We start from the raw sequence: 72089 nt of genomic DNA, 5'->3' as shown, positions 1-72089 counted from the left end.
AATTGAGCAGTTTAGTCAAACATTTCTGGAGAGACTCGATCGCTTTATATGATTAACAGATTGAATTTAGGCTTTTATTCACATATAAACATTGATCAGCAAACATTAACAGAAGCTCAACCGAACCTGCTTGACGTGTGAGAACAAACCTCATTGGTTCTTGCAGAAGCTCAAACGTGCTGCGTAACATGAAAATGAAGCTCATGCGTTCTTGAGGAAGCTCAAGCGTGATGTGTAACATGAGAATGAACCTCATCGGTTCTTACAGACGCTCAAACGTGCTGCGTAACACAATAATGAACCTCATTGGTTCTTGAGGAAGCTCAAAATGAGCTGCATAACACACGAGAATTAACCTTATTAGTCCATCATATAAAGCGATCGAGTCTCTTCAGAAAATTTGGACTAAGCTCAATTCAGCGTCAAAGTGGTAGTTGCGTAGCTGTCAATGGAGGGACAGAAATTTCTCAGATTTCTACTGTGGCCGAGAGAGCTCAATGCGCTGCAACTGAAGAAAACACATGCCAATAGAAGAAAACGCATGCAAATAAAAAAACCCGCATGCAAAAAAAAAAAAAAAACGCATGCAAATTAAGAAAACATTTTCATCAGTTTCACAACACACGTGAGCTCCAAATACTCACAACACCACCAAATACAGAAACGCGCTGCAAAAGCTCACAACACAAATACAGAAACGCGCTGCAAATAACACAGACCACAACGGAAATGTTTCCAGGGGAACCAAATAAGTGACGAACCCGGCTGGGACGTGCTGGTGCTTACAGCTTAAAATTCTACTTTCTGTATTTATTTATTTTTGCAAAACATACAGAGATTACATTTTTATGACATACACCTTGTATACAATATACAAAATGTACTAACAATATGTTCAATGTCATGTCATCAGAATACAAATGAGAAAAGAACAATGAGCTGAAAACTAAAATAAATAAATAAAAAAGATAGAAAAGAAGAACATGAAGGAAAGATATTTATCTTTCATCAGTTACACTGTACGAATTGTTTCGTTATGTTTACATTTTCATAAAGAAAAGTTTCATAAGAAATGTTAGGCCCAAATTGTTAAAGTTGAGACACACACATACACGCATATTTTAAAAGCTTTTTTGTAAAGTAAAAATAAAAATGTATTTGCATCCGTTATGTTAAGAGCATTATTTTTCTGTCATAAGACCAGCTGATGGACACCGTGCTGCGTTGTCATGGGAACATCCCAGGTGAAAATAATGAGGAAATTACGTTGTCTTTCGTTGCTCCTTCATCAAGTGCGCTCCACACGGCTGCCTAACAGCACACTAGAGCCCTGCTCACTCCACAGTCCCACTTTAAGGGCTCTGCAATCTGCCCTTCGAAGGGAGTATGGCATAGGGAAGCTCACGAGCAATAAGCACGTCCCAGCCGGGTTCGTCACTTATTTGGTTCCCCTGGAAATATTTCCGTTGTGGTCTGTGTTATTTGCAGCGGGTTTCTGTATATGGTTGTGTTGTGAACTTTTGCCGCGCGTTTCTGTATTTGGAGCTCACGTGTGTTGTGAAACTGATGATGATGTGTTTTTTTTTATTTGCAGGTGTATTTTTCTATTTGCATGTGTTTTTTTTCTATTTGCACGCGTTTATTTCTATTTGCATTTGTTTTTTTTTCAATTTGCATGCGTTTTTTTTCTATTTGCATGTGTTTGCTTCAGTTGCATCGCGTTGAGCTCTCTCGGCCACCGTGGATTTCATTAAAAATATCCAACACATTCCCATCCTTTGCCGTCATATAGGTGACGCCATATGACATTTCGTCGAAATCGTACGCACATGGCATCCTTTAGCGTCAATATAACACGCACTGTTATGGGTAGGTTTAGGTCTGGGGTAGGGTTACGGTCATGACGCCTTGGGATCTGCGTCTCATATTGACGCTAAAGGATGCCATGTGCGTAAGATTTCGACGAAATGTCAAAAGCGTCACATGTATGTGGATGTGACGCTTGGGATGAGACTGGGCTGAAATATGTTAATTTTGGTTTAGAACATTTTTGGGTGAACTAATAGCCTGGCAAGCCAGACCTACATCAAGATGTTAGGTCTGGGAACTCACAATTGGCATACCTCATTCCGAGGGGCGGGATAAACGGTTGTCTTTCAATATCCCTCGGCACGCAATAGGACAGCGCTACAACCAACCAGAGCAACGAACGGCTGTGGCTGTGTGAGTCCCATGCGTTTTTCCACCAGCGGAGCTAATTGGTATATTAAACTTTTGCCGTATCCGATCGTCAAAACTCCGAACACATCTTCCTTTTTTAAGAAGTGACTTAAGTTACGTTCTCTTAACTCCAAGTCCTCCAAAGTCGCGGCCAAAGCCGATTCGAAAGACCGCTGTTCGCCAGCAGCATCTTCTTTGTTTTCAAGTAACGTTAGAAGGGAAATCACCTGCTATGGAAATCACGCGGAACCGTCACATCTCTGCCGTCATTGTTAAGCCCGCTCACCAACTATATACACGATGTGATTGGCCTGACCAGAGTTTGGTTTTTCCAGCTCGAAAAGCCAACGGAGAGTTGCTAGACCACACTTTGCTGCAAAATAATTTTTGCTGCCGCTAGGGTGCGTCTAGATTTCTAGGCTAGTGAATAATAATATAATAATAAATAATATTTAACATGAACCTATATTAATTAATGCTGTAAAAGTTTTTGTTTATTGTTAGTTCATGATACATAATGCATTAACAAATGTTAACAACCCTTAAGCCGAGTGCACATTGTGCGATTTATAATAGTACTTGCCAGACTGTACGAACATGATGATCGCTGTAAGCCATGTCACACTGTAAGATCTCAGTTGTCATTAATGTCAGACTGTACGGCAGTCAAGACGCGTGCAAGAAAACTTGTCCGGAGTTTTACATCAATCAATGACACATTCGGTGACAGTGAGCTGCATTGCACGCGGGATTGAAATGGTGGCTACAAAGAAATCTCTAATGTTTATTTTGGTCATGGCTTGCCTTGAAAAACGAAGACAATTTGATGGTCGTCGTAGGAAGAAGTCACACTGCATGACTGTGAGCCAAATCTTCTGACCCTGCCAGAATTTCGTTGGAGGTAAAATTTGATCGCAATGGTCATTAATCGGCTGTCGGTGAACATGTCAAACTATCGATCAAAGACTTCAGATTTTCGCCTAGGATCAGAGGATTCTTTTAGGACTTGCAAAATGTGTCTCAGACGGCCAAATCGTGGCCAAAATCGCACAGTGTGCACTCGGCTTCAAGCTTTTCAAGACAAGCATTACCGAACACGTCATTGATTGATTATGTAAAACTCTGGACAAGTTCATGCGTCCGTCCGTTTTTAACGCGGCTTGACTGCCGTACAGTCTGACATTAATGACAACTGAGATCTTACAGTGTGACATGGCTTACAGCGATCATCATGTTCGTACAGTCAATCGTAAAGGTATAAATCGCAGTGTGTGCACCCACTCTTAGTTGTAAAGTGTCAGCAGTTTTTTAGTCAGATCATTATAAAATGTGAAATTCTATATTTCCTCTGGCTCACAGCTGTACTTTTCCTACCACGTGACTAACCAGAACCAGTTGCCAACTTCCCAGGATATTTGGACAGTTGGAGTGGAGGAATTCAAAACAAGAGCGTAGCGTCCTCTTACCAAAGCACTGTGGCCACGCCTTTTGGACATCCCCCCTTGTTATCATAACGGCATGTAAAGGTTAAATCCAACATTGTTTGTTTAAAATACACACATGAATGATAGCGCGGAAAACAGACCTCACGTGATCTTTAACCCTTTGCAGGTGCAACAAACTTGTGTTGTTGTGTGGATAAAGCCCGTATAAGGCAGCTGTGCTTGTGTTGGGTTGTTACGAGGGCCTTATGGTGGTCCCATCTTGGTGCAAGGATGAAGCTATGTCATGATCTGACACAGGCAGTTCAAATCACCCTGAGCGTGCCAGAGATTTCAGTTGTTTACTCTCTTTAGTCATATGGCTGTGAAATGTTTCCCTGTGAACCGAGAAGAACAGAAAACAGAGAACATGGGAAACACATTGAGTCGTGCACACATGCACACAGCAGGTGTAACCAACAGATGCAGGTCCATTAGATAAGCTCATAAAGCAACGCGCTGCCGGTAATGTGAGGAGTTCAGCATGTTAATGCGACTCGTGCATTTCTCTCGATCGCACGCATGTGGAGGGTGAAAAACACGCACTGCATTTAACACAACAAGAATAGAGCAGCTGCGAGTTTGGTGAGCAAGCGCATCTCACCCTTCAGGTTCTGTTTAAAGTTTAAACACATCCAAGTGCATGCAGTTTGGCTCCAGTCTGGCTGTTAGAACATAGGCTGGTGTCAGTAGGGATGTGCATGCGTGCTTATTGTCATGTCATGTGATCAGCTCTGGAAATAGCCGCCTGTCACAAAGGAGGAATGGATCCGTGTGCCCTCTCCGGTATGGCGGAAATACAACTCTCGAAGGTGAACTTCAACTCCCTCCGTTCCCGAAATAACCAATGTAATTTCAATGTCTCACAAACAGTGCAACAGAAAAAGGGAAAGGAGCGAGTGAGTGACGTGTCAGGAAAGAGCAGGAGAGCTGATTCTGTGAGAGCGATACAGTTCAGCTTTGGTTTCAGGGGATGGCAGGAGATTCAGGCCTTGAATCATTCAGTATTGATGAAGCGGATAATGGAACGCGGTACATCTCTACAGCATGTATGTTTGCCATACAGACCTGCAAACGTGTGCAGCTGTGAATGTTTAAAGGGACGAGAGCAAAGAGACAAGTACATCAAACCAGAGCAGAACACAGCTATGTCCACACTGCAAACCAGTGTGTAATTCTTATTTATTTTTTAGTAGCCGTTCACATCATGTTTTAAATAGGGTTCATTACAGTGATCTCATATTAAATAAGAATTTAGAGGTTTTGATATCAGTATTCACATCGTTTTCGGTTATCTTATAGCTTCAATTCTTGCTTTTTTTGTTTATTTTTTAAATATTTGCTAGCTAGCCTAAATGCTAAGAGCACATGGCACTAATGAAATCATGATTAAAAAGACTTTTAAACAACCCACTGTTTGATCAGTGATCAATTCTGTTTTCCTTTTGATATTGTGGTAACAATTTCGACATTTCACAAAATAACTCTTGGTGTAAGAACTTTTTAGATTAAAATATTATCTCAGAGAGAGCACACATACCTTTCAGTGCATCAGATCTTATCAGTGATGGAAAGTGACAATTTCCTGTATCTTACATAGTTGTGGGAGATAATTACACGAATTTAAAGGCAAAGTATGGTATGGTAACAGAATTGACACAAGCTTTATGGATACATTTTTAATTTTTATTAAATAAAAGTTATTTTTAAACAATTTAATGTTGTAGAATTAGGAAAATGACTAATTAGGGCTTTTATAAATAAAATATCACCAAAAGAAAAGTTAAATAAAATATTTTGATTACAAAATGAAACATGATGGGAAAAAATACACTAATTCGGACAAGAAATCATCAAGATTTACAGCTAGGCTATATATAAGAGACTTTTTACGGAAAATATTATCTTGTTATGGCCTGTAACGTCTTGTGATCCATGACCATGAGTAAAAAGTAATTAAAATAATTAATAATAGAACTATTTGAAAAAAGCAGAAAAAAATTACTTTGGACAACAAATTATTACCTACAATTATAGAATCACCCAACAACATGTTCATGAATGTATTCGCTCCATGACATTATAGGGCCTAGCTATTGGCATTCAAAAAAATAAATAAAACATTGCACATAAAACCAAAGGCTATAGATATTTCTCATATGTAATGAAATCATCAAGTTGTGGCTCACTGTAAGAGTCCAGCTGCTGAAAATGGCAACATCTTGTTAACACTCAACCTCCTAGATTCAATACTTTGACATTGCAGGCGAACAGCGAGAGCGATGAGCCAGACAGACTGTGGGTGAAACATATTTATTTTAGAAGACTATGAGTGAGTGAGAGAGAGAGAGAGAGAGAGAGAGAGAGAGAGAGAGAGAGAGAGAGAGAGAGAGAGAGAGAGAGAGAGAGAGAGAGAGAGAGAGAGAGGATGGGTGGATGTAGTGTCTCCATCTTTTCCTTTGCTCTCCCTGTGGAACTGTTGTGCAGAGGTGTCTCTGCATTAGCTCAGCGCTATACGCTTTCCAGCTAGCTCAGCGAGGTGCACAGCGTAGCCCAGGCAACCCCAGTCACCTCAACACCTGGCTGAAGGCTTCTCATTAGACACAGTGCAAGCCATGCAACTGTAAATCAGGAGGGAACGCTTGCTGTAGGGCCATTGTTAGCATACACACATAGAAACCCACTTTGAGGTTTGATTAACACTTCCAACGTGGCACAACAATCACTGAAGCAAAGAAAGTCACATGTACTTAAAATGTAAAAGTTTGGGGTCAGTATTTAAAAAAAATTTTTTTTATTACTTCTATTCAGCAAGGATGCATTAAATTGATCTGAAGCAAGGGTGTCAAACTCAACTCCTGGAGGGTCACAGTCCAGCTCTGCTCCAACACACATACCTGTAGTTTTCAGTAAGCCTGAAGGATTGACTAGCTGGATCAGATGCGTTTAATAAGGGCTGAAGCTAAACTCTGCAGGGCTGTGGTCCTCCAGGAACTGAGTTTGACACCTCTGATCTAAAGCGACAGCAAAGACACTTTAGATGCGTTCACGACATAATTAAAAACAACCTATCTATGGCATACATCTCAAACTAACTGCATTTACATACGCTCCTTCTAGCTGAGTGACACATTACCAAATCCAACATAACTGGAAAACCAAGGAAAATATTCTAGCCTGTTAGTTTGTAGTAAGAATGATTTATATGAAGACAAACATTGCAAGCGTATTTGGTGGTTTTCAGTGATTCATGCAACTACATCCAATAAAGGAGTGACTATTTCTTTGTCTCCAACCTCTAGCGATTAAACGCGGATATGTACGTGAATGTGTGTGTTTTTAGTGGCGAGTGGGTGGAACGGCTGCACTGACTCACTATAACAGAGACCGAGATCAGCTAAAACACTGATGACTAATGGAGGGAGAAGCTTGCCTTAAAAAAGAAGCAAGGAAACAGAAGAAGAGGTGGGCTTTGAAAAATGCATGCACCCCAAACCCAACACTGCTGGGTTTACCTCAACTGCTGCATTTCTCATAAGAACATGCTGATGTATTATTGAACAGCACAGTTCCGGCCCAGGACATAGAGGTCACCACATCAATGCCGTCAGCTGAAATAGCCAAAGTCAGTGTGCAAACATGCACATGAGCAGCATGTGCACTGAGCTCCAAAACACCATTAACATAGCCCTAAAAAGCCATAAAACCTGTCCTCTAAATAAAACTAGCGTTAAATATGCATGTTCGGTCTGGGATCTTTTTAAGAATGTAAAATTGAAATGTAAACATGAATAGAGTATGGGTGGGGCAGCCTGGTTGTATCAAAGACCTCATTTATGACAGGGGCGTTTTCTATTGCATTAAGTGAGGGATTTTTTTACTCAAGCTCATTGTAGTAAAAGGGTTTGGCTGTGTTTGTAGTAATCTTCTGCAGAACTTTGGAATGATGTTAAAGTAGATATGGAGGCTATAAAGAAGACTTGAATTAGTTGCCACACACTTTTAAGGTTAATGCCTGTACATAAATGGTACAGAAATATTCACTAAACTTTTGACAACAGAAAAGCTACTGAATATATACACCATATATATCCACCAAAGCAGCTGATACAGCAAGTTAAAGGGATAGTTTACCGATTTGTAAAAAAAAAAAATCTGTCAACAGCTAATCACTCTCATGTCATTCCAAATCCATAAAGCCTTCGTTCATCTTCAAAACACAAATGAAGATTTTTTTAATAAAACCTGAGAGACATTACTGTAAAATAATTTAGGTAACACTTTAGTTTAGGGTGTAATTCTCACTAGTCGCTTATTATCATGCATATTATTGGCTGTTTATTAGTACTTATTAAGCACATAGTAATGCCTTATTCTGCATGAGCATATTCTTGACCATCCCCTAATCCCTTAATCCTACATAATACCTAAATTTAACAACAACCTTACTAACTACTATTAATAAGCAGTAATTATGAGTTTGAGGCAAAAGTCATTAATAGTTAATTAATAGTGAGAATTGGACCCTAATCTAAAGTGTGACCAAAAATTATTGTCATTTTAATGGTAAAAGACTGTAAACATGATACAGTAAAAAACTGTTAATTGGTTTAAGTTCCCTTATACGGTGAATAACTGTGATAGATCTAACCTTACATTCCCTGTCATTTTACAGCAAAATACTGTTTTGTACCTTTTTTCGAAGTAAAAAGAAAAAATCATCTTATAAATTTACATTGAAAAGTCATAATCTGACATTTCTAGAATTCTGTGTGCGACACTTTACATCTTAATAACATATATGTATCTTATGTTGTTAAATTAATGTTTATTGCCTTAGTGTCATGACTGTTACCATGATTGCATGTTGTATTTGTGTGTATGACACTGTGTACCTCAGCTTGTGGAAAAGCTACTTGTGATGAGATTTGATTCATCGTGTGGTTTTCTCTTTACCCCCGTGTTATTACGGTGGTTGTCATTACATGTTAAAGACAAAGATTTTAGCACCATGGCCTTGATAATTCAGCAGAAAACGGCTGTTGGATTTATCGGTTTATTTACTTATTTGTAAATTACTGTTTTAAATGGTAAAATATACAGGTTATTCTGTTAATATGTTTGCATTTTTATTGTATTTTTACAAATTATTCTGGCAACCATAGGTTCCGGGTTTTTCCTACCCCAACCCCCCAAATAATTCGTTAGGATTTTGTTTTAAAGAAATCATTAAAGTAATCTATAATCAAGTGGTTTAATCAAAGCATTCTGTAAAGACACAATCGCTTTATATGATAAAAAGATTTAATTTTGGCTTTTATTCACAGATAAACATTGATCAACGCTAATACATAGAGCACATCAGATATGGTAAACAGTAGCTCAAACCTGCTTGAGACCTGCCTACATTCAAGTTTATGTTTACCATATTTTATGTGCTCTATGTGTTGATCAATATTTATCAGGTTTTGGTGGATTAGACCTTAAATGGAGGAACAGAGATCTCTCATCTTTAATTAAAATATCTTAATTTATGTTTCAAAGATCTCTCTTCTAGAGAGAGAACCGAGATTACGTCAGTAACCGAGTACGTTCTCTTACGAGAGGTTCTCTCGTACTGCGTAATATCTTACGCTAGGGGAACACAGTGTAAAACGCTGTGCGTGCTGGGATCCAACACCAAAGTCCCAAGGGAGGTGCCCGGGGCTCATATAGTGCATAATCATCAGGGACTCACAAAGAGTCTTAGAAGAGAGGCTAGAAGCGTCATTCCCGTCAAGTTTGAAATGTTCGGCCTGAACTGGGTAATGGTATGGGTCTTACTTTTGCCCATGGAGTTATTTTATCGATCAGCGAGCGGTGCTCAAGCGTTTGTAGTATTCTGAGCCAAAGCAACGGGGCAGACAATACTGATTTTTATACCGACAGTAGTTTAGCCTGTAAGGCGGGAACCTCTAGGTTATAAAACCTTATAAATGTAGACGGGGAGGCCCAGCCTGCCGCCATACAGATATCCTGCAAGGTAATCCCGCTAGACCAAGCCCACAACGAGGCCATGCCTCTTGTGGAGTGCGCTCTAACACCTAAAAGACACTTCAAGCCTTTAGACGTGTATGCCAGCGCTATGGCATCAACTATACATCTGTATAGGCTCTGTTTCAATGCGGCTAGTCCCTTAGCACGTCCGCTGAACGAAACGAAGAGCTGCTCAGTCTGTCTGAAAAGTCTGTCTGTCGTTTTTACAGAAACCGTGGAACATACAGTGTGTAGTGTTTGTGGGCACTGGGTTGTGGGCACATTCACTACATTTAATGCACAATCGACATGAGTCGATTTTATTTGTGCGAGCCCTGTACTGTGGTGGGCTGTGCTTGTGTGTAGGAATGAACACTGGGTCGTGGCCATTTTTATTACACTCATAACACCATCGGCCGTGGCCGGAATGCCAGAAATTACACTGTTTATGTGATTTATCTGGGTCGCCGTGGAAACGGCATTTGTGTGGTACCGGCTTGTTTACTGCAAAATACACTGGAACAGTCGCATTTTCTGGAACTGAACGAGCGAAAAGTTTCGGTGGAAGTCTGGCCGCGGCGAGACTTAAACACTGTCGTTTTCCTAGGAGGGCTAGGAAGACTTTGAGGTCTCGGGATTTATCTCAATCTTTTGCCGGGGCCCCAGCGGAGGGGGGCGGCGGCGGCCGGCGGCCGGCAGAGCGAGAGCGTGGTCTCTGGTCCCGGGCTTGATGGCGCTGTGAAGCGGCGGCGGGCGGAGGCTGTGGCTGGGAGCTTCGAGCAGACGGCTGTTTTGGGCGATCTGCTGCGAAGCTAGAGCGCTTTGGTAAGAAGTGCTTCATAGCCTGTGATGTCTTCTGAACCTCAGCGAATCTATCCGCGAAATCTTTGACGGATGATCCAAAAAGGCCAGCTGGGGAGATGGGCGCGTCGAGGAACGCGGAGCACTCCGAGTCCGGCATCTCAGATAACGTCAGCCATAGGTGTCTCTCAGCAAGGGTGAGAGAAGCCATGTTCCGCCCAATGGCCTGTGCAGCGGATTTTGCGGCGCGAAGAGCCAGGTCCGTAGCGCTCCTCAAATCCGGTCCTTCCTCATCCAGTTTTCGGAGAAGGTCGGCTTGTAAGATCTGCAGTACGGCCATCGAGTGTAATGCCGATACAGCCTGCCCAGCGCCGGTATAAGCGTGGCTGTGCATAGCGGAAGTAGTGCGGCAAGCTTTAGAAGGTAGCGCCGTCTTAGCTCGCCATCCAGCAGAGGGCGGGCAAAGATGGGCGGCTACAGCTTCTTCTAGTGGAGGAAGAGAGTGGTATCCTCTGTCTTTAGCACCGGCCACCATGGAGAATGCTGCTGGGACAGAGGAACGCACTCTGGCTGAGAAGGGGGCGGTCCCTTTGCAGGAAACATCTATCCAGTCACTCAAGGCCGAGGCTCGCCACGGCCTGTGACAGCAGACGCACCAGCTCAAATTCGATGCTGGCCCGTTTCCCTGACGACTCGCGGGCAGAGGGGGGGATGTCCACAGAGCTCGCCCAATCCTCACTGTCTGACACCAGGGTAGAGCAGCTGGCATCGCATCGTCAATAATGGCGGAAGCGGCGACGGACGGCGGCCGTTGTCCGTCGGTGAGCGACTCGAGTGAAGCTGGTGAAGCTGTCGGGCGAACCGGCGAGCTTTCGCGGGCTGGAGAAGGCTCGGGGACCCGCTGAGTACGGCGCTTTTTACGGCGCGGCACTATAATGGGTGGAAGTGCAGACTCGGAGAAAAATGCCAGGCGAGTCCTCAGAGTCACCATGGCAATAGCTCGCAATGATGGCAGCCACCGTCAGTGTGCGCGAGAGCTGCATGATCCTTACCCAGGCAGGAAACGCAGATGAAATGGTGGTCCCCGTCGCGAGCCACAGGAACGAGGCATATTTAAAAAGACACTGCTCTTTTAGATAGAGAGAGTGTGAGTCGCAGTGGCGAACACACACTTGGCAGAGTAAAAAGGATATAAACGCCGGAAAGCGTAGCAGGTACTTCAGATGCAAAGCCTCGTCCCACAGAAAGCTTTTCTCAGACGGCGCGGCTTCTTCACTCCGGATCCAGCGATGCGTGAGCTTCGCTGAAGAGATGAAAAATCTGATTATATCAGCCCATCGAGCTGTATTTATAGGCCCAGGCCACGCCTGTCTCGGCGGGACGTGACGTAGTGGGCGCGAAGCGCCCCCATTGGATCTGACGTCACCAAGGGCCTCTCTCGATAGGTTGCTGCAGTTGCCGCAGGACAGCCAATAGGCATGCGAGCCGCGTTTTACATTAATTCAAAATTAAGGATAATTTTTGGCTTCAATATCTCGTGGAAAAGAGCTTTTCCCCTAGCGTAAGATATTACGCAGTACGAGAGAACCTCTTGTGAGAGAACTATCCTTTAAACAGTGGCAGGGCATGATGTCACACTGGAACTGCCATTTATATTGTACACTCTATTACAGGCTTTTCAGCAAATTTGAAATCTTATAGTGACAATCGTGAATAAGCCAAATAACACGTTACAACTTTAATTTGGAGGATAGAATTAACACACTATCCTAAATTAAGACCTAGGCGTTTGGAACCAGCTTACAAAACCATTAAACCATTTGTGAATCTGGACTTTTGACTCCAAATCTTATAGTTACTGAGATGCATGTGACAACTAGAAATCTCCCCTATACTCAACTCTTCTAAATGAAAAAAAGAGGCATATTTAGGTAACGCTTCCTTTTACAGTACAGTACTTACGTGTACTTACCTAGAAAGTACTGGCTAATATAAGGTAAGTACATGGGTTAGGGGTAGGTTTAGGGGTAGGTTCAGGGTTAGTACCTAGTTATTACCCAGTAATTGTAATTACTTTAATAAGTACATAGTATGCACATGGGTAACAGGACTGTAAAAGGAAGCGTTACCCACATTTACTGCTAATGCTTGTAATATTAATATCCAGAGGTCACAGCTTTCTTATCTGTGAAATAATCATTTACAGATTGTGCTGGCAGCTACAGGCTCACCTTTATCCCGATAAGCGTTCACTGTTTTGTTAATAGTTGGCTTTGAATTAACCATGTGGTCTGCTGGTTGACTTTTGCATGAAGGGCAAGCAGGTGATAAACAGGTCATGGAAGTAAAAGAGGCTGAAAAACAGGACCTGTACACATTAACTCAGGCTCTTCCTGGAATTACAGGGGACCAAGCAAACGGTCTCTAGCTGGAGGCTGTGCTGTCATAACAACGTTATGAGCTACGCTAGCTCACGGGATGGAAAAAGAAATCATCCTTGCTTTATCCTCGCACACCACACACGAGACGGTGTCTGATGTCACAGTGGGATACACTCTGGGATTACATCGTGCATCAGCTGGGAGGATGAATTAGGCAGGATAAACATCTGCCTGCATGCTTATCAGATTAGAGGTCAGAGATGGAGGGTTGGAAATATGGAAAAGTGCTTTGGTGTTATGATTACGGTCAACTTACTACATTTTTCTATGAATTGAACCTGTAACATGTCAATCTGCCCAGTAACATGTCAATCTGCCCAGTCAAGTATTAGATGCAAACAGCAGGACATTGGTGCATTCAAATAACGGTAGTGGTTTGCACTGTCAGGGTTTTCCTAGTTGTGACCTGTGAGGTTGGAAAGCACAGGAAGACTGTCCTGTCCTGTCCTGTCTTTGCTGAGCTGTGGATTGCTGGACCGCTGAAGCGGCCATTCATTATTCAGCTCGTGGGGATGGGCGGCTCTATCTCCTGGGATTAAGAACTCAGCTCTGATGAGCACATCACGCTCTTCACTGACACACACACACACAGCAGGAGGCAGGGACACAGAAAACACACCTCCTCCGCATGAGTGCATCAATTCTGGAGTGAAAGCCTGGATATCTGGATCAGAGCATCTAAACCTTGGCCATATCTTGAAGGCTGCTCTCTATGCGGTATTGAACGCATAACACAAGTATCTGAAAACGCAGGCATGAACGCATGACTAACGTATTGCACTAAGTCCCAGGGTCCCTACTTAAAGTCAGCATGAAATGAAAATTCACCCTGTGTATTTTCTAAATGCATTTTACAGATCTTATTGTGAACAATTCATCCATGGATATGTATCATTAATCAAATGTTTTGACCTTGTAATGTTTAATCAAAATGTCGACAGACTTTTCTCTGGTGATGTGTGCAGCGACCTTAAAAGGATAGTTCACCCAAAAAAATTGAATTCTGTCATCATTTACACACCCTCACGTCATTTTAACCTTGTACAACTTTCCCACGTGGAAAATAAGGAGAAAGTGTTTGTTTTTTTGGACCACAGTGACTTTCATAATATGGACGAAACAGTTATTTTTGTAATTATATTTCACATAGATGGTGTAAGTGATCCTTGTGCCTTGCTTTTTAATGTCCTAGACTTTTACCCCTGGTTTCACAGACAAGGCTTAGGCTAGTTCCAGATGCATGTTGGAGCTGTTATAACTGAAAGCAACTTGACATGAAATATCAGAAAATATATCAGTTCCATTGTTTTGTCTCAAGATGCGCACTAATAATGTTTTTCCTAAGGCACGTTCAAAAAAACCTAAATGTCCTAATTGAACTAAGGCCTAATCCTGGCTTAATCTAAGCCTCGTCTGTGAAACCAGGCCTTAATATTGTATACTTAAACTCAAACCAGTATGTCATGTCCATTTATTTACTTTAATTAGCTGTAAGAAAGATAATGTGCAGTCATGGTCATTAATAAAAAAATAAACCCCTTTATGGATCTATTTTGCGATAATGACAGCTGACTGTACATTATGGCTTACTTACTTGATTCTTCTGATGTGAGGGGGTGGTTTTGAGCATCATGTTACCTCCAGGAAGAGTTACAGGAAATAAGAACAAATCCATTTCTTTTTTTGCATCAGCATATCAACGTTGTTCCAACTTAGATATAGGTTAATAAAGGCTTAGAGCACTAGCAATCGATTGAGTTATGCAACGTTATCAAACAATCTCAACAGAGAGTGTTCAGCGATCAATAGTAAAAGCATGAATCACAAATTCCAAAACATCTTTGGGAAAATATCCAGCTCTCACTTTAACCTACAGAAGCATTAAATCTGTAGTGTATTCAACAGCGGTGCTGATCAGAAGAGCCATCTGTTAGATTAGAGCCCAGCCTACAGGTGTTCTATTCATGGCATCTTCGCATCACATATGCAGATGTGCAGAGGGCTTTTAGAAATCACACAGCAGCTTGTGTTAAATTACACATATATTAAATGTAAACCCTTAAAGTTAGTTCGTCATTGCGGTTTTGGAAAATACAAACAGCAAAGGTTTGTTCAAATATCTCTGACTGTTCGGAAAAGAATGTTTCCATACAGCAAATATTGTTTTAAAGGTCACATCCTGATAGCAATCAATAATAGAAGTTGTCTATATACTGTATTTAAGATTTAAACACTATCGAAATGAATGTGCAGCAGTCAGGTGGTACAGGTCAGGGCTCTTTAAGATGTTTACATTCATTATTATTGTAATGTTACGTGGTTAGTGATATGAGGCAATTTAATGCCGTCTCTCGTGACACTTTGCAGACTCTGTTGTGTGTGTGTGTTCATGTGTTTTGAAGGAGGTGTGGGTTTGGAGACTCTCTGAACGGGAGGGTGGGATCTTTCAAAGCTAGCTCTCCGAAAAGCAATTATGTAAACGATTTCGAAATAGTTTTCACATGACCTGCTTTAAATCAGAGAGTAGTCTTTTACAGTTCTTTTTTATTTGTACTGTAATCATGTTTAAAAATGTTAAACTTTTTGGCGGTTTCAATAAATGAATTAAGATAAAAACAAATTGCTTATGGATACTTTGCCATACTAGAAATGAAATGTTGAATACATTTCATTGTGGGACAAAGTATCCATATTTATAAGTCAGTCATCATATTCCACGCATAAAGAAAATGTGCATATATGGATATACACTCACCGGCCACTTTATTAGGTACACCTGTCCAACTGCTCGTTAACACTTAATTTCTAAGCAGCCAATCACATGGCGGCAACTCAGTGCATTTAGGCATGTAGACATGGTCAAGACAATCTCCTGCAGTTCAAACCGAGCATCAGTATGGGGAAGAAAGTTGATTTGAGTGACTTTGAACGTGGCATGATTGTTGGTGCCAGAAGGGCTGGTCTGAGTATTTCAGAAACTGCTAATCTACTGGGATTTTCACGCACAACCATCTCTAGGGTTTACAGAGAATGGTCCGAAAAAGAAAAAACATCCAGTGAGCGGCAGTTCTGTGGGCGGAAATGCCTTGTTGATGCCAGAGGTCAGAGGAGAATGGCCAGACTGGTTCGAGCTGATAGAAGGGCAACAGTGACTGAAATAACCACTCGTTACAACCGAGGTATGCAGCAAAGCATTTGTGAAGCCACAACACGCACAACCTTGAGGCGGATGGGCTACAACAGCAGAAGACTCCACCGGGTACCACTCATCTCCACTACAAATAGGAAAAAGAGGCTACAATTAGCAAGAGCTCACCAAAATTGAGCAGTTGAAGACTGGAAAAATGTTGCCTGGTCTGATGAGTCTCGATTTCTGTTGAGACATTCAGATGTTAGAGTCAGAATTTGGCGTAAACAGAATGAGAACATGGAACCATCATGCCTTGTTACCACTGTGCAGGCTGGTGGTGGTGGTGTAATGGTGTGGGGGATGTTTTCCTGGCACACTTTAGGCCCCTTAGTGCCAATTGGGCATCGTTTAAATGCCACGGCCTACCTGAGCATTGTTTCTGACCATGTCCATCCCTTTATGGCCACCATGTACCCATCCTCTGATGGCTACTTCCACCATGTCACAAAGCTCTAATCATTTCAAATTGGTTTCTTGAACATGACAATGAGTTCACTGTACTAAAATGGCCTCCACAGTCACCAGATCTCAACCCAATAGAGCATCTTTGGGATGTGGTGGAACGGGAGATTCGCATCATGGATGTGCAGCCGACAAATCTGCGGCAACTGTGTGATGCCATCATGTCAATATGGACCAAACTCCCTGAGGAATGCTTCCAGCACCTTGTTGAATCTATGCCACGAAGAATTGAGGCAGTTCTGAAGGCAAAAGGGGGTCCAACCCGTTACTAGCATGGGGTACCTAATAAAGTGGCCGGTGAGTGTATATAGCCTATGGTATATATATTGCAAACAGTGCAGTCATAGTACAGTAAAAACAATCAAACAAACAAAATATAATGATGCAGTGTATAGTAGTACAGGAATGACAACTATACTATACACACTCACCTAAAGGATTATTAGGAACACCATATTAATACTGTGTTTGACCCCCTTTCGCCTTCAGAACTGCCTTAATTCTACGTGGCATTGAATCAACAAGGAGCTGAAAGCATTCTTTAGAAATGTTGGCCCATATTGATAGGATAGCATCTTGCAGTTGATGGAGATGTGTGGGATGCACTCCAGGGCACGAAGCTCCCGTTCCACCACATCCCAAAGATGCTCTATTGGATTGAGATCTGGTGACTGTGGAGGCCATTTTAGTACAGTGAACTCATTGTCACGTTCAAGAAACCAATTTGAAATGATTCGAGCTTTGTGACATGGTGCATTATCCTGCTGGAAGTAGCCATCAGAGGATGGGTACATGGTGGCCATAAAGGGATGGACATGGTCAGAAACAATGCTCAGGTAGGCCATGGCATTTAAACGATGCCCAATTGGCACTAAGGGGCCTAAAGTGTGCCAAGAAAACATCCCCCACACCATTACACCACCACCACCAGCCTGCACAGTGGTAACAAGGCATGATGGATCCATGTTCTCATTCTGTTTACGCCAAATTCTGACTCAACCATCTGAATGTCTCAACAGATATCGAGACTCATCAGACCAGGCAACATTTTTCCAGTCTTCAACTGTCCAATTTTGGTGAGCTCTTGCAAATTGTAGCCTCTTTTTCCTATTTGTAGTGGAGATGAGTGGTACCCGGTGGGGTCTTCTGCTGTTGTAGCCCACCCGCCTCAAAGGTTGTGCGTGTTGTGGCTTCACAAATGCTTTGCTGCATACCTCGGTTGTAACAAGTGGTTATTTCAGTCAAAGTTGCTCTTCTATCAGCTTGAATCAATCGGCCCATTCTCCTCTGACCTCTAGCATCAACAAGGCATTTTCGCCCACAGGACTGCCGCATACTGGATGTTTTTCCCTTTTCACACCGTTCTTTGTAAACCCTAGAAATGGTTGTGCGTGAAAATCCCAGTAACTGAGCAGATAGTGAAATACTCAGACCGGCCCGTCTGGCAGCAACAACCATGCCACGCTCAAAATTGCTTAAATCACCTTTCTTTCCCATTCTGACATTCAGTTTGGAGTTCAGGAGATTGTCTTGACCAGGACCACACCCCTAAATGCATTGAAGCAACTGCCATGTGATTGGTTGATTAGATAATTGCATTAATGAGAAATTGAACAGGTGTTCCTAATAATCCTTTAGGTGAGTGTACACTACTGTATACAACACTGTTCAATAGTCTGGGGTCAGATTCACCAAGAATGCATTAAATTGGTCAAGACAGAAATCTTTTGTAACACAATTGTTTTTACCATTTCAAATGTTTTCTTCAAAGAATCTTAGCCGCAACAGCAACATTGATAATAATAACAAATGTTTCTTGAGCAGCAAATCAGCATATCAGAATGATTTCTGAAAGATCATGTGACATCGAAACCTGGATTAATGGCTACATTTTAAAACATTTTCAAATAAATTATAATATTTAACCATATTACGGTTTTATTGCATTTGTGATACAAAAAATGCAGCCTTAGTGAAGCATATATGACTTCTTAAAAAAAAAAAATCAAAAACCACAAATATTTGCATGGTAGTATACATTATTTAGCATTTTGCTCCAATATTGTCTTAATTTTGACATGTTGAATAAAAAAATGAATCCACAAATGTCTAAAAGTGTTGATATCACTGCTGGCTCATTCTTCACAGAAATAAAATGTAAAGTGAAGTGTGTAAGAAATTATAGTCTTTCTTATAGCCAGATTCCACTCCAAGATAAAGCGGTTGATCATGCTCATACCCCAAAATGGCTTAGTTATCATAGAGAAGAACAAAGTCAACCAGTTTTATTGTTACTGCCCCATTTGAGTGGATCACACCATGAGCAAATGATTATCAACTGTAGAACGGGAGCAGGTGAGGTAAACTGAGAACCATCTCAGACAATGGGAAGTCTGAACCTAACACAAGCAACTTCATTTACATTAGGGGTGCTACACTGACATGGGATAAAAGGTTTGAGATTTGGATATTCTGGGTTCATTCGGACCTAAGGTGCTACATGTGTTTTGTCACTGCTACGCTGCAATAAACTTCTTCAACATCCTTATTTTTTTCTTACAAGCGCATTGCATCATGGGACACAGTAGCCCGTATCCAGAGGGTGCTGGTTGTACGTAACATTTTGGCAAAATGTTAAGAAAATGTGCCTACTGTGTACAATATCCCTACTGTAAAAATAAGATAGTTGTAGTATATAGATGGTAAATATAAAATAATCAAATGTAAAATATATAAAAACAGAATAGTTTGGACAAGTCCATGGCCAAGAGAATGCCTCCATGGGGAATTTGCCCAAATATTTCTGTGACATTTAGACAGGTGATGTATATAGTCATGGGACCAAAAGCTTAGTGTTGACAAAACTAAATTTCATCATCCTTTTTCCACTGTCAATGTTTCACTGGACCGGTTAAAGCGGAAAAATGTCTTCCGGGACTCATATCAGACATGAGTGCTGTCGATCATGATGTAATCAAATTAGGCTTAAGACTCTTAGGGCTTGGTTTGCCATAGACCGAACAAACTTCAGGCATCTGCAGCAGCACAACGCAAATAGTGAGGGAGAAATGGAGAGCAATTTCCTTGCAAGCCATAATCTGACGCAAATCCCAGCAGGGCAGCAGGGAACAGAGGTCAAGCAACTGTGGGCACTGAAATGACCCCGTCTCAGTTTATGAAAACTCGCCAGTGCTTCAGCACTGCACTCACGCTGACCTGCCCCTCTGTTTCCATATTGACAGCAATAACAGTAAACCGAAGACGAGTGCCACTTGATGTCATTTCATGCTGATCATTTTTTTTTTCTGAAGTTCCTGGTTTTTAGTGACACTGTGCTCCACAAATGGACTGATTTCAGAGTTCTGCTCACGGATATCAACTCTGATTTTTCATTTCTTTGCCTAGTCATCCCCCCCACCCCCACACTTAATATCAAAGAGCTATAGAGAAAATGACTGGTTAATTTAAATCTCTATTCGCCACAGGCGAGAAGTCGAGGACACCTTAACCTTCGGATATGGCGCGCTGCCTCAGCAACTGTGTGGAGCGTTTCGTTACTGCCACTATGGAAAAGCATTATCTGCTTGTTATGATTTGCAGGCAGATTATTACAGATGAGACACATAAAAAGGAAGGATATTTATTTGTTTTGCTGCAATGGCAGACAGAGCAGCACAAAACTCCCCCTAGTGGTAACATTAGTAGTCCATAAATACAGCTCCAGACAGCAATAGTACCAATCATTCACGTGACTGGTCGCCTGAGGGGATTCACAATTCCTGCTTCAGCTCAAAGGCCAGGCGGTTATTACACAAAAACGGCACATTTTAATATACTATTATTTTATATTCAAGCACAATAGGATTTACACCTTCACTCTGCCTGACTCCCTTTATGAAAATACATTGAGTTAAATATGAGCAAAAGGACTTTGAATAATTCCAAAAAGAAAGTAAATTTTCCTTCATGACTTCTTGGGATTAGTTTATGTTTGAATCAAAACTGGTTTAGACGGTGTTTTCATTTTTAGTTGTCTCCTGCAGCTTATTTACACTGAAAACAGGGTTTTGTTGCGGGCTGTGTTTACACATAAAGCATATTACAGTAGGGGCAAAACAATAAGTCCCAAGTTTGCAGTATGTTGTACATCTGTGCAGAGGGGCCGGTTTAAAAAAAAAAGGCAGTAAATGCCAAGATTAGACTTCGAAATCCCTTCATCTGCACCAAAGATTATTTTGGCGAATTGAAACAGGTGTTTCCGGCAAGAGTGATTAATGTGTGACGAGCCAGAGGTGACCCCATAAACGGAGAGGTCTGAAAGAACTCCCATTGCAGTGGCTCGTGGTTATCGCATACATCCCCATGAGGAGCCGTAATCTCTCTGGGATGCAGGCTGCATGGAGCACTGCCCTCATGACTGGGACCAACGACATTTTTATTGCAGTTGCATTCCTCGACTGTCAGCGCTATTGTGCGGCTGACCTTGAGCTGCTGAGCAACCTTGACCAAGAAGCAGCAGGGCAGCTACTACAGCGAATTTGAAAATGAAAGGTTACTTAATGAGATGGACAGATACAAGACCTACAGGGGGAAATGAAATGATTAAATGGCTTAACAAACGTGTGAAATGAGGAAGCTGTTCTTGGAACGAAGAATGATTTGTGGTGCGTGCTAAGGCATGCTTCACTATTACTACTGCTCATGGTTAAGGATTTAAACTTCACTGTGTAACTCGTCCCACTCAATTTGTGCTACAGACATGAATGATACCGCAGATGGCATGATGAGTGGAATTACTTGCAATGTTCACCCAGTGGACATTCGAGAGAGAGAGAGAGAGAGAGAGAGAGAGAGAGAGAGAGAGAGAGAGAGAGAGAGAGAGAGAGAGAGAGAGAGAGAGAGAGAGAGAGAGAGAGAGAGAGAGAGAGAGAGAGAGAGAGAGAGAGAGAGAGAGAGAGAGAGAGAGAGAGAGAGAGAGAGAGAGAGAGAGAGACATTCCAGCAACCGCCAAGTAACACATTAGCAATCACCTATCAATGCCCTAGCCACCGGAACACCACAGCAACACCTTAGTAACCACCAGAATGCTCTAATCAACCACTAGAACACATTTAGCAACCATATAAACTGCACTAACAACCACCCAGAACACCCCAGCAACCACCTTAGCAACCCCAGAACTACTACCACAACACATTTAGCAACTACATAGAACACACTTGCAACCACCAGAACACCCTAGATCTGTGTTTCCCAACCCTGTTCCTGGAGGCACACCAACACTACACATTTTCCAACTCTTCCTAATCGATCACACCTGAATCAACTCATCAGCTCGTTAGTAGAGACTCCAAGACCAGAAATATATGGGTCAGAAAAGGGAGACATCCAAAATGTGCACTGTTGGTGTGCCTCAAGGAGCAGGGTTGGGAAACACTGCCCTAGATAATACATAGTAACACCCTAGCAACTCCCTACCAATGCCATAGAAACTACCCAGAACCTAGGAACCATCCATCAAGACCTTAACAGCCAGCAGAACACCCTATCAACCACCAGACCACCCTAGATACTACCTAGAAACACCCTAGCAACCACATAATGCCATAGCAACTATTCAGAACAACCTAGAAACCATCTATCAAGACCTTAACAGCTACCAGGACACCACAGCAACTGAATTGCACTAGCAACAACAAAAATGCCATAACCACCAAAACACCCTTAGCAACCATATTAAAATGCACTAACAACCACCCAACGACACCTTAGCAACCTCAGAATGCACTAACCACCACCACAACACATTTAGGAACCACCCAGAATGCCCTATTAACCACATAGCAACACCTTAGCAACCACAGAATGTACTAACCACCACAACACATTTAGCAACCACCCATAACACCCTATTAACCACATAGCCACACATTGGCAACCAAAAGAAAGTGATAACCAGCAGAACAAACTAGAAACCACCAGAAAACATTTAACAACCACCCAGAACACCCTAGCAACTACATAGCAACACCTAGCAACCAACAGAAAGTGATAACCAGCAGAACAAACTAGAAACCACCAGAAAACATTTAACAACCACCCAGAACACCCCTGCAATGCCTTCACCAGCACCCAGAAAATCCTAGCAACCACCCATAATGTCATATTAACCACATAGCAACACCTTAGCAACCAAAAGAAAGTGCTAACCACCAGAAAAACTAGAAACCACCAGAAAGCATTTAACAACCACCCAGAACACCCTAGCAACTACATAGCAACACCTAGCAACCAACAGAAAGTGCTTAAGCCCTAACAATCACCTGAACAATCTAGAACCCACGCTTGCAAAGCCTTCACCACCACCTAGAACACCCTAGCAACCACATACCACTAACCACCAGAACAACCACCTAGAAACTTCCTAACTACCACTTATCAATGCTTTAGCAATTAAAAAAAACACTGAAAACATCTTCGCAAAACACATTGTAATGAATGGTAAATGTTATCTTTTATACAAAAATCTAGTTTACATTTCTAACACACCAAAATGTTTCCCAATAATTCTAAACAGATCGCATTAGAAACAGATAGATGCTTTTGGACAGACAGGTTTACTGACATTTAATGAAAGTGTGTTAGGAGCAGCTCCATGGAGTTTCCATGGCAGACAGTTCAGTGTTTACATTCTGTTCTTTGTTAATCTCCACTGAACATTCTCAAAGTTCCTCCAAGCAAGTTCTCAAAACATCGCCATGTGTGTATCTAAACAAAACAATCTACCAACAACAGCTAAACCCAAATGATATTCGTTTTCCCAGCAGGCCCATTAAGGTGAGGATAGGAAATCTACTAACTCAAGAACAAGGAGGTGATGGATTTGGGAAGACAGGAGTTGGGCACATGATCACTGCATCTCAAAACAAACCGTGAGATCGGACTCGGGCTGGGTAAAGACATGGGATCCGCATCAGCAGTATTCCCTCCCCTCTCCCGCCTGGATACTTTCCCAGCCACCCGCCTTTGGGAAGGTGAACGACAGGGCTATTTTCCTCACACTTGTATGAAAAGATTGCGCGTGTCAGTTTTCAAAGAATGATGGCTGCTGGTATTCGAACTGCCAGCAATAACAGCTCTTCGCCAGCACTGAGGGGATTGTCACAACATAAATAAGCAGCACACAACCAATATTATGAGCATTCGTAATTAACACACAGTAAATATCTCTGAATTAATCAGAGGATTCTAGTTAAGTAATGATTTGACAAATCTAGTGAACTGTAAAAGGCCTTAAAGGAATATTCTGGGTTCAGTTTAGCTCAATAGACAGCAGTGGCATAATGTTGACACACTTTTCTTGAAAAAAGCAAATGACTGGATTACGGTGAACCACTTACAATGGCAGTGAATTGGGGACAATCCAAGTCACTGTTTCTAAAGTATAGCTAAAAGACTGTCAAGGATTTTAGTTTGGACAAAAAACTAAATCCTTTCAAAACTAGGGGTCAAGTCAAGTCAAGTCACCTTTATTTATATAGCGCTTTTTACAATACAGATTGTATCAAAGCGCTTCACAGTGATAACATGAAAACAATATAACAAAAACAATATAACAATAAAACAAAGTTTGTTTCTAAAAGAAATTGCGTCAACGTCCACCTTAAGTAAGGCAGATCAATAATATTATTGAATATTAAATGTTAAATGTCCCCAACTAAGCAAGCCAAAAGCCAAGGCAACAGTGGCAAGGAACCAAAACTCCATCAGGTGACAGAATGGAGAAAAAAAACCTTGGGAGAAACCAGACTCAGTCGGGGGGCCAGTTCTCCTCTGGCCAACGAAGGAACAGTGCATGATTCAGGCAGCATTACAAGTCAGATTGGATCGGAACATTTAGAGTATTTTTTGGAAGTCCAAGTATGCACGCCGGTCTTAAGACGAGTTGTTGAGGATCAGTGGCGTCCACCATAGAGAGTCCATATCGCCCGTGTTAAGTCGTCACTTCATAGGCTTTGTGATTGGAGCATCTGAAGTCTCCGTGAGAGGCTGGATACAAACTGGAGCTGACGAACGCCATTTTCTCGGGACTCGCGTCCCGAGATAACAGCAGAAAAGCAAAGGGAAAATAATTAGCGTAGCTGCTGTTCATAATGATGATTTCCATAACACAGGCGTAAAAGACAAAACATGAAGACAGTGACTCTTGCGTCCCAAAATCACCCCCCTCCGTCCCCCACTCAACTCAGCCTTGCTTACTGACCTCTACGTCCCTCCTGCTGCTGAGACCTAACCACAATCTCACAATCTCTCCGCAACCCAACCATACGCGCCAACCCGTTGACTAAGGCTGTCGAGCCCCACTGGTGCGTGAATAGGCAGTTTCAGTGGACAACGGTTCCGTATGGCATACTACCTACCGCAACACAATATCTGCCCAACCACCCGTCATTCACACAATATATACAGGAACGTAATGACTGTAAATACTATGCAACCTATACAGATAACCTACAGTCTCTTCAAGTTTTATAGTATTAAATGCATTTGATCTGATTCAGCAGTATAATAAAAGGTAAGCATTATGTAAATGCTTGGCTAAAAAGATGCGTCTTTAATCTAGTTTTAAACTGGGACAGCGAGTCAGAGCCTCGAACAATATCAGGAAGGCTATTCCAGAGTTTAGGAACTAAATGTGAGAACGCCCTCCCTCCTTTAGTGGACTTAGATATCCTAGGAATGACTAGAAGCCTCGAATTTAGTGATCTTAAAGAACGCGATGGATTGTAGGGCGATAGAAGGTCCATTAAATACACAGGAGCTAAACCATTTAGGGCTTTATAGGTCAGTAATAGTACTTTGTAATTGATACGGAACTTGATAGGTAACCAGTGTAGAGATGATAAAATTGGTGTTATATGATCATATTTTCTTGACCTAGTAAGAACTCTAGCGGCTGCATTTTGCACTAACTGTAGCTTGTTTATTGAGGATGCAGGACAACCGGCTAATAAAGCATTACAATAATCTAGTCTCGAGGTCATGAATGCATGAACTAACTTTTCTGCATCGGAAACAGATAGCATGTTACGTAATTTAGCAATGTTTCTAAGATGGAAAAAGGCTGTTCTTGTAACATATGAAATATGATTTTCGAAAGACAAGTTGTGGTCTAGTATAACTCCCAGGTCTTTTACCGTAGAGGATAAAGTAACAGGACATCCTTCTATATTAAAGTTGTATTGTAAGTGGTTTTGTGGATAGTTTTTTGGACCAACAAGTAATACCTCCGTTTTATCTGGATTTAGTAGCAGGAAATTATGCGTCATCCAGCATTTTATATCTTTAAGACACTCTGTCAATTTTGATGAGTTAGTGTTTTCATCTGGCCGTGATGAAATATATAATTGAGTGTCATCAGCATAACAGTGGAAATTAATTCCATGTTTTCTTATAATATTACCAAGTGGCAGCATATATATTGAGAATAGCAGAGGGCCTAACACTGATCCTTGCGGCACTCCATAGTCTACTGACGTTATCTTCGATTTTTCCCCATTTAAACAAACAAAATGGTAACGGTCCGATAAGTACGATCTGAACCAGCTTAATGCCTGTCCCTGAACACCAGTGTAGATTTGTAGTCGATCCAAGAGTATTTTATGATCGATAGTGTCAAACGCAGCACTAAGATCGAGTAGAACTAGTATTGAGATACAGCCTTGGTCAGAAGCTAAAAGTAAATCATTTGTAATTTTAACTAGCGCAGTTTCTGTGCTATGATGCGGTCTGAATCCTGACTGAAATTTTTCATATATCTCATTTTCTTGCATGAAAGAGCACAATTGAGCGGACACAGTCTTTTCTAGTATTTTAGACATAAATGGAAGATTTGGAAGACATAAATGGAAGACATATTGTTTATATGTCTATATAGGGGTCAATAAAGAAATTATAGGTTTTACAGCAAGGACACGTTAGATTCAAAACAAAAACAAAAGTTACCATAAAGCAACTAACAATGTTAAGATTTCCATTCCAAATAAATACTGTTAATTTGAAATGTATATTTATCGAAGAATCCTGAAATAATATATCATACTTTACAAAAATATGAAGCAGTTAACTGTTTTGTTTTTTTACATTGATGGAAAAAAAATTCTTGAGCTTAAAATCATCATATTAGAATGATTTCTGAAGGATCGTGTGACACTGAAGACTGGTGTGATGAGGCTGAAAATACAGCTTTGGCTTCATAGGAATAATTTACATTTTAAAAAATTCAAAACAGGTTTTTTATTTTTTACATTATAATCATTTTACGTTATTGTTATCATTTTACGTTATAACAAAAATCCATTTAAACATCGTTCCATCTCAAATAATATACAAGTTTTAACAAAAATAATTGAAAGTGCTTTTATAAGCATTTTTGTTATTAGCTTAACATTGGTTGAAGGGAAGAAGTGTCAGCCTCCAATCATCTATAACACCTCGACCCAATAAAAAGGATACAAGAGAACTCAAAGATGCATCATGTCCTTATGATGATCAGAAGGAGGACAGGCTTCCATAACATGACAGCCACAGGAACATTGGATACGACGGCGTGAAATGGACTATGAAAGGTCAACAGATCTTACCTGCGTGGGCGAGCGAATGGGTCACTTCATTCCCACCGCCATTATGATCCCCATTTGTGGCTATCTTCCTTATGTGTTTTCAAACAGATAGGATAGGGTCTCTACACAAACTGCATTATCATGCAGCGCAAATACGGTCTGCAAAGCTGAGTGGCTTCTTCAATCAATGCTTTTAGGCGCTAAGATATGTAGAGCCTTGCCAAGTGTTCTCAGCTTGACGGCCCAAAACAATATGATACAATATAAAACTTTTAAGATTATTGCAATCAGAAAACAACCTTGAGTGGGATCGAACAATTACTAGATGTCCTTGAAGAGGTTTTTGTGCTAGTAGACAATAATAAGTCTGGCATTAGGGCTACACGATTGGGGGGGAGGGAATGGAGATTTTTCTGATAAAATGTCTAAAAAAACCCAAACAATTACACTTGTTTGTGGGGCTGCACAATTTGGCCCGATTTCTTTATTATATATCAATATGACTGTAAACTACTTAATTCTAATATTTTTTGTTGTTGTTGACCACAGCAGTTTCTAACACTGGAAGGGGTCAATTTAGATGTGCTTGCAAGCTTGCACACAGAAACGCGTTTCAGATGAAAGCATTCAGCCGCGACGCATTTGAAATTCATATCTTAAAAATTATTGCCAGCCTGTAAGTTGATCATCGGACAAGAGCGATTAAGTTTCTCATCAGATTACCGGAGGGGACATGCGCTACAAACTAGAGCACTCGTGAACATGACCCCTAAAAACATATACAAACCCCGTCCCACCCTTTTCTCCAAATATCAAAGTTCTTCTCCGCCCCCCTGTTGATGCCTGACATCATTGACATTCTAGGCCAACAGTGTTTACAAGAGCTTGAAAGGGAAGAGCAAAGGTGGAGAGATCTGAGAGAATGACAGGAATCTATATGCCGGTTACATATGCATGGTTTAAATAGATGTGGCTGCAAAATGAGGCAAGTCTCAAGTTTGATGGTTGTGGCGCCCAACATGGTTCTTCCCCAGAACTCACACACACACAAATCAAGGAAAATGACACTCCGGTGCAACATTTCGCAGGGCAAGGGAGTGTGTTTTTCGATATCCAGAGAAAACATTATGCCAATCTGCGGAAAAAAAATCAGAGACCACTGCAAAATGGAGGCCCCATGTTTGGATCCTCAGTGAGCAGATTTTTGGGATCTGTTCTTGCCTGCTTGTGCTGGACGGGCTCCATGACTACCTGGTCTCACACTAAAAGGCCAATAGGATTTAAGGGGACTAAAGTTCAACGGCCCAGCGTGCATGTATAGGTCAACAGAAAGTCAACACATTCATCTCTATTTGCCAATATGATGTTTATGCACACGACTTGAAAAAGATAGCTTTATAACTTGACGAGATTTACAACTTATCTCCATGTAAAAATGTCAAGACTTTCCACATCGTACCCTCTAAAAATACACTAGCATCTAATGTCAGACAGGCATGACCATGACCTCTGAACTTAAGAAGCTTAGAGTTCAGTCCTATAAACAGATGTGTGATCTGTTGAGTCTACATTCCCACACACACAGACACGCTCAGAGGTCACTACAGGAGGTGTCTGAGAAGTGTTCCTGCATTTCGCATTGGGACCGCAAGGGACTTGGAGTGTAAACTGTGCACCAAGACCTCCGTAATGAGGGGCTTCAGTTGGGCTTAAAAGGTAGGCTAACAATAGCAAGTTAGCTTTGGAAGCATAAGATCCCACCCTCCCTTCAGAGCATTTCCAAAACCACACCTCCTTCAAAGCACATGAGATACAGGCCAGCAGGGAGCAAAAATCATCACGTGTGACGGCATTAAACTACCTCATGTCTTAAGGCACATAACATTAAGTTGTTTATATTCATAATTAGTGTAAAGAGCACCGACCTGTTACACCTGACTTAATTTCAGCATTGATAGTGTTGCCATTGAAAGGCATAAATTCAAGTCACGAACTGCTCTTCCAAATTACAATTATGGCGAGAGCGCAGCATAAGCTCGTTGTTTTGGTTCAGGATGCTGTTTCAGTTTCGGTGCTCGGTGACTGATGTCTGTCTAACTCATAGCATGATACGTACTGATGACGTGTGAAGGGTATGAAAATATATATGTTGATTCGGACCGAATGCAATGATTGGACACATATTTTATGGTTCTACACCCTCAGATGAGATATACGGTATACATATAAATACATTTAGACCACTTAACATAGTGATTGCTATCAGGATGTGAAGAGACTTTCAACCAGCATAAAAAAAAACGTTGTCTGGAACAAATCGCCTATACTTTGCTTTTAACAACTAGCCAAGACAAGCTTTGGTGTGGGTTAAAGTTGGTTGTGCCACAGATCAGCTGACAGCTCTAACACAATCATGACACCAGCGCCAAAAAGGTTACTAAATACACTCTGAGCATTAAGCCGGACAAGGCCACAGTGTCTGTTTCTACACAGCAGCTTTTGACAGGTCAACTTACACAAGCTGTTCTTTGCTAACCTCCGGCTCTGGCAGCAAGAGGATTCCTGATTGTGCAGGGACAAAAAGTCTTCCTGGATATTGAATAAAGATTTGCTACCAATCCATCCCTCCTACAGACACAAATCTTAATAAGTATTTTTGTCTTGTTTTACAGTAAAACATTTTAAAATGCATATTTACTTACAATAATTAAAAATACATTTACCAAAAATTAATAATATAACATTTAGATAATATTTACAAAAGATATTAAGACTTATTTTGAGTAAATATATTGTGAATTTATTTTTCTTAACCCATTAGGAAAAGTTTTTTTTCTTGTTTTCATCATGTATGCTTAAAACAAAAAAGTATAAGCTATTATATAAGATATATTCTTCTCAAGTACTGTAAATGCACCTCGTTTTAACACAGTTTAGATATTTATTGGAAAACGCAATGAATTTAGAAATTCATATAACTTTTTTTTTTCATTCTTTTAGTAAAATATTAACTCGTGCTATATTTAAGGCAGTAAGACTTATTTTACATGAATATATCTTATATATGTTAATTAATTTCTTACCCCAACCCCAATTTTTCCATTTTAACCATTGAATGCTGTTAGCTTTGAGCCATTGATCGGTGAAAATATTTTAATATCTATTTTAATAACATTTTTGTTTTAAAGATGTTAAAGATACCATTTCTGGAAACCAAGACAAAAATACTGAAAATGAAAAAAGCTTTAGGGTTGTTCAGTGCCACAAAGACAACCAATATTTACTGCAGACTTATAAACCCCTATTGCATGGCTTATCCTCCCTTCTCCGTCTAATACACACACAAACAGACATCTTAAGCAGGGAGTTAGAATAGGGGTGTTAGGTTTGCTTGCTCTCCGACTAGGAAATGCTTCATAGTATGTAATGTTGTGAGGGATACATAATATATCTAATTACCGTAGCATTTCCCCATGGCTCTTTAGGGAAGACGAAGAGAAGGACCAGGGCACGATTTGATGTAATGTGAGAGACGCCACCTCCCAGAGGAGGAAGCGGAACAGCAGCTGCGGTTCCCAAAAGCTCCTACAGGGGGCGACCTAGAGGGATCCTGCCGACAAGCGGCTATTTTTAGACCATTGAATAGAGAAATGTATTTATAGAGCTTTGAGTTCTGTCGCATAGAGGAAGCAGTAGCTGTAGGCGTTCAGAGGATCAAAGCTTAGCTGACAAGCAGCTCTTAACGGAAGTAGGAGAGATTGACAGGTGGTGCTCTCTTCGGACAATGAACCGCAGCGTGTCTACTCTGCCCGCAGCACGACAAAACAGAGTCATCATCAGCCCTGCCGTGGTGACATTTGCACATTCTCAGAGGAATAGCTGCACTTGGGCTAAAAGCAGCCTCCAACCCAATGCACATCTCCAAAAGAAACCTCTGCAGTAGACAGAAACACTCAGCCTTGTTCACGTCAGTGTTTTAATCGGCTGGGCACAAATAGAGCATTCCGAGGTCAGGTAGAAGATTTCAGTTAAAGCTGCGCAAAATAACAACAGACATGTGAAGATATGAGATAGATTTCAACAGTTCTGAAGGCTTAATTCAAGACTGAATCAGTTCAATTTTAGAGTGGAAATGAGGAATAATAAATTAAATAAATATCTCTTCAAAGTCATATATGTACAAAACAAATGATGCCATATTCAGGGGGTAGTATCACCAGGAGGAAAGCAGCTGGGAGATGGATCCCTGTTAAGGCGATTGTGAAGATCAGATGAATAATACATGATTCTGTTTGGGGGGGATTAAATCCAACACTGAGTGTAAAGGTAACATGAGTCTTCACAGAGGATGCTCTGGTGCCTCTGGTGGACAGCAGATGCAACTGCAGTCAGACAGTTGTTTATGACGGACACTGCAGCAGATCCTCTGCACGTTTGAATCTTTCCATAAGTCCTTCATCACAGAGGTTATGAAGTGAGCAACACAAGAACAATGCAGTTCTGAATCTGCATGCAAGCAAAAAGAATAGCTTAACGATTCGACATCATACAGTGTCTTTGATATCCACCACCCAGTGGCTCCAAAGAGTATTTGGACATTTAAGACGCAATTAAAAATGTATGAATGCCATTGCATTAATAAATAAATATCAATCCAACCAGCACATGCAAACAAATCATAAGCATGTGTATTTCATCACATTAACTATTAACTACTAATGTTTGACAACTAGAAAGTATCACTACACGTTATTTTATAGTACATGCACATATGTGTACTTACAGTGAACTTACCTAAGAAAGTACTAGGTAATATAAGGTAACTACATGGGTTAAGGTTAGGTTTAGGGGTAAGGGCAGGGTTAGTACCTAGTTGTTAACCAGTTATTACATTAGTACATGGGGAACAGGACTGTAAAATAAAGTGCTATCCTTTTTTGAGTGGTCGACTGATATTGATTTTTTTAATGGTTGATCTCAATGTTGATATTTTTTGAGAGCAGGGTGGCCAATGGTTGATATGAAACCGATTTATATGATATCATACCATTTAATGTAAAGATAGTAAATATCACATATTGGAATGAAATTTGTATTTATTTGATGTAATATTTACTAAATTGGAAGTATTTTGAAAATTAATCAATATGAAATAAAAATTTGCGAACTTAATTTAAAAGTAAACCTGCAAAACAATAGATAGCAACTTCTTGTTTCTGTAATCATATTATAGTATTTTTTACAAAAAGGACGCAAGACGAAAACTCCTGGGAACGTACTGGGAATCATATTTTCTCAAATAAAGACCTGCTGACGCTAATTTTATATATAGCACAGCATAGTTTGAATTAAAGAACTTAAAAGTTTGTCGTTCATGTGTTTCCAGTGACAACAGAATTCTCCTTTCTGCATCCAATTTGGAGAACAGGAGATCCTAAGGCCTTCTCATCACTGTCAAAATAAAAGTCTGCCAACATTTATCAGGCAAACAGAAAAAACTCTTCAGCTGTTGGAAATATTTAAAAAAAAAAGAGGCAATTATTGGCATAGGCAATATATTGGTCGACCACTTTTTTTTTTGCCTTAATATTGAACCATATATCTATTATCAGTTGGATTGATATTTTGTTATCTATACATTAATGCCATGTATTATTTTATAGGAATTTGTGTCCTTAGTGTACAAATACTTTTTAGATCCACTGTATACATTTAAATAACAATAAAACTGTCCATCAAGTATTACTAAAATGGTACAAAAGCAATAATTTTGTAAGAATATTTTGTAAAATCTTGTCTTTAAGTCTGCATGTTAGTCATCTCAAGTAAACCTGAAACCAGCGCAAAAGAGGTTTGACTCTTAAAAATAAAATCCTTATTCTCAGTTTCTTCAATAGTAAGACAGTGAAGCAGACAAGTTAGTACCAGGGCAGCCCAAAGCATCATTTAACGGGCGGCTGAGGTGTTGATCCTAGCGGTAAGTCTAGGAAACAGCACACTCCACCAGTAGCTGTGCGCTACAACAGCATGTCTCTGCATGCCCCTGCAGCTCTTCCCTCATTGGATAAAACTATCTCCACCAGTAACAGTCCTGGGCAAAGCGGAGATCAAGTATATGGACGACCACTCCACAGCAGGGCGCAAGCACCACTCCAGTACATACACCAGTCAAATGACGCATCAAACAGCAGCCATCCGCCCCCCTCACGTATGAAGAGCCCTAAAGGGAAAGTGCTTCTCATGGTCTGTGTGTGTTTGGATACTGGCTAGCAGACTCTTAGCAGCAGCAGATGATGTTATGTCATGGATATTATCCACAGCTAGCGATAGGGGAAGGTGGGTGAGGCGATCACAGAGGGGAGGATGGCAAGGTAGTTGGAGGGGACGTAGCCTCTCTGGCCACGCGTCTCCACCAGACTCCATTCCTTGTTTCCACGCTTATCGTGAGGCTCCACCACCCGCACCGGCTCACCAGCCCTCAGAGAAATCTCCCGACTGCTCCTCGCGGTGAAGTCATAGCCCGCGTACACCTGCAAATAGGAGGAGAAAATAATAAGTGTCTTATAATAAGAGGAGTTATTTTCTGTGAGTTCTGTGAGTCAATGGCTGCTTTTACACTTGGCATTAACTTGTATCCGGATGTTGTCCACATACACATTGAAAAGACAAGTGTAAACACGCTTCTGATGGGAATATTGTCCGATCAGCGTGTCCAGGTTCGGAGGTAGTCGAGGACGCATTGTGATCGGATCTCAGTGTAATGTAAACGCAATCCAGCCATCGTGTCTGCATTCACAGGTGGACGTCACACAAACCCCGCCCACTGTCATTATTCCCCCTCCTCTCTCCAGGAACTGCTGCACGTAACTGTGTGGATTTGCGATACAGTCGAGTATGAAGTACATTGCAAATATACTGAAATGTTTGCCTCTGCACCCGAAAGTTGCAGAAGCATTCATTTTCTGTAAAGAACGCACATTTTTCCCACCACAGCTGGCAACGTTCTCGGACCCATACGTTTCTCTGAACCGTTTCCATTACGGCATCTATCCACAATATTAGTACTTGCAGCCTCTTCATCCTCCTCATTTTGCGAGATTTGTAAAATGTCCCCCGACTGAAAACTCTTTTTAAAAGAAAACCCACCACTTCAGGTCGTCTTTGCACCGGAACCATCCTTTTTTCTTCTTCAGATCTGTTATCCAGATACAGAAGCCACTTGATGAGGACAGGTGTAAACGCACCGTGTCCTGATTGGCTTATGTTCCGATCTGCTTGATCGGATCACGGTGATCGCATGTTAATGCCAAGTGTAAACGCAGCCAATGGAAAAACCCACGCAAATAGCAAAACCGAATAAGAAATCTGTCTAGAGAACGTTTGTGTTTTTTGAGTGCTGTCGAGTATATGGGGCATATTTTTAGATTTGAAAGTTGAGAGGTATTTAGTATTACACAATGTGCTTGAGACATGTTCAAGTGTTAAGAGTGGGATGTTTATGATATTACAGCTCATAAGGAAATAAAAATAGCTGGGTGGAAAAAAAATCTGAAAGGATAAATTAGATGAAGTGCTCCCCCCTGTGGCTAATACCCATAGTGCTTTATGAATCATGTTCATTAGTGGTGTTTGCTAAGGCTAGCATCACTATTGATCACACCTTCTCACAGGGATTTGAACAAACCTCTAAAAAAAATAGGGAGGATATTCATTTTATGCCGACTTTACACAGTGATATTGGTAACAAAAAATACAACAACATTTTCATTAACTAAAAAGACTAACATAAAACTAAAACTAGACTAATATATTTTAATGACTAACTAATAAATACAAATATTGTGTATATATGTTTTGATACATGGTATATTTATAATACATGAATAGATTGTTTTTGTCTTTTTCAGACATTTATGCTAAGGACAGCCCTAAATCATATCTAGGGAGATTATTTTTTGCCAATAAGCAGCGTCATAAATATGCTAAAAGCCACCCAGAACTAGCCTGGCATGCCAGACCTACATCAAGATGTTAGGTCTGGGAACTCTCCATTGACATGCCTCAATCCGAGGGGCGGGGTAAACGGTTACCTTTCAAAATCCCTCTGCACGCAATAGGATAACGCTACAACCAACCAGAGCAACGAACGGTTGTGGATGAGTGAGTCCCATGCGTTTTTCCACCAGCGGAGCTAATTGATATATTAAACTTTTGCCGTATCAGGACGGCAAAAATCCGAACACATCTTCCTTTTTTAAGAATTACTTAAGTGACGTTCTCTTAACTCCAAGTCCTCCAGAGTCGCGGCCAAGACCGATTCGAAAGACCGCGGCATCTTCATTGTTTTCAAGTAGCAGGGAAATCACCAATGGAAATCACGCGGAACGTCATGAACTGTGCCGTCATTGTGTTAAGCCCGCCCGCCGACTCTATACACGATGTGATTGGCCTGACCAGTTTTTGGTTTTTCCAGCTCAAAAGCCTATGGAGAGTTGCTAGACCACACTGGCTGCGAAATAATTTTCGCTGCCGCTAGGGTGCGTCTAGATTTCTAGGCTAACCCAGAACACCACTGCGGCGAGTTCTGCATGGGCAAACAACTCACATTCTCTTCAGAAAATATTGCTTTTGAAAAACAATGCTTTATAAACGCAAAGTTATAAAAAATCCAATTGACTACAAAAACTGGATATATAATTGATCTGGGAGCCGTAAATGTTAGCCAGTCGTGTTTTCTCACAAGCTGAAAGAGAATTTCTGCACTGTCACAGTCACAATGATATATAACCCGTGAAGGTTATTCAGAAAAATGAATCACATTTTTACAGTCACAACAGCAGTGCATCTCCCACAGTCAAAATCTGCCTCCCACATTTCTGCTTTCCTAAACATGAAGCTAAAATGATACGGAACCATTTGACTGTCAGATCAAGGAGATGACTGAATCAGAGTAATCAGAGCGTGTATGTGTGGGTGCCGTGTGTGTGCCGCGAGTGTGTGTGAGTGTGTAGGTGGCCGTGATGACAAGGAGCGGCAGTTCATTTCTGTTCTTCCAATACTGAATTCACAAATGCTGAAGTGTGTGATTGATGATCATGAGATACTGCAAACCTGCCATCAATCTCCAAAGCTCTCGTTCTGTTTGACACACGAATCAGACCCAATAACTAGGCGGCCTTATGACCCGTCAGTCAAAGCGCATGTCTGTGCCTGTGTGTGTCACTCACCTGAAAACAGGGCGTGGACACGTTGTTTAGGAGCGGCTGGGCTCCGGGTGTGTAGGAGTGTCTTCGGGGTCCTGGACCCGTGGGCACGACGTTCAGATGAGGAGACTGTGGAGGGTCAACAGTCAACTGGTGGTAGCGTGTCAGTTTTGAAGCAGGCACATATCCTCTCGGGCCTAAAAGAAAATGAAAAACAAAGTCCTATCAAGACACTCAAATCCGCATATTTAATTAGCTTTATTCTGCAGATTGATGAAAGCTGATTTGAAAGAGTGCTTTAACTGTACTTGACCAGCAGATGTCAGTCATAGCATTACCAACGGCTTTCAGCAGCAATTGTTGTACTGGTAATACTACCTATACTGGGTATATGATTTTTTAGATAGAGATACTGGGTATATGATATTTTATATAAAATATCATATACCCAGTATAGATAGTATTACCAGTACAACAATTGCTGCTGAAAGCTGTCATATACCCAGTATAGATAGTATTACCAGTACAACAATTGCTGCTGAAAGCTGTTGAGATAGATAGATAGATAGATAGATAGATAGATAGATAGATAGATAGATAGATAGATAGATAGATAGATAGATAGATAGATAGATAGATAGATAGAGCTCAGCGTAAATGAGTACACCCCCTTTGAAAAGTAACATTTTAAACAATATCTCAATGAACACAGAAACTATTTCCAAAATGTTGTCAAGATTAAGTTTTATATAACATCTGTTTAACTTATAACATGAAAGTAAGGTTAATGATATAACTTAGAGAACAACCTTTTCAGTTTTACTCAAATTAGGGTGATGCAAATATGAGTACATCTCACTGAAAGTGTCTGGAGCAAAGCTAAATTTTATACTACAAATGTCTAATTTAACAAGAATTCAACCACAGGTGAGTCTAATTATTCATCACATGTGTCCAGCAGACAGTCGACTATGAAAGGGTGTTACTTCCTATTTCATGCTGGCAGCAATGGCACCACATGGAAGAGAAATGTCACAAGACCCGAGAAAGATTTCTCTACACCAGAGAGGTGAAGGCTACAAGAAGATCAGCAAAGCTTTGATTATCAGTTTTTCAAATAAAGGTTTCCGAGTCAGTGATATAAGATTGTGTATGTAATTTTATTGTACTTACCCTGTAACTACATGGAACAAGAGGGTAACAAGCACAACTACATGAAACGAGTATCTTTCCCCAATATTTAAGCAAAAGTTGCAATTGTTTTAGATTTCAGTGCACATTTGTTAAAAAGATTACTGTATAAATGCATAGATATGTACCCTGTTATTTTTAAAGGACAAGTTCGGTATTTTACAATTAAAGCCCTGTTTTAAGATCGTTTCTGATGAAATAGAATGGTTAAGATTGTTTTTTAGACAGATGCTGCTGTCCCGAGAATTTTAAGTTTCTGTGGTAGCACCCCCACACCTCTACAATGGTAGCCTACAGGGTAGGTGCACAGGAACAATCCTTCATAAAACGCATAAAACTTTAGTTTACAAAGACGTGAAACTCACCGAGTGCTCTGGGGTGTTCACTGATATGCTCACACAAAAATCGCTGCAAAAGGTGTTTTACCATTCGTTGTAAAACTGTAGACCTATTTTTCCGAACGCCTCACAACCGTACATTCTTCCATTGAGAGCTTGAATAATAGACACTCCAGCCCAGTTGGTGGCGATAATGCACCTTTGGTGTCGGCGAGCTGCATTTCATTGATGGCATCATGAATTCACAGATGTACTGCTCTATACTGAAAGAGAAGATGCTACCATCACTCTGTGCCCTTGGTCGTCGTGCACTTTTCCAACAGGACATCTAAGGCCACTGCTGGATTTCTGAAGAAGAACAGAGTGAAAGTGATTCAGTGGCCAAGTATGTCTCCTGATCTGAACCCAATGGAACAACTATGCGGAATTCTGAAGAGACAAGTTGAGAATCACTCTCCATCCAGCATCCAGTCTCTAAAAGAGCTCATTCTTGAAGAATGGAAAAAGATAGATGTTGCAAAATGTCGCCAACTTGTTCATTCCATGCCTAGAAGACTTGGTGCAGTCCTTAAAAATCATGGAGGCCATAAAAAGTACTAGATGAACTTAGTCTTGTCAACATTTTGGAAATTGTTTTTGTGTTCATTGAGATATTGTTTAAAATGTTACTTTTCAAAGGGGGTGTACTCATTCACGATGAGCTATATATATATATATATATATATATATATATATATTAGGGCTGGGAAAAAATTAATCGTGATTAATCGCATCCAAAATAAAAGTTTTGTTTACATAAAATATGTGTGTGTAGTGTGTATAATTATTTTGTATATATAAATACACACACATGCATGTATATATTTAAGAAAAATGTGTTATTAATATAAAAATATGTATATTTATATATAATATAAATGATGTATAAATATATATACAGTATATACATGCAAATATTTCTTAAATATATACATGCATATGTGTGTATTTATATATACAAAATAATTATACACACTACACACACATATATTATGTAAACAAAACTTTTATTTTGGATGCGATTAATTACGATTAATTTTTTCCCAGCCCTAATATATATATATTAGGGGTGGAACGGTACACAGAAGTCACGGTTCGGTTCATACCTCGGTTCAGACATCACGGTTCGGTACGATTTCGGTACAATGGAGGGAAAAGCAAAACAAAAATGCAGAAGGCATTGTATTTTTTAAATAAGTTTTATTAATAAAGGCATAGAACCAGTTTATTTGTAGTGCACTGACAATAGTTTTATATAATTCGTTTATTAATTAAATTAATAAAAAGACAAAAAGACCTTGCGATATGTTTGGTAATTGTACCTGAATTAATTTAAAATTAATTTGCTATATTTCAGATAAATATATTTGTTTTCCTTAATTTTTAATTAACATTATTAATTAACAATGTAACATTATTCTCATCTGAATTTTAAATAATTGATTTCTGTATAAAATAATACTACCATTAAAAACGCATTCGATTTTCTCTTTTAATCAATGAAGAATGTGTAAGATTAGTGCTCCGAGGACGAGAAATGAAAACCAATGCGATATGATGAATGTCTAAAAGATGGGACCTACAGACTGTTTTGAAATGGAGTTGGATAAATAGGCCTATGTTTTGCTTTTAAAACTGTGTGTGTGTGTGTGTGTGTGTGTGTGTGTGTGTGTGTGTGTGTGATTTTGGTTGGGTGACAGTTGTAGGTTACAGTTTGACAAGAGTTTACAGTGTGACAAAAGCACAATGTTGTGTTTTATTGCGAGTGTACACAAATATAAGTAAACACTTTGCAGGTTTAATGATCTGTATTACAAAATGACGGAGTATGTTTTTTATGTTTCCACTGTTCGATCGCGGCCGCGCCTCTCTCTCTCACACACACACACATACACTCCAGCATTGCAATCTTGACATCGCAGCCTGTTCATTATGCGGTCACAGCAAACGCGAATAGAGCGTTAAATTCGCGTCTATCGCGTCTAGTTCGACGCTAGTCCAAAGCGAATAGGACGCGCGTATAAAGCCAACGTTTGAAGTGAACGCGCGTTCAGAGCTAAGCCGATGGTACAGATTATGTGTCCCTAAAGAACCCGCGTATCTAACGGTAGTTCCGCATTACATTAAGTAATTTGCACGCGAGTTTTATTTATTTTTAAACCGTGTATTCTCCGTGTAAATTCGTGCACCGAACCGTGATGCCCGTACTGTTTCGGTTCGGTACGAATACATGTACCGTTCCACCCCTAATATATATATATACACTCACCGGCCACTTTATTAGGTACACCTGTCCAACTGCTCGTTAACACTTAATTTCTAAGCAGCCAATCACATGGCGGCAACTCAGTGCATTTAGGCATGTAGACATGGTCAAGACAATCTCCTGCAGTTCAAACCGAGCATCAGTATGGGGAAGAAAGTTGATTTGAGTGACTTTGAACGTGGCATGATTGTTGGTGCCAGAAGGGCTGGTCTGAGTATTTCAGAAACTGCTAATCTACTGGGATTTTCACGCACAACCATCTCTAGGGTTTACAGAGAATGGTCCGAAAAAGAAAAAACATCCAGTGAGCGGCAGTTCTGTGGGCGGAAATGCCTTGTTGATGCCAGAGGTCAGAGGAGAATGGCCAGACTGGTTCGAGCTGATAGAAGGGCAACAGTGACTGAAATAACCACTCGTTACAACCGAGGTATGCAGCAAAGCATTTGTGAAGCCACAACACGCACAACCTTGAGGCGGATGGGCTACAACAGCAGAAGACTCCACCGGGTACCACTCATCTCCACTACAAATAGGAAAAAGAGGCTACAATTTGCAAGAGCTCACCAAAATTGAACAGTTGAAGACTGGAAAAATGTTGCCTGGTCTGATGAGTCTCGATTTCTGTTGAGACATTCAGATGTTAGAGTCAGAATTTGGCGTAAACAGAATGAGAACATGGAACCATCATGCCTTGTTACCACTGTGCAGGCTGGTGGTGGTGGTGTAATGGTGTGGGGGATGTTTTCCTGGCACACTTTAGGCCCCTTAGTGCCAATTGGGCATCGTTTAAATGCCACGGCCTACCTGAGCATTGTTTCTGACCATGTCCATCCCTTTATGGCCACCATGTACCCATCCTCTGATGGCTACTTCCACCATGTCACAAAGCTCTAATCATTTCAAATTGGTTTCTTGAACATGACAATGAGTTCACTGTACTAAAATGGCCTCCACAGTCACCAGATCTCAACCCAATAGAGCATCTTTGGGATGTGGTGGAACGGGAGATTCGCATCATGGATGTGCAGCCGACAAATCTGCGGCAACTGTGTGATGCCATCATGTCAATATGGACCAAACTCCCTGAGGAATGCTTCCAGCACCTTGTTGAATCTATGCCACGAAGAATTGAGGCAGTTCTGAAGGCAAAAGGGGGTCCAACCCGTTACTAGCATGGGGTACCTAATAAAGTGGCCGGTGAGTGTATATACACACACATATATAAAATAAGACGCGTTGATCCCAGAACAACATTCCTGTCCAAAAACATAGTCCTAACCCTCTTCCTACCCCTAAACCTAACCCATAATTTATCCCTTTAAAGGATCAAGAGGGAAGTGATAGAAGTATAGAAGTGTAGAAGCCCCTAACCCTTGTTGTAAGCCTGAACTTGACATTAACTGTAAACCGATAGCTAAAATCAGATTGGTTGATTTATGTTCACCTCTCTGGGTCCAAGGAACGTACTAAAATCAAAACATAAACTACTAAGCAGTACAACCGAAATGATATGAAAAGCAATTTTAGACAAAATATGAATGTTTAAAATACATTTAGAGTATGTTCTCTAGCACCACTTTATTCAAACAGATTAACTATTATTACAGTACACCTCCATTATTGTCATTAGACCAGAGTTTCCGCTAGAAAAAAATGGTGCCGGTCAAAGTGACCGACAGAGGTTTCGTTTAACGGACATTTTGATAAAATGCCGGTCAAATATCGCCTCTTAATTAGTCAAGTTGAGGAAGACTCGAGGCAGGCTATGTTAATTAAAAAAATGACATAATCAGGCCGTATAGAATGCAACATGTTATTATTAGCCTAACTTTCAAATAGACGGAAAAAACCATGAACGTCCGATTGGCGTCAATTAACACCAATTGTTTTTTACTATGGTTTCACACACATTCACTTTTTAAAACATTGAGGCACGGATGTACCTAATACAAATAAATAAAACATATCCAGTTAACTAGCAGATCATTCATTTAGTTCGCTATTAAATAAGAGATCTAGCGCTAAAATCAGTTGTTTTTTAAATCAAGCTTCTTGCGCAATCTTCACTCGGACGCGCGTTTCAATCTATCGCTGTTGCGGAGACTCAGCACAGGCGAAGCACTGTTATTGGGCGCAGAGATATCACGCAACACCTGAAATAAAGCTTGCCACAAATAACCGGCGAAAGTAATGATTATGCATGAAACATTTAAATTGTTGATAAATTGATAAAGTTGACGATGCAGACTCGCCATCTTCGCAGTAGTGAACGCGCCTAGAGAGAGAAATGCTCACTTCATATGAATAAATTCTTATTTATTAATCCAGGCAAATTTGTTGATGAAACATTCATTAAAATGAAGATACAATTTATACAAAACGAAATAAACTTTAAAGAAAGGCTTTCTACAAAACAAAACTAAATAAGTGGTCAAAATCATGTCTGACCAATTCCAAATGTTTTCCGATATATAGGCCTGTTGGTCATCTTATGATCCTATCTTACTCATCTCATGCGGTTCCCTTTTCATATAGCTTAATCAACATAGATGAAAAAAAAAATAATAACATTATATTATTTATAAATATGAAACGTATATTTAAGTTTTTTAACTTATAATAAGCGTCACACCGCTCCGCTTTGCTCATGCTCTGGTGTGTAGTCTAATGCATGTGTGCGTGCATGTGGTGGAGGGCTGCGATTTTCGAATAATAATCAACCCAGTGATCTTCGAATATTATTTTTGCTTGAAATTTCGTTTTGTATAAATTGTATATTAATTTTAATCAATGTTTCATCAACAAATTTGCCTGGATTAATAAATAAGAAGCAATAGTGGACAATATAGGCTAATCAGGACCCGGAGGCGCCGGCGCGTGCACACTTCTCTCTATAGGCGCGTTCACTACTGCGAAGATGGCGAGTCTGCATCGTCAACTTTATCAAATTATCAACTTTATCAATAATATCAATGGGCCTCGCCATATCTGAAACGTCTCACTCAATCATTCGTTGTTTAGGTCTATATTACAGCCGTTCTAGGCGTGCGCTTTATTTGAAATGCAGCATGCGATGTTGTTTTATAACTTTCAAACCCTAGAGCCTGTTCCTTTAACATAGCCAAAGGTCGGTGTATTTTTGCTTTATACATTTTAGAATTATTCTCAAATTCATATTGTGTTAGGGGGGCGGGATTATTACGCAATTTTAATCGGACAATTTGACCGGAGAGATTTAATTTTGTCGGACATTTCATTTTTTTCCCGGCCAATGTCCGGTAATTACCGGACAACGGAAACCCTGCATTAGACCTAATCTTTCCATTTTGTAGATGCCACACGCTATGAAAATATCACTGCATTAAAGTAAGTATAATTTGTATTATCAGCCAGCTTATATATTTTGCTTTGAAGCGGTTTAATCAGATGGATTTTATATTGCATTAGAGAACGTGAAATCTATGTTGGCAGAGGGGTTGTTCTGAGCATTAAAGCAAGTTTAATTTAAGAAAAGACCTTTTGTTTGCATTTGCATAACTATTTTTCCAATTTGTTCTTAGGCCCATTTGCATGCAGTATATGAGAGAATCAAATCAATCTTGTTCACCCAATAATACATCTTCAAGTATAAACTGATTCCAGCTCAGTTGTCTTTAAATGCACTATGACCTAATTCTCCACAGGTTTCCACATGCCAGTTTTACCTCCTGCATCAACCAGCCAGCGGCGACGGTCTCCTCGCGTGTCCATCTCACTGACGACAGCTACCAGCTCTCCCTTACTGAGGGTCAGGTCAAGGTCACGGGTGCCCACCACAGGGCCTGTCAGCTGGTAGATCTTCTCCGAGCCATGCTTAGCGTTCAGAGCCTTGAGACGCTGCTCACACGCGGGAGTGGGCGGCTGAGACGTCACATGAAACAGAAAAACATGTTTTATTTAGTACCTAATCAAATTTAACATGATATTGCATGCAGCTGAATAAATTACATTTAGAATGTACATGAAGTGCAGTAATTACAGTGCTGGATCACTTTGAACTGAGAAAGGAAATGAACATGAGAGGAAAATACTCCAATAATGTACATCGGTGATCTACATTTAGATCCCTTTCAGGAAACACGCAGTACTTCTGAAGATTACAGGCCATCTCTCTGTTTGATCCTTCTACCTTCACTCGAAACTTATCAGGACTGATTTCTTAGTGATGGCAGACATGATATTGATTAGAACCTGAACGCTCAGACTCTGGGTAATATCATCTGTTTGCGTCATTAGCTGAAGTAATGGTCTAATGCCTATGACATGACAGACAGAGAAGTATGAAACATGAAACATGACAATGGTGCTGTCTCTGCTTACCTTGACAAAAGACGATGATATTAAAATATTTACACAACATGAAATCATAATGGACTTCTAGTCTATTCTAGTCTTAATTTCCTTGAGTCATCAGTGAACATTAGGAAAAAAAACTTTCACCTTCTCTCAAACAGCTTTTCTTTTCTGATAATTAATCTTGACCCATAAATATCATAGCTCAGTTTTCACAAACCAATCAAGTTCTGAGGCATGATCAAGCCCCGTCCCCAACATTTTTGGTCAAATACACTACCATTTTGTCCGGTAGTATATTTTTGCTGTAATTTGCATTTGCATTTGACTAAATAAAAAGCAGCTGTTTAGGGCCACCCGTAATACAGTAACCCCAGGACATGACATATTTTACTACGGTATGTTCGAAATTAATGGATGAATTGATGTAAAACACATGAGGTCTAAATTACATCAAGATGAATGAATGGCTGCATTTAGCTATGGTTGTATTCCAACACTGTCCACAGGCACCGTTAAACTGCAGTAAGGGGACAAAGTGTCCCGTAGGAAGACGTCTCCACCCGGCAACAGACAATAGTGCGTCTCTGTGTTGGAACTGACCTGCACAATGGGAGCATTGAGCTCATCTTGAACACTCTGACACAGGCTCTCCATCCTCCTCGAACCCTCCAGCACCGAAGTCTCTGCCCACTTCCAGAACTCACCAGCTTCCAAATAACTGTGTGGGAGCTGCCAGGAGACAGAGAGCAATTCATAAACACTGGCAGTCTGCAAAAAGCTAAATTTAATAACACTTTTCCAACCACATGCTTGCAGTGTCGTTCAGTGGTGGATTATTGCACAGAACGTTTAACTGTTCCTGAAATTGATAGGTATTCAAGTGTAATCATGAGGATGACATAACTACATGACTGTGAAGGTGAATCTCGTGAAACCTATGTCCAAGAACATGTCAATGAACAAGTTATAATTTACTCCAAAATCAAAAGAAAAAAAATATATAAATAAAATTTTGCATAACGAAAAAATGTAATGTTTTAACCCATTAAGATTTTTTTGTATTGGGATATTTTCATGTGAAAAAAATTATTACCATTTTATTTGTAAATGTATAATTTATGCTGATTTAATATTGTTATTTTTTAGTTTTTGTGCTTGATCAAAAAAATAAATATAGGATGATGGATCTGATTGAAAGTAGTAGGCTCATTTATACATTTTTATTCACATGGGAATTAGGCACTGTAGAAATTAAATATTCACTTGGTTATCTCTAAGGGTGTGTTCAGGTTTGGTTCGATTTAGGGTGTGTTCACACTTGTAGTTTGGTTCTCTAGGTTCTTTTGGTCCAGACCAAAAAAGAAAATGACACATTTAGTACTGGTTCGCTTGGCGTTCACACTGTCATTTTTAATACCTAACCTAAAGAAACAAAACAACAAAAAACGACGTATATTTTGCAACGGAACTAGTCAAACATCCAAAACAATGCTGTGTGTTGTGCCAAATGCGGTTGCTGTTCACTCTTAGAAACAAAGGTTCAAAAGCTGTCACTGGTGCGGTAATTCTTCAAAAGGTACACCTTTGTACCTAAAGAGTACATATTGGTACCTAAATGGTACATATTAGAACCTTTTAAAGGGTAGCGTCCCAGTGACAGCTTTTGTACCTTTTTTTCTGAGAGTGTATGTGCATACATATGATGGTATGTGATGGAGCTGAGAACTCGTGAAGAGCTTATAAAATGTGTAAAGTAGTCAAAACAGCAGCAGGAATCCCTCCGTCACAAACACAAACACAAACGGAGATCTGATCATAGTTTTTCTAATCATAGGAGCTATGTTGCCCACTATAGTTTGGTGCAGGTGTCAGAAACGCCCTGTCCTGGCAGCAGATCTTTGTTTGTGTGTGTGAAGGAATTCCTGGCGCTGTTTTGACTCCTTTACACATTTTATAAGATCTTAACAAGTTCTCAACTGGTAAAAATACCACATTTAGCCCAGCAGGCAACATAGTTTTGGATGTTCGGTAAGTTCCAAAATGTACGTCATGAAACCAATTTTTTTTTGTTTTAGATTCAGTGTTAAAGCAACACCAAGGAACTTTTCCTCTGCGGTCGCCCTACAGGTTGGAAGCGGAATTGTCCTCATTAGAACTACAGAAACGCGACCCGATCTGTCAATCTTACATAGCGTGGATATACCAGATAAAGGACCGCAAAGCGCTGGCATAAGTGCATTTCACCATGTCACGACTTGATGAACCACTGAAACGATTTTGGAAACATTATTTGAAGGTAAAAAATCCTACTTAGTGTTGCTTTAAAAATGGCAGTGTGAATGCTAAGTGAACCAGGACTAAATGTATCATTTGGTCTTTTGGTCCGAAACAAAAGAACCACGAGAACCAAACTATAAGTGTGAACTAAAGCTCACTGTATTTTGTCCTCAGCCTTTAGTAAAACCTGAGTGTTTTATCTTTTCCTGTAAAAAGTACCTGATGGGTAAAGCTGGTGGCGAGCTGCTCCATATCCGCCGCCAGGTCTCTCTGCAGGCAGCTGAAGGCCTCAAGCGTGGCCCACAGGAGCTGAAGGGCTTTCCCATTGAACTGCGGCAGCTCGGTCAGCAGCAGAGTGTTGATGGTCTTGTAGGTGTTAGCTATAGCTTGCTCCTCAAAACTCAGGTTACTCTTCTCCTCGATTAGCTCATAGTCCAGGAGCTTGTCTTGACGTTTGCGGATGAGGTTTCGTGGTCCAGCCATCAGCTCTTGCAGTGAGCTCAAGGGCTTAAAGACTAGTGTCTTCAAACGACTCTCCTGTTAGTAGCAGCAAAAGTGGAGGAAAATAGATGTACAAATTAAGTTCAGGAGGCAAGATACAGTACAAGAAATGTAGATGGTTAATTTAATCAATAAGCAACAACTGATCGATGATATTTTTTTTTTTTCATTTTTACATACGTCACTATAGTACATAAACCACTGTCTTCCTCTCAAATAAGAAGCATACTGCTAAAAAGGGTGCTGTGTGCAACCATTTCAACCATAATCTCAATGGCTGGTGAACAGTTAAAAGATCTTGGCACAATTTGTATCCCTACATGATACATGGTGTTTTTGCAGCTGTATTGGTTCCAGCAGGGTTAGACATTGATGAATGGAGAGAACTAAATTGGCGAATAGAGGCACCACAGAGAAGAAATACGGTGTCATGACAAATGTTGGTGATCCAAACTTTAGTCAAAGATGCCATAGTTAATTTGACAAGTACAAAAATGAGGCAGTGAGGGATAGAGGTATGGAGGAATGAGTCCTAAAACCTGGTTAACGAGTTAACATATTACTTATGGTTTAATTGTTTTAAAGTCAATGGGTTTTTTAATACGTTTTTTAGGGGATACATGCCTGAAATAATATCTGTAGTTCACACAAACTCAAGATATTTGTGACTCAAGATATAGAGAGGTTTTATCTTACAACATAAAATACATCAGTAATCCCCCTTTATGACTTTTTAAGGCTTATGTGTCTTGAAAAAGGCGGTTGCTAACAAGTGGCTAACTGAGACTACAGAGGTTGTCGGTAACATTAAGGGCCAGATTTACTAACAGCTTGCACCGCCACAAACCCTCTTTTGGTGTTAAAAAACTACTGTCAGGATTTACTAAAGACACACAATGAAAAATTTGCACTGAAAAGGCGTGGACAGTTATTTTTGTGCCTGACCTTATTGCATATGCATTTGTAGGAGTTTCCATTTCAGATGCAAAATTTATGGGAGGAGAGTGTTTAAAGGAATCATGCAAGGTGATTTACTAAGGTTTGCGCTCGCCAATTTACTGGTGTTTGCGCACTATTTATTTAACTCACAAAAAAAAGCATGTCTTAAACCAGACGCTAATTTGCACTGCTCTTGGTAGATTGCGTTGGTCATTATGGAAATGGCTGTGTCTGTGTTCTTTACTTTGCGCGTCGTCAGTAGATCACATGCAGAACTTTCCACTCCCATTGGTGCTTTTATGGGATTGCGCTCTCACGCTAATTTGCTACTCACTATTCCGTTTTTTACAGTCTTGTTTTGTTTGTTGTTGTCTTGGAAAGCACCGGTATTTTAACTTAAACTAACTTGAAATTCATAACGTGTTAAATTGTGAAAGTTATCCTAAACAAAACATCTCGGTTGTTGGTCACAGAGCTTATTTGCTGCAATTATCCAAAAGTCAATAGGAAAATCCTTTGCCCTATTGTGATGCTTATATCCGGTTTGCCTACAAAATTAATTACATCATCCCTGTACCACTCCAATATGTGTAAATTAATATATGTGTTAAGTTCATGCATCTGAGTGTTGATTGCTCAGTCATAATCTCCAAGAAAAAAAATGACCATGACCTAAGACTTAAATTTTTTTAGGTACAGTACAACATATTAAACAGTCATTCTGTCCATTCACATCCTTGTTTCATTCATGCCAAATAAAATGACTTAATTCGTATACCCATTTTCGCTAGAGAAGCTGTAAAGCTTGAAGATGTACACAAAGGATTTTAAGTTTCCCTCCCACAAAAACACAACTTAGTTTGAAAGTTCACAAGAACTAAATCTCTCGGAATGTCTTTGAAGGCTGTGAACTGTAATCTCCTTAAGGTCTTACATATGACGGGTAAATCCACTGTCTGAGTGCTACTGTGATTTCTTTAGAGAACAAGGCAGTTTTCTCCCCTTCCAGATCAAGATCAGCTTCCTCTGGTCTCCAGCTGAGGAACCTCTGTTCACAGAAACAGAGCTCAAATGGTTAAATAAATCTTTACAAACAACTCCTAGGATCAACCCTCACACATTATTTTCCTTTCATTCACCAGCTGGAATAACAATGAAAAATGTTGAAGAGTTTGATCGATGGGCGTACTTGCTTCACATTAAGGAAACACCAAGACAAATGAGATCAACTCTTTAAATTAATTTGTAACTATAGCCATTAAGAGAAAGAACAGCAAAAGCAAACCTGTAGATGGTGGAGATAAGCCTCCATGTTATCATGAAGCTCTGAGACGCCCCTCTCCAGGACAAAGAAGAAGCCAGCAAGAGCATCATATTCTTCATCCTTTACCTGTGGGATTGATTTACAAATCATCATTTAAGAATTATTTGTAAAAAGACATCTTATGTGGCAATGGTGTCTGATGCTTTATGGAAACAATGTGGTTCTTTCAACATGCCAAACATTTCAGGTCCTTTGTTTGCATTGTTCTTCGGTGTAGTATCACTGTATGCCAGTTACCTTTGGCACCATTCCTGTCTCATGCTTTATGTACTGGCTAAACCGGGCCGTCTTCTTGGCAATACTGTGGCCACTGAGTCGATTGATCTTGTCCTTGATGGTCAGGTTCTCTGTCTTCTTGTACTTGTCAGCTGTGACAGTCAGAGAATGAGAATAATCAAGCAAATCAAAACCTCAAGCATTTCATTCATGTTTTTATGCTATTGTTATCAATGGATTTGCATACTTTGCTTCGGTCAGCTTTGCTTTCTAAATTGCGTGCATGTTCTCACCCACTTCACGGAAGCGTTTGTATTCATTGATCCTGCAGTTGATCTGGACCGCAGTGTGAGCGGTGTGCTCCAGGATTAGGTAGGCTGGGTGTCGGGGGTCTGTGTGTTTCTGGATGGTCTGGAGCAGCAGGGGGTAACGGGCGATTCTCTGAACCGGCATCACCAGGAAGAAACTCAGAGTGGACGCATTCACATCAGGACTGAAGACAGACGGGATCAGGGGTCAAAAATGGAAGGAATGTTGGGTAATACACTGGTATATTTGTCAAGGAAGTCATTGTGCTCTCAAGGAGTTGTTCGAGACATACACAACCTCAGTTGGTTGTTGTTTATTATGAACTTACGCAGATGACTTGATGATTCGGATCATTTCTAACCACAGGGCCTCTTTCTGTTTGTAGCTGTTCTCTAGAGCAGTGATGTTGTTGTAGTTGGCAAGATATTCCTTATAGGCCATCTCTATATCTTGAGACAGACTAAGGAAAGCGTCACCTGAGAGAAAGAATAAGATACTTTATAATTAAAACAAGATTTACATCTTTTCCATACAACATTCAGCACACTACCGTTCAAAAGTTTGGGGTGAGAATTATTTTTTCTTTTTAAAAAAAGGATGCATTAAATTGATCAAAAATTACAGAAAATACATTTATAATTTTTCAAAAGATTTCCATTTTAAATAAATGGTTTTCTTTTAAATTTTCTGTTCATCAAAAAATATTAAGCAGCGCTGTTTTTAACATTGATAATAAGAAATGCTTCTTGAGCAGCAAATCAGCATATTAGAATGATTTCTGAAGGATCATGTGACACTAAAGACTGGCATAATGAAGAAGAAAAAAATATTCTCAAATTCTCAAAAACAGAAAAGTTATTTTACAATGAAATATTATTTCACAACATTACTGTTTTTACTGCCTTTGATCAAATGATCAAATAATGTAGCCTTAGTCAGCATAAGAGAGATCCAAACAAAAGGAATTTACACATAACATTCTAAACCTCAAACATCATTATTCTCATCTTGAAATTCAAGTTCTGGATTCTTCAACCATGAGCTCAAGGAAGAAATATGTTGATCCGTAGGTGTGCATGACACGCAGACAGCATGACTGAGAAAGAACTGAGAAATCGAAAGTGAACTGGAAATTCCAGTCTGTCCGGCTGTTACTCACAGAGAGTTTGCAGGTATTTCGGGTCGCTGTGATGTATCTGTGCCTGGTCTAGCAGGCTCAGGAGTCTGCTGGAAACATCCATCACTTCATCAATGTGCTGGAACATGTTCTCTAGGTTCGGTGGAGGAGGCTGCAAGGGACCCAATAATATATGATATTATTAAAGCTTGTTTACCAACAGTGGTTATACATTTCAAATATGAGAGAAGCAAAATCATTTAGTCCCAATTATGAGCCATTTCTGCTTTATGGCCCATTCCCTCCTGGTTTGAATCAAATATTAATATAAGTATTATCCCAATTGGATTGATTATTCTTATTATATGATGTCGTTATTATTTTCTTTAATATTACTTCTTTGTATATTGTTTGTTGTCTATGTTTGCTTGGTTTTTGATCATGTCATAAGTTCTTGTTTTTATAGGTAGGTAAGTAGTATGTTGGCCTGTAACTAATGCAAGAACACATTTACTTAAAGTAGAGTTTAGAGGCTAATTGTTGTATTATCTAATTAGATTATTAAAATGTGTATATGTATAATATAGGAATGATAGAGTGCTTCAATGGTATTTCAGTGGTGGTGGAAGCAATACATACAGTATACAACACAGAAGGCAGTTGGTCTTGTAAATAACAGATGTGTGGCACCTTAAAAGATTTAATGGGTGAAAGGGATTACAAGAGAACTTGTGTACCTGGAGTTTCTGCAGGTTGCTGTTGATGGTGACTGTACAGAGCTGCATATGTTTCAGGTAGTTCCTCTCAGTCTGCACCAGCTCCTCTATAGTCATGAGCTGCCTCTGATCGGCTCTCTCTCTGGCTGCTGTCTCCTCTGTTGCGGCCCGTGCCTTTCTCTCTTCTTCATCCTCTTCCTCTTCTCCAGGCTCTTCCAGGGTGTCATTCATTTCTTTAGTTCCTTCCTTCTCCTCTCTGATCTCGTCCTTTGCCATCAATCTTACATTTGCCTTCAGCGAATTCGCCATAGCAGGAATGCCTAAAATGCATATGGAGGTGGTTTAACAGCTTTTACATTTCTAAAGAACGTAATAGGTAACACGGTTTACCTGTCAGATGGTAATGCACAATATATATATTTAACCCTTACGATATTCAATTAGAAACTGAGTTGTGTATTTGGACAGTAAAATAAAGACTGTTGCTTGATTCAGTGTTATTTGAGTATTTTCTCAATACTGTTTTAGTTTATATTAATATTCTGAAGTAACTTTCAGCTTTCATTTTTATTAAAATGTTTAGTAATTCTGTTATGTGTTTTTGCCATTTTAATAAGTTTATTCTGCTTTATTTTTATTCAATTTTCAGTAATTATAGTACAAAATTAGCCATTTTGCCCTGGCAACTAACGGAATTAAAGTTTTTCATCTAATATTTATATTTTATTTCAGCTTCATTTTAATTACCAAGAACTTTTAAATAGGTATGCACGATATTGAATAAAAACGAGATATGCGACAACTCATTAAATAATGCGATATGCGATACAACTTAAAGTGTGTAAAAAAAAAAAATTATATTTAAAATTATATAACCTACATACATGTTTCACATTCTTTTTGTCAGTAGAAAGCATCCCTACAACTTCTGAAGGTGTACAGCAGTTTTACTGTAGCATAAGTGTCATTTTAACATCAGTGTAAAATGGGGGTTTAGGCTTTCATAAGGTGTAGACTTAACAGAAACGGAATAATCAAATGTAAAAATACAACACTGCTTAGTCTTCACTGTATGAATTAAATACATACTGATTCTTACAAAATCTACAAAAGCTACACAAGTTATTCAGTCAAGTGAGGGATTTTGTTCATGACACCAGTTATTGCAATCCGTTATGATATGCATATCGCGATATGTACAAAATAATGACTTCCGATTGCTTTGTAGCTGCAATTAGTTGTCAGTGTGTAAACGCCCCTTTAAAAGAATGCTGATCTTGGATTGTATGAACTGCATGAACTTCCCTTTTAAGCTCATGCATCACAATTATGTTAAAGCTGACCATCAATCAAGACTATTACACACATAAACCAGACTCTGCCATCACACTATAAGGACCACCCATAAAGGGCTGAGTGCCCTGTATTGTCACCTTCCCAGAGGGGGTGAAACACCATGTGTCTGAAGACTACACTTTCACAGATGATGCTACCAAAGACAGCTTTTGATTGCAATTGTAATAAAACGTACATGTCCAAAAAAGAAACAAACTCAAACCAACTGAGGACAAAGTCCGACTAAGCAAACTTTTATGACATTTGTGCAGTCATTGAAGATAATCAAAGGTTCATACTACTTCATAGACCATCAACACCTCTGTTACAATTCCAGATACACCCAAAAGCATATAGATAGATATGCAAGCACATCTATACACAAACAAAAACTGTGAGCACAAAATTCACCACATCCGTAGGCATTAATAAGAAAACAACATACTTGTAACAAGTGCTCAAGGCAAGCACACTCAAAGCGAAAACCACAAACTCAGCATGTAGCGCAGAGCTTACGCTCGCTCACTAGGAGCTTTAACAGTGGTGCACTGCAGTATGGCAAACCCGTACTTAAGGACTAAAGAAATGACAGGTTTACTACAAGAACAATCCCAAGAAAATAACCAAATGCATGATTACCTTTACAGAATGGGAAAAACTAACACTTGGAGTCTCTTGCGCTGGAAAAAATGAGGTGTGCAGCTGGGGAAAGCCTGGGCCAGACTCTCAGACTGGTGTAAGTTTGTCCACTGAGTCACACTGCAGGGCCTCATGTGGCACGGGTGTGTGAGGGAAGGGGGGATGGGTGGGTCAGCTGGGAGGACTGAGCCTGGGGGGAGGTGGGATTTTAGCAGTGGGGATCCCGGATAGGACCACTGCGGAGACACACACTTTAATGAATACACAGATTGACTGCAGTATCCATTGGGAAGGAAGTGACGCCTGCGCAGGATGAAGCTGATTGGATGGCAGGAGTTTAAGAACTGGTGCACAACACACTCAGCTATGCAGCAACTGCAGTAAACAAAAGCCCCATGTGGCCAGGAAAGAACTCGCCAACTTGATGGTCAGAGTTGTTAAAAAACAAAAGCCTTTAAGCCAACTATTTTAGACACATTCTTCATGATGTAAAATGGACACAATGTGTTTTTAACATTAAGATTTTAGGTTAAAATTTGCACAAATTGAGATCAGAACACTTATACAAGTTTGAAACCCCATTGAAAATCTAGGATATTGTTTTTTTTTTACTTGTTTAGACCTTGAAATAAACTGAATTTTAGGATTTGGGATCTTGCACTGTACTGCAAGTATAGCCAAAGGGGGGTAATCCAAATACTAGAGGTTTGGTCACATCAGCAAAATTGCATGGGCAAAAAAAAAAAGGCCCATTGTTATGTTGTCAATAATGTATAACACATAAAAGTCACTTTCAAACCAAACTGGTTTTCTGTTCGTCAAAGAGGCAAATCCGCATGACCAACTTAAACCTATTGCGAAATCTGTTCATCTGAATTTCTGTTCGTATGGATTAGTTTTACTATCCCTTTATGAAACGTCGAAGTAGCAGTTGCATAGCGGTCAATGGAGGGACAGAAAGCTCTCAGATTTCATCAAAAAGATTTTCATTTGTGTTCCGAAGATGAACGAAAGTCTTACAGTGTAATCTGAGAGCTTTCTGTTCCTCCATTGACAGGTTTGGAACGACATGAGGGTGAGTAATTAATGAAAGAATTTTCATTTTTGGGTGATCTATACCTTTAAGGTGTCATGTAAATCTAAGTTAAAAACCTATCTGTTTTCACTGGCTTACAATTGTCCTTGATTTTAATGTTGAATTGTCAAATTGGTGTTTCTGATGTAAACTCCCTTTATCATTTGCTTTGCGGCCTGTCTTGTTTTTAAGATATTTATTCTGTTGTACAGCACAATGGCCAACTGCTGTTGATTTTATTATGCTATATAAAAGGTGATTGATTGATTGATTGATTGATTATGTCAACTGCACAAAACCTCAGACTGCAGCCTTAAGTGGAAAGTGGAGGTTCCGTGTGGGTTTGTTTTCTCAGCTTATTCATTAACATAACACTAAGAAAAGTACACACAACACATGATCTGTATAGATTTAACATATATTTTGTGATAACACACCTTTAGCGATAACAAAACAAATAAGAATAAAATGCAAATAAATTAAATTGGTTAAAAAAACAGTGTTGTATGATTATGATACGATAATATTTTAAGTCTGACATTTGTCTTGCATAACAGAATACATATTTTCACTTTATTCAACAAACAATCAACAAACTCGTACACTCAATCCTCACTTAGTCACATAATACAAAATTCCACATTAAACTTAAAAATTATGCTACTATTTTCACACCGTAGTGTAAGAGTTACAGCCTCTAATAAATCCTTTTCTATACAATTAAAGTAAACGGTGACTGACTGTCATTATGTGTCATCTTAATTTTCCACGTAAGAAAGTCAGTCACACGGGGTTGAAAGCTAAATGAGGTTGAGTAAATAATGGCAGGAGTTTCATTTTGAGTGAGCTGTCCCTTTAATGTTGTGTTTAAAATCTCGAATGTAGCACTAATGTATTACAAGTTTGCATCTCACCTGTGTTCTTACCTGTGTTGTGTTTACAGCGGAGATCCCTCGGACGTAGAACACAGAAACATCGCAACTACGAGCACTTTAACGCTCTGTCAAGTTTAAGCCGACCTCGAAAGCGAGACTGACTGATGTCTGATGTTGCTTTTAAAACCACCTGTCCTTACGGTCCTCGCGCTCAGGAACAGGTTCACGCGCAAGGCCCCGCGTCACGCATTCCGACCATTCCGCGCGAGTAGCTTAGTCATGAGAAGAATGAATTGCATTGTTTTTCTCATTCGCATATTAAATCGGATGAATGCTGCAGAGAGGCATCTGATGCGTTGATTTCTTAGAAATGTTAGTAGCCACGCAGTAGTGGTAAACCAGAAGACCAAACCGTTGTTATGGTAAAGGTTAACTGGGAAACAGAGACATCACGTGGGCGCCTGGGGTACAGCTACTATGGCAAGCCGTTTTAGCTTAAATTGTACCCAGCCTTACTTGTTGTAATTTCATTTTTACTAGTAAAAATTTAATTAGAGAACTTTACAATTCAATTCGTACTAGTAGCAATTACAATTAGAGAGCTCTCTAATTCAATTCTTACTAGTAACAATTGCGATTAGAGAGCTCTCTAATTCGATTCTTACTAGTAAGAATTAAATTAGAGAGCTCTCTAAATCAGTTTTTACTAGTAAGAATTACATTAGGAGAGCTCTTTAATGCAATTATTACTAGTAAAAACTGATTTAGAGAGCTCTCTAATTCAGTTCTTACTAGTAAGAATGCAATTGCAGAGCTCTTTAATTCAATTAGAGAGCTCTACAATTCAATTCTTACTAGTAGCAATTACAATTAGAGAGCTCTCTAATTCAATTCTTACTAGTGAAAATACAATTAGAGAGCTCTCTAATTCAGTTATTACTAGTAACAATTACAATTGCAGAGCTCTCTAATTCAATTCTTACTAGTAACAATTCCAATTAGAGAGCTCTACAAATGAATTCTTACTAGTCATATGTCTCCATTGACTTCCATTCATTTTTAATTACAGAGCTCTTTAATTGAATTGTTACTAGTAAGAATTACAATTAGAGAGCTCTACAATTGAATTGTTACTAGTAAGAATTACCATTAGAGAGCTCTCTAATTCAATTGTTACTAGTAACAATTCCATTAGAGAGCTCTCTAATCCAATTATGACTAGTAACAATTACAATTAGAGAGCTCTCTAATTCAATTCTTACTAGTAACAATTTGATTGTAGAGCTCTCTAATTGAATTGTTACTAGTAACAATTACAATTAAAGAGCTCTGTAATTTAATTATAGAGCTCTCTAATTGCATTCTTACTAGTAACAATTCAATTATAGAGCTCTCTAATTCAATTCTTACTAGTAACAACTCAATTGCAGAGCTCTTTAATTCAATTAGAGAGCTCTCTATTTCAATTGTTACTAGTAAGAATGCAATTAAAGAGCTCTCTAATCCAATTATTACTAGTAAGAATTCCAATTAGAGAGCTCTCTAATCCAATTATTACTAGTAAGAATTCCAATTAGAGAGCTCTCTAATTCAGTTGTTACTAGTAAGAATGCAATTGCAGAGCTCTTTAATTCAATTACAGAGCTCTGCAATTATACATATCTTTAATTTGTTTTTTTTACTAGTAAAAATTCAATTAGAGAGCTCTGTAATTGCATTCTTACTAGTAAGAATTGAATTAGAGAGCTCTCTAATTGTAATTGTTACTAGTAATAATTGGATTAGAGAGCTCGCTAATTGTAATTCTTACTAGTAATAATTGAATTAGAGAGCTCTGCAATTGCATTCTTACTAGTTAGAATTGAATTAGAGAGCTCTCTAATTGTAATTGTTACTAGTAAGAATTGAATTAGAGAGCTCTCTAATTGTAATTGTTACTATAAGAATTGGATTAGAGAGCTCTCTAATTGTAATTCTTACTAGTAATAATTGAATTAGAGAGCTCTCTAATTGTAATTCTTACTAGTAACAATTCAATTATAGAGCTCTCTAATTAAAAATGAATGGAAGTCAATGGAGACATATGACTAGTAAAAATTCATTTGTAGAGCTCTCTAATTGCAATTGTTACTAGTAAGAATTGAATTAGAGAGCTCTGTAATTGTAATTCTTACTAGTAATAATTGAATTAGAGAGCTCTCTAATAATAATTGTTACTAGTAAGAATTGAATTAGAGAGCTCTCTAATTGTAATTCTTACTAGTAACAATTCAATTATAGAGCTCTCTAATTGTAATTGTTACTAGTAATAATTGAATTAGAGAGCTCTCTAATTGTAATTGTTACTAGTAATAATTGAATTAGAGAGCTCTCTAATTGTAATTGTTACTAGTAATAATTGAATTGTAGAGCTCTCTAATTGAATTATTACTAGTAAAAATGTAATTACGACGAGTAAGGCTGGGTACAATTAAAGCTAAAACGGCTTGCCATACAGCTACTGATCTCTATAATTTTAGACGGATCACTCGATATAGATCAGTGGAAACAGCTCAGTGCTTATGGAATCTAATAGCTTTACAAGTAGGCTACAGCTCAAATTCGGTTTTCAATAACGTTTTCGTAATATTTGCAATGTTTTAATTTTATATGACAGCTGGCTTTCATTTGAGCACACTTTATAGTATTTATGTTTCTCATGGTCAATATCTTACGTCTCAACTAAAAAACAGATTTGTTTTATATACAATAAGATTAAACAAATATAATATATAATAAACAAATATAGCTTACTTAAGAGCTGTTTTCTCACACTCCACTAGAGTGGGTTATAACACTAAAATAAAACAGACATTTTGGTAACACTTTACAATAAGGTCCATTAGTTAACATTAGTTACCTACCTAGAAAAAGAAAATGCTATAAAATGTTCCCTATACATGCCAAACAGTTTCAGGGCTATTTCAACAGCACCACACATCTTCTTAAAATGTTCTTTGAAAGGTCTAATTTTGCATCCAGTTGACAGGCTAGCCATGACATTTAACGTAAATTTTGCACAAGCAACTGAGTAAGTAAAAAATGAGGTAAAATCGTGACTACGCACACATTTAATTGTCTGACATTTAGTGCATTCCACGCATAACTCTTCCATGAATGCATGCATGTTTGATTCCAACTCAGATTGGAACTGCTGTGGTTTGGCTATTGATATTGGTGAGGTAAATAGCTTCTTCCGAGAAAAAACAATTCAACATGAGAATGAAGGCCTGCGCACACATAGGTCAGTTTTACACTGTTATGACAACAGATAACAGCCCAACCCTATCAAACAAACTACAGCACACAGAAACAGCAACATGTCATTATGTCCTAACCACCAATGCAGTCAACACTAAACAAGAGTAGAGTGTTAAAATGAACATTAGTAAAATACTGTATATAACTTATAATACGTTCCCGGCCTAAACAACAAGATATGAAATGACGGGTTTCTTTTGGTAATGATATCACCACTCTCCTCCACATATATTTGCTGGGAACATCTGACTTCGGACAAAGTTAAGCAGAAATCCCTTACGAGGGGATATTTTCTTTAATTTGGAATCATTCCTTCAAAATGAGTAGCTGAATCTCACCACAAAAGGCTAATTTAGTCCCCTGTCTCCTGATGATCCCCATCATTTGTATTGTGATAGCCAACAGCACGAGTCACCTTTGTCATTTATGTTAAGTGCTGACCATTATGTCCTTTGAGCACTGGGAAATTAGGTTCTCACCAGGGGGTCAATTTATGTAAGAAGTCTCACTCTGACAGCCAATGAATGACAATAAACATCCCATGTTCCTGTATTCACCAGGAGGGGGCAGTATGAGCAAGTAAAAGCATTTGGAAGCAGCAGCGAGCCTTTCCTTAAATAACTGAGGCGTGATTAATTTTATCAGGCGTTTATGTTTCTAAAAAAAAAGTTTATGGAATATGATCGTCCATTTCTTTTCATACGCTCCACTGATTTTCATACTCTGCAACAGGCAATTGACTGAAACCTATTCTTTTTTTTTCCTTTGTGAGGGTACGCCAGGTCCAATGAGTCAAGAAAGAATTGGCTACCTTTGAAGTTCAACTTAAAAAAACAAAAAAACTACAGAACCTGGACTAATGCACTCCAGGGCTTGTTCCAGCTCTCCCACATGTTCTTGCCCTGTATTTCACTATACCACATGCAGTATAAACACACACACAGAGACTCATACATATGAATTTGCGGTCCATAAAGTCCCTCGAAACACCCAAGATAAACACCATCCATAGAGTGAGAGCCTCACATTGAGCAGGCTGTCGCTGTTAATATAGATTTCCACGTTCTATTTGATTTTGTCATAATATGTGTGCCCATGTAACGGGTCCTACTCTACCCGCTCTGAGCGGGATTCGATCTGGGGTCCCTGGCGTGGGAGGCGGGCGCGCTAACAAGGACGCTAAAGACTGCAGCCTCTTGAGGCCATGGGAGTGAGGTTTAAACGCACAGCTCTTACTGGCCTACGTCTATTACATTCACCCCCCTAAATCTCAGTCACACCCTTGTCAAAGGCATCAAATGTAACCAGTACTACTCGACCCGCTCCGAGTGGGATTCGAACTGGAGTCTCTGCCGCACACTAACAAGGACACTAAAGTACTAGCACACCTCTTGAGGCCAGGGGAGTTAGGTTTACATGCAGAGCTCTTATTGGCCTACGTCTGCTACACCCACACACATAAATATTAGTGAATGAGAAGCGACCGACGCTAAAGCAAGTAAACAGAGAGCTCATTCCTCAGGGGTGGGTGTTCAAATTGATTGGCACTGCAGTATTGGAACATATATCAACAGCTGCCTTTTATTCACCTGCCAGACAGAGGCACGGTCCACAACCTCCTCCGGGCTGTCTCGATTCCTGTGAAGATGTGCTTGAAGATTGGTAGAATATCCCTGGCTCACAATTTCCGTACCTGAGCGATTTCTTTGTGAGTAAGACTTGGTCAGATAGGAAGTAGGTCATAAGTGAAAGAGAGAACTGGAGCAGGAAGAGTTAGGGGTTGTTGGGTTTGAGAGTAAGGCTTCATTTTTATTTTACCACAAGCAAAAATAATCTCTTGGCTGGCAGAGAAACCTGGCTTCACCCAGAGCCCATTAAAACATGTCAACTGTGTCATTGATTTTGGTTCAGCCCGCCATTGATTGGCGTCTAAGCCCAGTCAGCCCACATTTGCATAGCCGCGTCCCATAAGCTGCTAATTGGTAGTTTGCCAGCAATCATGGCTGAATGATGTGAACGAGCAGTCTGGGTTGATGCGAGGCAATTGTGGTTTATTTGCAGCTAAGGGGTATCCATGTCAAATCAAATATTGCTGGCCTGCTGGCCATGGTTTTTGCTTATATAAGTTACATGTGTATTGCCTTGTCTAATTGTATAATCGAGATTCAGCACAACACTCTGTCTCTTAGTCCAAATTTAGGTTGTAGGGAAACGTGGCCGTGCATGTCATGCCGTACATTGGTTTGGCAGCTTTAACAAACATGTTCTCTCTAATAAAATCAGGGAACGCAAGATAGAGGGGAGAAAAGAATAAACAAATAAATAGAGTGGGGTTCAAAAGTCTGAGTACTGGTGAAAATCCTGCTATTAAATATGTTAAATCCGTACTGTGAGGGATAATGTGCAGTCAGCCATTCATTATATATCATTAAATAAACCCCAACTGGGCAAAACTGAAATTATTTTATAATTTTACATGTCAGTAAATTGTTTTGTTTTTAAATAAATTAATACTTTTATTCAGCAAGAATGCATTAAATTGATCAAAAGTGACAGTAAAGACATTTATAATGTGACAAAAGATTTTATTTCAAATAAATGCTACTCTTTTGAACTTTCTATTCATCAAAGAATCATGAAAAAAGTATCACGGTTTCCACAAAAGTATGTATCACCACAACTGTTTTCAACATTGATAATAATACAGTAAGTGTTTCTTGAGCATCAAGTCAGCATACTATTATGATTTCTGAAGGATCGTGTGCCACTGAAGACTGGAGTAAATGATGCAGAAAATTCTGCTTTGCAAAAGGAATAAATTACATTTAAAAATATATTCAAATAGAAAACCGTTATTTTAATTTGAATCATATTTGACAATATTACTTTTTTTCTGTATTTTTGAACAAATAAATGCAGCCTTGGTGAGCGTGAGAGTCTTTCTAAAACATTTTTAAAAAATCGTATCAAGCCCAAATCTTTTAACAGTATCGTTTATTATTGTAAAGCTCCAGCTAAGAAATAATATTCTATTACGTACAATATACATAACAATAGGCCTAGTGACAAGATGAGCATGAAGGATAAATAGGAGATATTCACAGCTGAATGTTAGGACTGACCAATTAGAATAAAGTATTATTAAGTCATAAAGTTTCTTTGTTTTTATTTATTTTATTTTACAGAAAACTTTCCAGGTTTTAGATTATATTTAGATTCTGATTTACATTTTTAATATGGCCTCAGACTTTTGAATGCCATTTTATAATCAAATTATTTTTCAGAAGCAAGTTGAATCAAAATGTTTAATCCAATCCTACTAACGTCCTTCAGTTTTGAAATTGAATGTAAATGAGCTATTCTAATTGTGTTTAAAGACATGGTGGTCAGTTGCTATGCAATATATTCATTTAAAGGTGAAAATGGATGTCCTGCAGCGTAAGAAACAAGGCATACACTAGCCAAGCCACTATTGCGTAATGGTGCAGTCAAGAACGAATGTAGGCATTTATGGAAGAATTCAGTAATTTCTGCTGTGGTTTGAGCCTTTTTCTGGACTTTTAGGGCACAAGTAATCTAAAGCGGCTGGCAGCACAATTTTCAGGTCCCTTTCAAGGAGTTTCTCAGTGAGCACATTTGACCTCAGCCTTTCACAGTAGAGAATGCAGAATGAGAATAGATAAAGACGCATCGCTCAGCCATAGTGCTCTTCCTCCTGCACATCTGGATCTGAGTTTAAAACCATGGTACCCAAAAAACTGGTCCTGCTAGGTAAAGGGGGCTTGTTGAGGAAAGGGGAGAGATTTACCATGAGCTGGGGAAATAAACCTGTATTAAACTGTAATGGGCCAAGTTGTAAAAGCATTACATTCTGCTCAACATAGCCGGAGGGTACCTTGGCCGACCCACAAATGACTATATACAGCCACGCCGAGTTAACAAACTCAATGAGCAGTCATACACACCGTAATCACAACCGTGTGGGTTTCTTAGTCACCGCTCAAACACCGTGCCACATGTATCTCTCGCATTGACCGTCTTCCAATCGTACACAATGGGCAACTGTTGGACACTCCACATATTCACGTGTCATTGTTTAACTCATGAAAGTGTTGCTTGCTTGTGCATTTGAGCGTGTCTCTATTTGTAGGTGTGATTGAAACCTTGGAAATCTTTTGATATGATTATGACAATCATCTTCTTAAAGGCCCCCCGTGATGAATGTTGCAGATTTCCTTAGCTAGCATTACAGTCCATTCATTGGAAATTGCGATTTTTTAACCTATTTCCTACATTCGTTTTTCTGCTGTGTGTAAAAAAAAAAAAGTTAAAATGTTCTGCTAATTTTTTCTCCCTTTCATTTTTTTTCCACTTACATACTTGAGGTACATTGGAAGGGGAAAACATGGTAGAACAAATGGCACAAGAACAGGAAAAAATGTGCCCCCCAATGTCCAAAGTAGGCACTACATTTTTTGCATCCTGCATTACTACAAACCACACCCATACAAGTTATAGCTACTACAAGTTTCGCCTCCCGCAAAGAAACAAGCGTGAAACAATCTTTTTAAGTCCATTTATTGTATGTTAGTTTATATGTATGAAATGTAAGGCTAACTTATGAAGTATGAAATAACAGCAATTAGTAAAAAATAAAAGAAATTACACAGGAACCGATCAGTCTGCTTAGCACCACTTCAAGTCGAACATACCTTAGTTGTAGTTGGGGCGTACTTTGTTAGGGTCATGGTTTGTAGTAGGCCTACTGCAAGATGCAGTCGGACACTCTATATCAGTGCGCATTGTTTCTGAACTCCTTGAAATGCCTCAACTGGTCTTGAATTTTCTTCTGGGAACGAAAATGTCACAATATTCCTCATTTAAACAATTCCCGCCAAATACATATACGTAAAAAAGGGGTGCGAAGCCTGGTTGAGTTGGGTTTAATAGTGTGTTGAAACTCGCGGTTACGGCAAGGGGCGAAACACGCTCAGAAGTTGTTGACCAATCACAACACAATGGTCCAGCTGACCAATCAGAGCACATTGTGGTTTTCTAAAGGAGGGGCTTCATAGAGACAGGAACTAATCAGGGGTGTGTTTCCCAAAAGCATCATTAGCCAACTATGGTCGCAAGTTCCGTCGTTATCCGCATAGTTTGAGTCGGTGTTTCCCGAAAACATAGTTCTAACGAACATTCGCAAACAGCATCGCAAAGTTGTGTGGTCTGAACGACAGCTCTCGACCTGTGGTTAGAAGCATAGTTTCTTGTTTGCATGACATGTGGACTCAATAAATCCTTATCTTGAGCCAAATAAGCAAGCTGACATTCCGTAAAATCTATATCTTTTAATACATACAAATGTCATTTACGTCTTTTAGTTTGTCAAACGATTTAAAGCACCATTTTTGAATAGTGCGCAACTGCGCATGTGCGAACATCCTCTACTAAGAATGAGCCTATGATTGAATCTGTAAATAAAGCAAAATAACTGAGAAAAATTTGAAATAGTCCTCAGATGCCATGTCCGTAATTTTTAGCAAAACATCTAGCATTAATTAGATCTCAAACAGATTCATTCAGAGTTGTTATTACTTCACCACGTGCGTGACATCATTAACCAACGTGGTTGAATGACCAATTTGCGACAATGGTTTCGGGAAACAGTCGTGACTAGCTAGTTGATTTATTCAATGATGCATCATACTACGGTAGTGAAGCAATGAGTTACGTCGTTGTACGGGAAACCCACCCCAGAGTGTTGCTGACACTGACAGACTGGGGAGAGAGGTGTTGCAATAATGTAAAACATGCGAAAAATAATATTTTTGAACATTCAGGCATGAAACCCTATTCTATTATCCCAAAACCAAGACCTTGTAAAAGGGCATAATACTGTATGTCCTCCTTAAGAAAAAACATAAAAAGGAGAAAACGTTACAAAAATCGTGTTTTCCCTAACGTAAAAATAACGCTAAAATGTAAAAATAGCATTTCTGAGAAACAAAACTCACTGCATTTACCAAAATTTGCTGAGATTAGAGGCATCAATGCTTTGACACACATTTAAAGATGTGATTGAGGCAGTATAAAAAGAGAACTGAGTTTTTTTAAAATGTACTTATAGATTGACAAAGCCTATTAATACTATATACTATTTCTAATATTTTAATTGGTGTATTCCGCCTATAGCCGCCTGCTGACTGACACTGCTGTGCAATTATTTGAATGTTTTTTTTTCGTTGTTAGACTATTTCTACAATATCAGCTATTTTAGATAACCTACCCCCACAGAGTAAAAACAAAAAAAGTACCTTTATGTCAGTCAGTCTAATTAGACCTTTTCTGGACACAATAAGTGCAAAGTGTAGCAGATTTTATACTACAATTCAAAACTCTGGTGATGTGAGACTACTGATTTTTAGGTAAAGACATACGTTTTTGTTATTTTGACATCCTATCCTTTATGTTTCCCATGACAGTAATACTCACAAACCTGGATCACATGCAATGAGATGCATCATTACTTTGATTTGAAATATTCTGTCTCCAAACAAAACCATTATACCAGCCTACTCCAAGCAGTGAGGTCACTCAAACTGACCGGCCTGTTCAATGAGTGTTGAAAGATACTCTAACGTCAGAATTATGACTTCATACTCCACACTTTTCCAGTCTAGTCCTGCTGCACTGGGCCTGCCAGGATAAGTCAGAACATTTCTGCACCACACTCGAAAAGATCATGTTTACCGCAACACTCCACACAAGTAAGCGTACAGTTCATTAATTATACGAACACACATGACCGTCCCTTAAGCGCTCACAGAAGTAAATGTGCAAAAATGGAAAAGACAAAAATAACGAACCATTGAAATATTCGGAGTCAAACTGCACAGGGTTGGCAGTGTTTTGTAAGCGGAGGTCTAAAAGGTCATTTCAGAGAGGTTGGATTGAAGATTTATAGCTGCGTTGTTCCCCAATCACACCCATCAAGCTGGTACAATGCATTTATGGGAGAAAAGAAAGCTTAACACAAACACTATTCCTGGCCAAACTCTGTGTAGCATTATCAGAAGCTTTATAACTACCATTTGTCATTTCATTTCCAGCCTGATGGGTTGTCTCAGAGGAGAGAAACAGAATTTAAAGTAAGAGGAAAAAAAAGCACAGACTCTTTTCTCCATATGCGTCCCATGTTGCGTTAGGCTTGCTTAGGCCTACCTGTAAATCAAGTCATGATCCATACTTATCAACAGTGTGTCCAACATGAAAAATGTATTAGTTTTGAGCATAGCAAAAGCATTCCACACCGATGTCGCTTCTATAAATTATTAAGCATACCAATTTAATGTGCTTAATTTTCCTATATGACTAGTGTGCTGATTTAAAGCCCTCTCGTTTTTGTGCGCCCCTTTACGTGAGATTACTTTCCTCATGTTTTAATCTTTTATGGGCTCATTTCTGCAAAGAGCCCGCAGTACATTCTAATGTACACTCTCTCACCTGGAATTAAAAATGACTAAACCTTTGGACAGGCTGTTACCTCAGCCAGTATTATTGCACATAAACTTACCACAGGCCAGGATGGAGTGTGTGTTTTTGTGTTTGTTTTACCATATCTCCAACACCCTGTTTTTTCCTGACAACAGATATGAGACAAAAGAGCTTTTTGCAATGGAGCACTAAAGACTTGTTCCTCCGTTGACAGCGTATGGCTGTGCAGACTGCAGCGAGGCACGTTTCCTCTATCACGAAAGATAATCAGGGAGGGAAGGTGACTATCATCGCCAGTGTTCCAGCTCTTTCCTCTTCCTTTCCCTTTTCAGGATGTCAGCCCAGTTCCCCCTGGATGAACTACACAGGACTCGGCGTGACGGGGCCCGATCTCGATCCCGCCGCTGGATAACGTGCTCGTTTGCGGTCAGATCGCACTGACAGGAGTCGAGTCAACAAAAGGGCATTTCTTTGCGCAACACCTCTGACAATGATCGCTTTTCTCATTGACGACTGTTGCTAAAGCACATGCAGGGAAAATACGCCTTTGAAGTGCTTGCAGGTGATGAGTGTAATCTACCTGCTTATGGAGGAGATTCACAGAAGAAGGGGAGATAAGTTCTGGGAGAGCCCCTCGGGCCAGCTGATAACACACTACGCTGTATGTTTTCTGGTGTTGCCATGCGCTCTCCTCTTTGATCCGCCATCTCTCTGTTCGAAGGCCATTCATCTATGTTGTCACACAGTCAATGTTGTTTACCCTGTTGCTATTGCTGCCAGTGTTGTTGTTGTGGGACTGCATTTTAAGAGCTCTGTAATGAGAAGGAGAAAATGCTTTGAGAGATTTTTCAAAGATTACTAGTCCTGGCATGAATCACAGCATTTTACACTATATTCACAGAATTCAGGCCCTTTTATGAGATGTGTGATGTATTTGTTTTCTGTTATGGGCATAATAATAAGGGAGCCCAACGCTAAGTCAAATGCCAATGGAACAAGGTTTGGCTGGTTAGCGTGGTTATATTATTTCATAGCAATTCATCAGCCGAGAGAGAAACTGTCATTGAGATGATTGAAAATGCAAACGATAGCTCTTACCAAGTTACTGTGCAGTGTCAACAACAGCTAAAACATTCTTCAAAATATATATATTTTTTCCATTTCACTGAGGAAAGCAAGTTGTACAGGTTCGAAACAACACAAGGGTGAGTAAACGATGACAGCATTAAACATTTTTGCTATTACTCATCTTCTAAACGAGTACAGAATCTACAGATCAAAACACAGGAAAAGAAAAAGCAGAAACAAGCAATAGAAGCATTGCCTATGCACATGTAAAATAGCACAATCATCAAAAATTCAACAGCATATAAATCAAAACTGCTTAATGTTACCGAATGAAATATTGACCCAGGATGAGGTATAGGACTGTGCAAGTTTTGGGGGTGTTGAAGGACTCAACATGTTTTTAATCATTGTTCAAAATGTTGCTTTGCTGTGAAACTTACACAACATTCAAGTGTTGATAAAAAAAAAAAGAATGCATGTCTGGCCCATGTTTTTTGTTGTTGTTTAAAAGCAGAGGCTCTGTTCTTTCTTTTGATATATTGCATGTCGAGATATTCAAATAACAAAATATTCTGGGGGCCGTGACTGGCAACTTTAAAATAAATAAATAAATAAAATATAATAAAACAAACGCTGGCGGGGAAAGATTTAATTCATGAGCAGGTGCATAAGAACATAAGAGCGGGTACAGCCAATTATAACTTGAATGTGTGGGGCTTTCTTTGTCCTCCAAAAACAGTCCATTATGCTGCTTGATAGTGCAAACTATTGTAAATTTACCATCGTAATCACAAATACGGGTTTGTAGCGCAAATAGTTTTACCGTTTAGTACACTTTGTTATTCTTCTAGTAATTTACCTATAGCAGCTAATGAATCAAAAGTCTCACCTGTTTATTGTGAATTCAGACATACTACTCTTTTCACATACTTTTTTTTTTAACATATAGGGAAGTATGCATATTGGGATACAGCAATGTTTTAATAGCATTGCGACATTATTTATACTCTTTGGTGAAATCAACTCCTAAATGACTTATTTGTAGTTGTCTCTGCATATTAAGCTGTGAGGGAAAAGTATTTTAACGTCCCAAAAATTACACTCAGCTTTAATAAAAAGAGCATAGTATCTTCATTAGTCTGTTCTTTCAGATGTGCTTCTGGGGATCATAATGTTCAGCAGATGTAGTAGGCCTACTCTGCTCATTTCTCCATTATATATTGTCCAGCCCTCTGTTTCGTCTGATTTCTTATCAGTCTGAACCACCATCAGTCCTCTCAAGAAAAACACAACTCCTTCTCTCCCTAATTTAGATGTTTTCCAGACAACCTTGTAATACTCTAGCACTAAATGCTTCCACCTCACCCAAGACCGTGGTTTGTTTGGACCAGCTAGTGACAGCCTTGTGCAATCAAGCTGTTCAATATGCTTTAAAGTTAAAGAAAGAGATAATGAAAAATAATGTGTTTGTTAAAGGTAGGGTAGGCATTTGTTTTTCATAAACACTTTTTGTTATTGGTTGAAACTCTTCACATCTTGATAGCAATCAATAATAGAAGTGGTCAAAATGTTAAAAACATGTATATTATTTGTGGATATCTGAGGACCAAAAAATGTTGGATCAATCATTGGATTCGGTCCGAATGCAATGATACAACCTGCCTATCAGTGTATTTCCATACCTCCACACACCCTGCTCGCGCAGACATCACGTCATCAGCGCATTTCCATCTATGTAGAGTTGTAGACAGTCACGGAGAGCCGCAAACAAACAGCAGTCGCCTTTGACAGTTTCTCTTGAACCAAAACAACAAGCTGCTGCGTTCACACCGTGTCATAACCGTAATTACGAGATGGCAACCCGTGACGTTCTACCCGGATTTGATCACGGCCTCAGACTCGGATTTATGCGGTTCTATGTCAACAAATCAACGCCGAAATTAATCTACAGCCATCAGGTGGTACAATTAGAGCTCTGCAAGTTGTTTACATTCATTATTATTGTAATTTTATGTTCTTTGAGACATGAGGTAATTTAACGCCGTCTCTTGTGACGCTTTGCAGACTTTGCTGTGTGCGTTCATGTGTTTTGAAGGAGGCGTGGCTTTGGAGACTCTCTGAAGGGACGGTGGAATCTCATGCTTTTAAAGCTAACTTGCTATTATGGAATTTGCCTACCCTCATGCTCCTATATAATGTTTCTGGTTAATAAACAACCACAAGAAACCATTCACAGAAATCTAACTTGTGCATAGCTAAATAAAAAGTAGTGTTTTGCTTAATGTAGGCCTAATACAGAAGCTGATTTGCTGTCGATGTTACAACATCTCTGCCATAAATTACTTTCGTTTAAGGTATCTGCAGTTTAATATCACAAGCATAATAAGTCACTAGGCCTATGTGTACAGCTGTTACTTTAAGTATTTTTTTTAAACCTGATCTGGCTCTTAAAAATGATTATCAGAATGATTTTAAATCCATCTTGTTTTGCCTGCATGCGTAAGCACACATTGGTAGTGTATAATGTTATTATAAACTAGTGTCGGCCTCTTTAATCAACAGGCCATATGAAGTGTAATTTCTCAAGCTGGTTTCCCCTGCAGTCAACTGAAAACTAGTAAACGGAATCATTTTTTGACACAGTTTGCAAATATTATGACAAGCACGTAATGTTCCACCTTTAATTCCTAAAATATTCAGTAATCGGCTTTTGCAGCTATAAAAATTGGTTTGAGTTTTATGTTTGAGTACGTGCCAAATGTACATTTCGCTCTGGCATCCACAGAAATGATACAGCAATTATTTTTCCCACTCAGGAATCTCGGTAGTTATTCTAGCCATGGAAAAGGAATCTCTGAGAAATGTAGCCACACAGGAAGAAATGTTTCACGTCATATAAACTTCAGAAACATGGAAATGTTTCACGTCATATAAACTTCAGAAACATGTTATATTTTAACTTGATCAATCTCAGGAAAAGACTAAATGTTTAGAGGGGCTGCATTCCATAAAGTTCTCAAAAAACCATTGAGAAACGATTATAGCCATAACAGCTTTCCGGTTTTTCTAGCAGAGAAATGTTCTAGTAATAAGCAATTCCTTAATAGCCGAGACTATTGGAGCCAGAAAAAATGGCTTGCATTCTTTGAGTTAATACGCCAATCAATTATGCTTTATGTTTCAAGTCGTTAATTAAATCCAGTCAATGTCCTCGTTTAATCTGATAGATGCAATGATATCATAGAATGTAATTCTCTTTATAAAGAGCCAACAAAAATATCTGAGACACACTCAAAGCATGCTCTTATGGGAATTCCTGATGCGTTTTATTGCTTGATTAATTCTGATTGATTTATATCTAAGTGTGACAAGCAATAACACATGCAATAAATCAAAACAGAATGTATACAGGAGTGGTGGAATTACGCAAAACCAAAATCGCTTTGTCGAGCTCCTTAACAAACCAAGGCTCCATTCCAGAGTGGTGTGAGAGATTGATGACCAAGCTTTGGATGGGGGGTGTGGAGTTGGGGGCTTCAGAATGCTCAGAATTATTGGACTGCCAGGAAGGTGCTGAGGAAACAGATTGTGGCCCAATGGCAGACTCTGTGAGTCCGTAGCCTATAAAAGTGCTGATGCGTCACTTTTTTCCAAAGTGAGCTGTGTGAGGAGGAGCAGGGGGCTGGGAAAGGGGACATCCTGGTCCCCTTGCATCCCTCCTGCAGTCTAGATTAGTGTGTTCAGAGTCTTTATCTTCATTTCACTTCTGCCCATTGTGATTTAAGGGAAGCACTTTCAGCAGAACTGAGCTGCCTTAACAAAACAACTGTGGTAAATGGCAAGTGTCTGGGCATGACAGTGAAAGTGTTCTAGACTATGGCGCCCCATGAGGTCATGATTTATCCCTGAGCAAACAATGTTAACGTCTGCGTCTGCCTGTATGCCTCAAAAATATCTGTTTGGTTGCCAAATTGGATGCCATAGATGAAGATCATTATTATAGTCCACAAGGGGGCAGCGTTCTCAAAAATACGCACTAGTGATGCTAACACATTTGTCAATGCCTTGGCTCAAATGGGGTAATGTGTAAAGCCTTCATCTAGGAGGTTAGAGAAATAATCACTCAACTGATCACTGAAGAGGAGAAGACAGACAGACAGACGATAAATAGATAGATAGATAGATAGATAGATAGATAGATAGATAGATAGATAGATAGATAGATAGATAGATAGATAGATAGATAGATAGATAGATAGATAGACAGACCGACAGATGATAGATAGACAGACCGACAGAT

The 72089-nt window shown here is 39.5% G+C and overlaps 1 protein-coding gene across 2 annotated transcripts; it reads right to left on the bottom strand.

Annotated features, from left to right (window-relative positions):
• Positions 1-32759: 32759 nt before the first annotated feature.
• Positions 32760-56338, bottom strand: arhgef37 (Rho guanine nucleotide exchange factor (GEF) 37). 2 transcript variants are annotated; one of them, XM_056250335.1, is made up of 13 exons: positions 55979-56338; positions 52025-52323; positions 51330-51459; positions 50499-50646; positions 50155-50354; positions 49883-50013; positions 49607-49711; positions 49256-49369; positions 47101-47418; positions 45205-45333; positions 43974-44169; positions 36460-36632; positions 32760-33762 (listed from the first exon to the last, which is right to left on the bottom strand). In XM_056250335.1, exons 2-13 carry the CDS (start codon positions 52310-52312, stop codon positions 33553-33555), a joined length of 2142 nt encoding a protein of 713 aa, XP_056106310.1. In that variant the 5' UTR covers positions 52313-52323; positions 55979-56338; the 3' UTR covers positions 32760-33552. The 2 variants fall into 2 exon arrangements, with proteins under 2 accessions (XP_056106310.1, XP_056106309.1); XM_056250334.1 differs by lacking the exon at positions 55979-56338 and adding an exon at positions 53978-54435.
• Between the last annotated feature and the right edge of the window lie 15751 nt (positions 56339-72089).

The sequence above is a fragment of the Rhinichthys klamathensis genome, unplaced genomic scaffold (assembly GCF_029890125.1).
Source record: "Rhinichthys klamathensis goyatoka isolate OS25496 unplaced genomic scaffold, OSU_Roscu_1.1 h1tg000068l_1, whole genome shotgun sequence".
In the NCBI taxonomy this organism is placed as follows: Eukaryota; Metazoa; Chordata; class Actinopteri; order Cypriniformes; family Leuciscidae; genus Rhinichthys; species Rhinichthys klamathensis.
Note: the sequence above shows the minus strand (reverse complement) of the source record. Positions and strands in the feature narration are given on the sequence as shown.

What these genes read in the sequence shown, in the direction of transcription:
- arhgef37 (XM_056250335.1), bottom strand. Translation starts at nt 52,312, where the DNA reads ATGGCGAATTCGCTGAAGGCAAATGTAAGATTGATGGCAAAGGACGAG. An exon ending in CTTATCTCCACCATCTACAG is followed by an intron (nt 49,370 to 49,606) that starts GTTTGCTTTTGC and finishes TTCTGTGAACAG; the next exon opens with AGGTTCCTCAGCTGGAGACC. An exon ending in TCAATGCTCCCATTGTGCAG is followed by an intron (nt 44,170 to 45,204) that starts GTCAGTTCCAAC and finishes GTGACGTCTCAG; the next exon opens with CCGCCCACTCCCGCGTGTGA.